Below are 72,089 nucleotides of genomic sequence, written 5' to 3'. Positions count from 1 at the left end.
CACATGATATCTATGAAAATAATGAAGCCAAGATTGTCATTTCCCTCCGTGGTAGAAGCAAGGTTGTATATCTGCTTGAGACACTGACCTAGAAGAAACACTGCCCACATGTTAAGGGAAATAGAAGCCTGGGAATAGCAGGATGTCAAAGGCCACACCTCTGTGGCCCACCGAAGAAGAGGGCAGCATTAGTGAAAAAGAGGATGAAACACTAGAATTTGGACAAAGATGAAGTGTCCAGACAGCGCAGAGAAATTACTTCAATAAGCAGAAATTACACTGAGGGGTCTTCTAGAAAAAAAAAAAATGGTGAAATAAAGGCAGCAATTTTGCAACGTACTTAGACACAAAATATAAGGGTTTCTGGCAACAGGGAAACTGTAAGGGCAGGGTGCAGCTCACGGAGGACAGCTCTTGAACTTGACTGTCCTGCCATTAGTCTTCCTCTTCACAAATACCATCCATTTCATTCGGAGCAGAACATCTTGCCAAGTATGCTCTTTAAATATTGATTTTTTTTTTTTAGAACATTTCCTTGATTTGAAAGTTCACTACCGAGCCTGGCAGCAATCCAAATTCCTTCTTTCTGTGGTCATCGTGGTGATTTATAGGGAGCTCTTCCTCCCAAAGACCAAGTAGAAGAAGACCAGATGGTAGAACAGTGCAAAGCTCACTACTGCTGACAGGAAAGTGCCTTGGGGAGAGCCATCCTGAGCATTTGGTTTGACCCAAGAGATCCTCATTGTGTACACAAAGACGTCTGGACATTTATGTTTCCTCTCCTTGTAGGGACCTTTGAAGACTGAGAAGAGAAAGCTAAGTGAACGCTGCATGAAATTAGTCTTCATGATGTGTGCACAGTTTAGAATGAACGCTTCTCACTTCTCTTGTCCCACAGATGCACTGGTGTTAGCTCGAAGAAAATAAACTGCCAATAAGGAAGACTCTAACTGCCTGCTTCCTGCTTTCTCAGGGGACCGAAAGCAATCCTGACACACACCTTGCACTAAATAAACACTGGCTGTATGAATGAATACATACAGCACTAGAGAACTCACATTAGCAAATGAATCGACTTCTTTTATCATCACCACCTGAGAGGCCCCTGGGTTGGAAGCCCTGAGAAATCTGAGGAATAAGTTGCAACTCCTGATTTCTGGCACCTCAACCTGAGTTCACAGCTCCAGCCAGAAGCAGGTGAATAAGCTGGTTTGTGATCAATCATAAAGAGAAATCAGGGTTTCTCTCTCTCTCTCTCTCTGTGTGTGTGTGTGTGTGTGTGTGTGTGTGTGTGTGTGTGTGTTGGGGTGTGTGTGTTTGCATGAGCACACACATGTGTTTGCGCAGGTGCGTGTCCTTCTGAGTCTTTCCCTTTGATGTGGCCTCAGTGACCTTCCTGGTTTACATAATTCTCTTTAAAGACTACTGATGTGACAGCTGAGGGAAATATATCTAAAGCCTGAAGCAGTCTCCTTTTATCTGTGTTTCTAAAATATCTTTTGAAATTTCATCTCATAACAGCGTGTTCCTCAGAAGTTGGTACATTTCCTATGGATTTTAAAATGACCCACAATTACATATGAAAGACTCTGGAAAACTACACCTATCATACTTCTTCCCTCGATCATCTCTTGCCTAAAAATCCTCTAGAGCTTGCTAAATTACTTGCCCGCATTGCCCACCATCTTTTCCTGCTGTGTGCCCCAGTCCCCTGGAACACAGGCCTATCCTGTGGTGCCTTTTCAGAAAAACACATTGAAGCCCCTCAATAAAACATGACAAGAAAATAAATATAACATTTAGTGGGAACCTGGGCAGGGTGGAAAGACAGGTAAATTTATGGTGACATGGAAAGGGAAGAGAGCCCCCACTCCAGAGTTGGATTAAAGCCAACTGAGAAACGAGAATTCCAGTACAATGAACATTTGCTGACATGAAGTTAATATTCCTCTGATGTTTGTGGATATTTATGTTGAAGTAATAATGAACAGGCTTAAGTACTGATTGTACATGACCTTGGGTAAGGCCTCCGTCCCTTCCCCAGACCACACCTAAGGATCCCAAATAAGATAATAACTTTGTTTAAGGTGAAGATGTCCTACCTTGTTGCATCCCTAGATTTTTACCTTATTGATTAGAATTCTATCAGATGCCTCAGAAACTACCCTGTAATCTTATTTAGATTCCCTGGTTGCCCTTTAAGATAGTAACCTTAAACTCCACCAGAATCCTCTCTATGACTGCTGTAAACGGCAATGCAGTGGTACACCTCTTCTCTGAGAACCCCGTGTCCATGGTGTGTCTTCCTTTCTTCAGAGCACCTGTGTCTCTTAGCCCTGGTACTTAAAATGACTTCAACATATCTACTAAACCTCAGCTCTACTTTTTAAACTGCCTAGTCCTGAAATTCTTTTCAGCATTGAAGCCACAAATCCCACTTCGGCTTGAGTCAAGATCCCTAAAAGTTTCAGGAAACACCTTGGGCTGCTGAAGGTGACAATTAGCTGTTTCTGCTGTGCCTGTACCCACAGATGAGGACAAAAACCACTAAAATTAGCTGAGGCCAGAAATGCAGGGAAGGTGATGCCTCTGGCATCACTCTCTAAAATGACCACCACCAAAACCAGAGACCAAGAGTGTCAGACAGTCATAGTGAACTGTCCCATGATCACAAGCTCATTCTCCTGCCAACATGAGGTAAATAAAGGGTTTTGGGAGACCTACAACAAGTCCTTCACTCACTCCTTCGAAGACCAGGGTGGGAGGAAACAGGAGCAGCAGGAATTCGGCTCTGCAGCTTGAGAAATAGACACCGCTGAGAGTTTTGGTGTCCGTAGTCCATACCTAACTCCTTGCTGCCTCCACGGGTCCCCACCATCTCTTTTCTTACCCATCTCTTGCAGCTCAGCAGAAGAAAGTCTGGCTAAGATCTCAAGAGTGTTGCCCATTATTACTGGTTTAGTTTGCAACTCTGGAATCTTCTTTCTTATCGCAACTCCAAAATTCTGATTGAAATGTTCTGATTGGTCCATTTTCATCAGTAGTCTCATTTTGAACCAATCAGTTATGACAGGAAACAGAGCCAACAAAAAGAATGACTTTCCTGGCTTCAGTTACATGGCTGTTCACTACAACAAGGAAGAGGTTAGGGATGAAGTGGGGTGGCAAGGTTCCCAGAACACTGCTTTTAGGAGACAGTACAAAGTTCAGGCTATTTTGTCTCACCTACAGTCAGAGGCAATACCTGTAACATTCACCAAGTGCTATATTTAGCCATTCACCAGAGAGTTCTAGTGTGTGTACTTTGCAGGCTATGTATCCAATATCTGGAAGGACACACGCCTTCCAAACTTTTTTTTTTTTCACTCGTGCATAGAGATGAAAATAACTGAGGTCTTCCACTCGCTTGGGTGCAGAACCTAGCCATGATGGACATGCACCATAAAAAAAATCTCCTTTGCTGTAAGTCACGGAGATTTGTGGGCATTCCACTATTGCAGCATTCCTTTGCTGTGCCTCCCAAAGATCATTTTACTAAATGCTCAGTGCCCCAGAGTAATGCTACAGGGGAGTATAGAACCTAGTGGGAGGTCCCTAGGTTACTAATGCTGTGCCCTTAAAGGGTGGGAGTTATAGGAACATTGTACTTGGACTGGAGCCTCACGACCATCAATCAAAATAATTGATTTGCTAGTTGCTCGTATATTTCACAGTTGTGCTGAAAGCTGACTGAGGCACCTGTGCAGACTGAGGCTCCACCCTTCCCCCCCGTTTGCCACAGCCACTCTTTCTGCAGAACCCACTCGGCTGCTAACAGTATCCTGGCTCAGCAGCCCCTCTCCAGTGTGAGCTGCTGGTTCTCTTCCTTATGACAAAATACGTCTGCTTCTTTGACCCTCTGTCAGAAGAGATTTTGAAATGCTTTTGAGGCCCTAAGAATGGTTTTATGTGTCAGAAAAGTTCTCAAGAAATACAGATCCTGAGTCCTGGGGTAGGAATGTGAACAGTGTTACTGGGTCTGGAGATTGGCTTTGCCATGAGCTCTTTCAGACTTATTCCTCACCTAGACTCTTTCAGAGCCTCAGATGTGTCTCTCCCCTGAATGGCAAGTGGCTACTTTCTGTGCTTGGTTTCCTCAAGCCCTGTGGTCTCCCTGGATTTTTCCTCATGTTACACAGGATGCCAATAGATTCTCGTGAGTGGAAATTCACAGAGAAATCTCTCATAAGCTAACTGTGAGAAGACCACAATTCAGGTTTATCTTTTATGAAAGACTTGGTATCTAGGCAGGAGCTCTCAGCTGGGGATGTGTGAGGGGATGGGAGAGGGGGTGTCCTGGGTGATATTTTGCTTCTCTGCTGTGGAGAGTGGAGAGCAGGGTGAAGGCTAATCTTGGTTGTTATGGAAACTGCTTGTGACAGCTAATCTTGGTTGTCAACCTGACACACTTGGGAAGAGACAATCTCAATATAATTACCCCCATCAGACTGGCTTGTGGGCATGTCTGTGGGGAGGGGGCATTTTCTTTATTGCTAACTGATAGAGGAGGACCCAGCCCAGTGGGGCAGCACTACCCCTAGGCATGTGAACCTAGGCTGTATAAAAAAGCTAGCTGAGGGCGAGGCAGGGAACAAGCATATAAGTAGCATTCCCCTTAAGTTCCTGCTTCCAGGCTCCTGCCTGAGTTCCTTCCCTGACTCCCTTCAGTGGTGGACAGCTAGCTAGAAGTGGGAGCCAAGTAAACCCTTGGCTCCCCAAGAACCTTTCGTCACAGTGCTCATTGTTGCAACAGAAACCAAACTGGAGCGCCAGCTGAATCACCTGCACTACTCACAACAACAGCTGCCGCACAGCGAGGGCCCTCGGCTTCCAAATGTCTCCAGTCCAGGAAAACCACACCACAGCTGAGCTTTAACTAGGAAGTTTTGTCTTTCATTGGAGACTTTGCTATTCTGGGTCCTGCCATGCTCCTCTTGTTAAAAGACACCACCTCCCTTCTCTCATGGGAGACAATGCTTTTGGCATGCCCATAACAAGGGAGGTGACACAAGAGAGTAAGACGGAAATGTCACAGTACTAGCAAACAATTAGTACTGTCACAATAGCTGCCAGGACATTTGGGGCTGCCTTACATTTTATCTGTCATGTTCACTGATTAAAAGAGATTAATATTGAGTCCCTCATGGAGGAAGCCATAAATTATTCCTTTCCTCTCTTTAAAACTATCTGAGGCTTACAAGCTTAATCATAACACAGTCTCACCAATTTAGAAAGAATATCTGGGTCATAGTTTGTTGTTGTTATGAAAATGCTACAAAGACTTAAAAAAATAATAATACATTGACCTCAAAGTCTAATACTCCTGAGATTAAGAACCAAGTATCTTATTTTCTTAAACAGAAGTTGAGCCAATAATATATGACAATGTATAAACCAAATGATGCCTGTTGTCTTGGATCTAAAGAAACCACTGGCAGATCTGCAAACTCACAGCTTTCAGTCTGGGTTATAAACCAGCTCCTGCCTCTGAAAGCCATCTTGCCTGCTGAACTAGAGTGGCAGCCAGCTATTCGTCTGCATGGGGTGAGAGCCACAACTAGGAGGCTGGCTTCTGTATCACAAAGCTTTAGGAAATCCTGACAAGTATTGTTAAGAAAGATAGATTACTTTTTTCAAAGACAATGTATGAGGGTTCCTTAATGCACACATAATTTACCAAAGTAAATGCATTTTAGCCGGATGACAGTAGAGGGGTACTCAACCTTCCTATAAGACAAAGAAATGTTGCATTGCTCACACACAGTGCCCCGACAGGGAAGGACCTCTGTGGTTCATTCACTCAGCATGTGCATTTTTAGACTCTGCAACAGAATGCCAGCAACTCTGAGTCAGGCCTTTCTTACAGCAGAGCCCCATCCCAGGGGACTAAAGAGCTTAAAAAGTAGGGAAGATGCCATATTCTGACATAATACAGCTGTGTGTGTAAACAGGGAAGGGGCAAAGGTGACCGGGGCAGGAAGCCCAATGGCCTCTGAAAGTCAAAGGCACAGGTCACATGGCCTTAAAGCTTCTTGCAATGTCAAAGAAATAACTTCATCAGCAAAGTTCATAAATTTGTTTAGAAAATTATTTTATTAATGTTGGAACATTACTAATGTTCAGTAAACTATTGAGTAATAATCACATAGCTTATTTTAATACCACATATTAACTTAGCTTCTCTCCTACTCCAAAACAGGCCATGTTTTTTTGTTTGTTTGTTTTTTAACAAGAGCAAATAAATCAGGTGACAGAATTTTAATAAATTAAAGGATTAAATAAATGCAAAAGACATTCTACAGTTGGTGTCAGTGGATTGGGAACTGATGGTATGGACCAAAAATATTTAATAATTACTAAAAATAAATGGTTCTTCAGTTTTCATTTGTGAATAAAACAGTTTATAAACTATTTCTTTCAAAAATCAAAGTTCCAATTTTGTATATAAGTAATTATTTTGCTCTATTAAGTGATGATCTTTCTTTTTTATGTGTAGTATAATTTCTTACCCTCCTTATTTTGCTGGAAAGCAAGTATTTTAATCATCAGAGACTGTAGACCAAGAGCTAAGTGATCCTCCCATAACTGGGTATCTATGGGTCTGAAAGCCCACTGAAATTATAAGCAGAACTATTGAACAGGCTAGTTTCAGCAGTCCCCCAAAGTGACCCAGAGCTCAAACCCTTTTAATTCTATTGTTATAAGACAGAACACAAGTGAACGAAGTCATTACTAGTCGAGGTATGCAGTATGAGTACTAATTCCTGTAACACCACACTGGAACATAGTGATAAGCACGGTACATGCTAAATTTGATCTGTCTCCCCAGATGCCAGATGGCCTGGAATAAACATTGTGAGTAGTAATAGTTAACTATGGAAAACTGAGTTAAATTCACTAAAAGAACAATACCTCTTTAAACATTTCAGGTACAAAGTTTAGTTCTAATTTTGAACAATTTTCAGTAGAACTTGTCTCTTAAACTTTATGGCTAAAGATAGAACTTGAAGCTTATCCATGGGGTCTTGATTGAGGATTTATACACTAAATGTCTGCTTATTGATTTTAGCATTTGCATTGCCTAGCACAGAGGGTAAGATGATAGATTGCCAATCAACTATGTCAAGAAATTATCAAAAGTTTCTATTAACCTCTCCTCATGAAAGTTTACAAAACTAAAGTTAGTACCACACATGATTATGACCATGTGAAACCTTCAGGATCCGTAAATTGAGATTCCTTGTATTTGTAAATAATGACATTTACTGGCATTCTCTCTTTCTATATCAGAATAGTGAGAGATCTAGTTCAACCATTTGCCTAAAATGGAGCAAATTAAGTCATTTTCTTTCATTAAATGTTTATTCCCAGGGTAAGAGTTGGGCAAATGCTAAATTCATGAAACCATTCTGTTATAAAATTTTATCAGTATGTCTTAAAAGTTGGTTAAGTGAACTTTTCAAAAAGAATTAAAATAACTTTCAAACAGATAAAAGTATACAACAGTAGTTAGAAGTTTATTAAAGCAAAATTTTCCAAAAGATAAAATTGATTCTTAGGCAGATATAAATATGTATAAAAAATTTTATTCAAATAACTACAGCATTATTACAATGATAAATTCATTTAAAAATATTTCCAAAGCTAAATATTTATACTCCATATTATAAGATAGTTGGAGTAGATATAAAACTGATTAGTGCCCAACATGGTAATAAATTTTAACTATTAAGGTTGTTTCTCCCACTAGGAAAAAAAATTGTATTTCTATGGAACAGGAATCTACATGATAACCTCTTCCCTAAAATTCTGTTCAAAAGCCATTCAGTAGAAAATTAAGCCCAACAATTATAAGAAAATGTCAAAATCACATCACGCTATTTCCAAATAAGTTTTTTGACAAGTCAAAATGTCTCTCACAAAATGAAAGTTCTTGTATTTTGATGTTCTATTTTGTTTTCCATTTGTTTTTGAGATACGGTCTGACTAGTCCAGGCTACTTCAAACTTGAAGTGACTCCAATTCAACTCTTAAATGCTGAGATTTGAAGTACAGGCCATCATTCCCTCTATAAAACATCAGTGGAGAGCAGCCAATCTGAGTAGCAGCACACAAGGTGCTCACTCTGTTTTCCAGTGGGACTCCAATGGCTTGGGCTCAAGCCATCATGGTGCGTGCCATAGGCTACTGAATACCTTGAACTCCCCTAGCCTGATTCTTAACTATGTTGCTTAATTTTTACCAAAAAAAATCATATTCATTTTCATTTGATCCATATATAATTTCAGTATATTTTTCAGACTATCACATTAAATGTGACTTACCTAAGTCTGTGTTCAAATAGACATTAGGATCTCATAAAGCAATGTGCAAATAAATTTCTATCTAGATATTTTATTCATTACATGTAATGTAATGCATATTTAAAGGTACAGTAGAATAAACACATTATTATTCAAGTCCAGAGATATAAATATTTTAAGAATAAGTCTAGGATACTTTACACTTTGATCAGTTCCCTAAGTACTTAACAAACTTATTAAATATAAATAATAGGAAGGAGACTTTAAACATACTGTAAGGCTCATGTCAACCATAGACAGTTAACCAAAAATTAAATCTCTTCCTAAGATGTATGGTATCTATTAACTAATTTTTTTTGCCAACCCTATAGTACAGTACTTATGAACACCAAGATAAAGCATAGTGATCATGAATTATGACATCAAATGCATGCATACATGATCCAGGCAGACATCTCAGTCTTAAAATTGTCTCTTTCTTCATTTGTCTCTTTTTTTTAATTTATTTGTTCTTTATGTACATTGCCATGGGTATTGGGTCCCCTGGAACTGGAGTTACAGACAGTTGTGAGCTACCATGTGGTTGGTGGGAATTGAACCCAGGGCCTCTGGAAGAGCAGTCAGTGCTCTTAACTGAACCATCTCTCCAGCCCCATTTGTCTCTTTTTTTTCACACTCCTTCCAACAAATAAACATTGTTTGTTCTGTTTTCCAGTTTAAGCAGAATATTTGCTCATCCAAACAAAGGACAATATAAAGCAGACAGAGATTGGAGTGAATTGTTCCAAAGGAGAGGAGGAAGCTGCTGTATGTAGCCTTTGAAAATTCATGTATAAAAAAAAGAAAAAATGCAACTTTAATTTGTAACATTTTATTACAGAGTCTAAGATACACGTACATTTTTGTATCTGCTAAAAGAAAACATGGCACAGGAGAACAAGCTCTTGTATGTGAGCCAAGATAAATTCTTCTATTTTAAATCTGTTATAACAGAGCAAATAAACCACATAATGGGATAATGCAAACCAAATCACAGTAGAATTTGAGCACATCTGAAATGCACAAAATATTCTCATCATTTCAACAAAGGAAGAATGTTACTTATTAGAATTCAAAAGTTGGCTTGCAACTATTATTCAAAACTAATGCAACATTAATTACTCACTGTTTACAATACAAAACACATTGTTAAAAGGTGACTAGAGGACCGGTGAGATGCTGGACTGTTGAAAGCACTCATTGCTCTTCCAAAGGACCTTAGTTCAGTTCCCAGAACCCAAGTCAGGTAGCTCACAACTGCCCCAGAGATTCCCATGCCCTCTTCTGGCTTCCATGGGTACTGCATACACATGCATGTGTATACACATGTAACACACAAATAAAAAGTAAAAATAAGCCCTTGAAAGGAAAATTATAAAAGTAATTAGTGTTCTTGAGCCTTCTGTTTAGTAGCATTAAGCATGTTGAAACAACCAGGCAAAAAATATAGTCCAACCCACCTGTGAGAGTCTAGGCTGCTCCAAAGCAATGTAGCCTTAGACACATGAAAGCAAGCTTTTAAGATGCTCACAGTGCCCGAAATTAATATCAACGTGTGGATGAAATGGTACATTTTTAAAAAATAAAAAAGTATTAAAATGAATGTAGGTCATCTTGACAAGGCATGAGACAACTTGGAAGAAATTCTTTTGATTCTAAGTCAAGTGGGGGGGGGTGCAAGTGCTTGAAAGGATAATTAAATGATGATTAACCAAATAAAACTCACAGACAGAAGACAACATGGGGACTCACCAGGGCCAGAGTCATACTCAGGTCACAGCGGGGGACTGAAGAGAATGTGACAAAAGTCAGCACTCCAAGGGAAAGGGAACACACATGATGATAAATGCAGTGCTTGGACATGAGCCTTGAAAAGCAGAAATGAGAGGGTCAGAGGAGGCCTCTCCCCTGGGTCTGTCTTTTATTATAGTTAAAATACTATTAGCATAAGTTGGTGTGTTTGTATCCATTAGAATCTACACAAATGTTTTCCATCTATGATATAGCCTAGACTACTATGTTTTTTAAAGTTCACATTGTATTAAATTATTCTTCATCAGGATATAGAAAATATGCATGTTAGGAACAACAACTGAAAAAAAAGAGAAGACAAATATGATAAAAATTTGTAACTTTTTTATTTTTAAGTTTCCAAAGAAATAAAAGGTCAGTAAACCAACTTTTATGAAGGGAAGGATACATGTCAGACAGGATATTACTATGTCAACCAGACTGGCCTCAAACTTGGAATCTTCCTTTCACAACTTCCTGGGTGCTAGGAAGTCAGGTATTCATCACCATATCTGGCTAATCAGTCAGCTTTTAAATAAGGAGTAGGAGAGCTAAAAGTGAAAGAGAAATAATTTGTTCTGGATTTGAAGCCTCCCTCCATGTAAGTAGACTACATGATGACCTTGCAGATTTCCCAAGGACAGGAAGATTCAGAGCATGAACATTGTATGCCTCAGTCCTTCCAACTCAACTAAAAGGTTGGCAGAGGAATTTGGAGAATTATTTGAGATTCAGTTTTGCCCAATATATTGTCACATGTTCTCTAGTCGTGTACTCTTCTTGAAAAGATTCAGTCACATGGGTTGGATTTCACTGAGACTTCTCATATTGAATTGATCTACATAATAAATTTAATATCCGAACTTATCATCAATACCTAGTTAACAACAGTTGAATCAGATGACACATAATTATACCAAAGATGTCTTCTATGATTAAAATAAAACTACAGAAATCATAGCATATCCTTTATAAAATGACAGTTTGCTAAACAGTCATTGAAAGTGGGCTGGGGTTATGGGCTTAGTCATGCAGTACCTTTCTAGCATGAATGAAACCCTGAGTCTGACCTCCAGCACTGCTGGGCATGGTGGCACACATCTGTAATCCCAACACTTGAGAAATGGAGCATCTGAAGATCAAGGTCATCCTCAGATGCATGAGGAGTTCAAAGCCAGCATAGACTACATGAGACCTTATAATTATTTTTTTTTAAAAAAAGCCAACCAACCAGCCAATAAGAACATTAATAGACTCCACAAAATAAATTTTCAAATAGTAACATCATGCCTTATAACTGTTTAGTTTTCAAACCACCAGACATAAATTGAATCAAAATTAAGAGAGCAAAGTAAACTAATATATCCATTACTACATATGGATATTTCTATGCTGACAGTAAATTTCTTAGAAGGAATGAATATAAGATTTTGGTAGATCAAAAATAACTGGTTGTTTATAGACGCTAGAAAATACAACCAGCAGTTTGTAAATTAATTTACTACCACGACTACTTAGAAGGCGTTTCAAGACTGTGGCTTTCACAGCCACATGCCTCAACTTCCTGGTAGAATTGCTTCTGGATAGGGTTGGGGAAACTGTTGTAATGATCAACATCAGGGGAATGTCAACAAACTCTCTGCTAGGAGCTGGTCAGATCAGTTACATGGCATGAGAATGATTTATTAGAAGAGTCAGTGCCTCTGGTTTATATTGCTCTGTCAAATATCATGGAAATGCTTTAAACATTAGTGGGAATAATAATTGGAGCCATTGTGTAATAACAATGCTGAGACAAGCCGGGCGGTGGTGGCGTATGCCTTTAATCCCAGCACTCGGGAGGCAGAGCCAGGCGGATCTCTGTGAGTTCGAGGCCAGCTTGGGCTACCAAGTGAGTTCCAGGAAAGGCGCAAAGCTACACAGAGAAACCCTGTCTCGAAAAACCAAAAAAAAAAAAAAAAAACAATGCTGAGACACACATGTCAGAATGTTAGGCAAAAAACACCATCAGACATTTTGCAAGCAATACGCCAAAACTTCTTGGAATCTGCATACCTTTAAATGATGCAAACTTTCTAAACTCTGTTTATGATATGTATCAGATCAGTTTTGTATATTCAACTATGCTGCTTCACTCCTAGAAACACTTAAGGTTGATCTACTTTATTTAAGAAAAACCAAAGGTCACACATGTACAGCCCTCAAGGCGGAAGAAAGTCCTACGTCATTCTTTCATCGGTAATACTTTGACGCCATGTGCATTGATGTAGGTGACAAGGATTCTGGCTCTCTGCTCTACCACATCAATGAGCTTCTCGATGCCTTGCCTGCCTCCTTGACTTTCCCAGTAAACCTTATCAAGGAACAGAGACTGAAGGAGCTTCTGTCGTAAGTGCTGGCTCTTCAAAACAGAAACTGCAGAGTCGGGAAACCTGAAATGATAACAAAATGTTCCACTTAGCAATTGCTCAGAACTATTATTATTCCTTCTCCCAAGTGCCCTGCCTTCATTAATCTGCCATAAATCACACTATCAAATAGGACCTTGAGAACCAAATGTTTTTGGTCACTGACAAGCAGACCCTTCTCCTAAAAATAAAATGCAAGAAAAATGTACAATTTCGTACTTAAAGGCTGCTACAGACTGGCAAAGAGAGGCACAGAACTGAGATCACATCAGGTCTGAAGAAGTATTTCCCTTCATCTTAAGCTCCATGTGCCCTACAGAAAGTCTTTTATGTGTTTCCATTGGTAACAAGGTGGTTTGGTGAAAGGAAATGTGAGAGTGGAGTATTCTCCCTGAGCAAAACTTGGAGTTTAAAGTGCAATGATCTCAGCCGGGCAGTGGTGGCGCACGCCTTTAATCCCAGCACTCGGGAGGCAGAGTCAGGCAGATCTCTGTGAGTTCGAGGCCAGCCTGGGCTACCAAGTGAGTTCCAGGAAAGGCACAAAGCTACACAGGGAAACCCTGTCTCGAAAAACCAAAAAAAAAAAAAAAAAAAAAAAAAAAAAAGTGCAATGATCTCAAACTTGTAAAAAAACAAAAGAGAAATTATTATTTTTAAAGAAAACTCTGATTCAGATTATACTTTTAGAACTTGAGTGATTGCCAATGCTCTTCTTTTCTTTTCTTTTACTGTTTTATTTTTTTATTTTAGATTATAATATAATCATTTCCCCTTCCCTTTCTTCCCTCCAAATTCCTATATATCCCTCCATGATCTCTTTCAAATTCATAGTTTCTTTTTCATTGTTATTACGTGTATATGGATCTCGCTCTGTAGACCAGGCTGGCCTTGAACTCACAGAGATCCTTAGAGTACTGTGATTGGGAGATGGTGGTCCTTCAAGGAGGTGAAGCATAGTGGAGGGTGGGGTCAATGGGGCAGGCCTTGCAAAGGATACTAGAACTCTACCCTTTCCTCTTCTCTCTTTCAGTTCCTGGCCATGTACTGAAAAGGACCTCTCTAACCTTGATTATAAAAGTCCTGTTCATAAAAATAAAATAAAAAAATTAAAAAACCCATTACTCTACTATTGTTTTTTTTTTTTTTTTACATTACACTGGTTAATGAGAAGAAAATGATTAATGGAAATGTGGTGGCATTTAGTACCACTAAAGGATCAAACAAACAGTCCAGGTGACTATGGTCTGAAATCTCTAAGGCTGTGAACCACGATATATCTCCCCATTTTGTAAGGTGATCACCTCAGATGTTGGTTACAGTCACGGGAAGCTGGCAACTGTTTTCAAATAAATTCATTGAAAGTAAACTTTTGGAGCAAGGACATTCCATGACATCTCACTGGACATCCTGAGGTCACTTAAGAAGGATCTGGCTGAATCGCCTTCAGAGAGTTCACTGAACTTGCTTCTTTCCATGTAGAAGGACTAGAGCCAAGTTCCAGCACACACGGAGTCTAGCAGTGTGGACAGAAATCTTAGGAAATGTCTGGTTGGAATCATAGGTTATATTCTGCCACGCCCCCAGCTTGGCCTCCTCTAGCTCTCATTAAAATGCTGCTAAATGCACCCTATAATCACTGGGGTTCAAGAGTAACTTTCAAATGAATTCAGTTGTACCTCAAACACTACATGGCAAGAACATACACTTATTTAAAGACAAACTTGGAGACAAGACATGGGATGCATGGACACTAGGAACCCAAAGTCAGGAATTCTGAGGGTGCTAGAAGACCAAAGGTCACAGCGCTGAACATACTTATTAAATCTCAGAAGTGTGCAGTTAAATAAGGCTTATTGTATATTCCAGGCTCCCCAAAGACATGTACCGTGCAGTCCTGTGGCCTATGAATTAACCAAGCAGCGTTTTTGAATGAAGTATTAATATCCTTAATTGTAACTTCTATAGCCCTTCAACTAATTTAGCTGAGGCAGAATGCATGAAAGGCAAGTATTAAAACCACCAGGCTCTTCAGCCCTGTTCATAAAAGAAAACAACCCATTACTCTACTATTGGTTTTTACATTGTATTGGTAATGGAAATATTCTATGTGTGACTCTGAACTTAGCAAAGACTTCACTTTTGCTTCTTAATGTGTGAAATACATATTCAAAGAAGGTTTAGCCTTAAACCCATTACTCCTCATAATGAAGTTAAGGTTTAATCTTCTTTGAAAGAATAAATAAAAGTATTCATATTTATGTGAATGTTTAAGATAGATGTATGCCCCTGGCACTCTCAATTCTGCAAAGAAATTTAAGTCCTTGTAGTATCAATTCAGCAAGTGATGTCTTGGGAATGTCAATTTTCCTATGCATAAATTCTCCTTGGCTTAGGTATTTAAAAGAGAGAACCTGCCATGTATTCTGCCTTCAATTCACAGAGACATTAAGAGCATCAACAGGGGAAGGAGGGATGTGGCAAACAACCTCTCAGGACTCTCAAAACCCACAGGAAAAGTGTGCTTTTTAGTATTGAGAGTGTATATAAAATCCACATTATCTAAGAACCAAGTCAATTAAGAGGTGCTGCAGAGGATCATCAGCAAATTCTACACTTTTTGTTGTCTTCCTCTGGGTTTGCCTTTGTTTGAGCTCTGGGTATGGAACACCCTGAGCCACACACCTGCCAGCCTAGTAAGAGTAATAGCATCGGAACACAAATACAAGTATCTGCAAGAAAAAGCAGTGGGTGCGGGCTTGGAAAAGCTGAGCTCTACCATTAACTTCAGGCTTACTGGGATGTTTCCCTGACATTGCTCAGCTCTTAGGGAGCTACCACAATCTTATGGACTCTTAAGCTTCCAATCTAACCTAATTAGGGGATCTTATTCCTGACTAAAATGGGTAGCAAACAAGGGTGGCTCCACTTACTGTGGAAATTTATTCACAGCTTACAAAACTGAGGTAGAACTGATAAATCTTTGTAGCCCAGCTCCTGCTACTCAAGAGTCTGAAACCTCCTCTATGCACAAATGCATGAGATCGGTGTGCCATGAGACCAAATGTATTTTCACTTCCACAGTACAGAACTATCTTCCTTAGCTTCATAGCAGCCTCCTCTTGACTCCGTATCCTTTGTAAGTCCTACCAAATGTCTCCTAAATGGTTTCGATCACCTCTGAGTTTTGGGTCCATGTTGAGTACAACAGTACTTCATTGACTAGCCTCCTGCAGCTCCTCCTTTGTTCAAGACCCAGCCCCACAGTCTATGTCTACTATAAAGATTTGTGAGTACTCCAAAGTCCTCCTCCCCAGCTTAAAGGGTCTGCTGTCCTCTGGTTCCCCGCTCTTCAGAGAGCTCTTCTTCCACTGTATTCATAGCAGTCATTTGGGTTTATCATGAATCTGACTTCCTGCCATGCTTATTAATTCTATTGACATGCTAAACAGTTTATTATGGATTTGGACATCTCTATTGTTCCTCCCGTGTCCAATCCTGGGCACTAATAACAGAGCCTCTGCCACCTGATTATGCCTACTCCTGGAAGCCCTGAATATGTCCAACCTTACCTACATGGGTTTTCACAATGAAGGGTGATCAAGGCAGTGAAGGCAGAAAATGGTAGGAGCTGTGTAGACATTGTAGACTGTTGATAGGTACACTGGCTGCTCTTGGAGGGTTATTTTACTTCCTTAAGTCTCTATTTCCACACCCATAATTTCTTTGGAAATCTATCTAACATAAGGTGTGAGTTTTCATGGAATGTTACTAGTTGTTTAACATATATGTGATCATTCAAAATATCACTTCATTAGAAAATTTACTCTTTATTCTGGGTGTAACAGCTCCTTCCTATAATCCTTGCCCTCTGAAAGCTGAAGAAAGAGGATGGCTGCAAGCTTGAGGTCAGTTTGGAAGACAAAAGTGTGTAGCCTGAGCTACACAGAGAATTCCAGAACAGTCCAGGCTAAAGAATGAGATGGGACTTCCACAACAAACAAAATCTTACTCTCTGATGCCTTCTAGCAATTTGAAGTTTAGGTTGTCTTCACTTCTATCGAAGAAGCCCTTGTTGTTTACGAAGACCAAATGCCTTGGGTCCTTCTTTCGCTGGACAATGTGTGCTAAAGTCACAGAATTTTGGTCATCACAGTTTGGCCTCAGTCCATTCTGTGTACAAGTATCTTCCTTTCGAGGTCTGAATCCACAGCAATTGGTATCTAAGCGATTGTAAATCTGAAAATGGAAATGAAAACAAAATCTAAAATGCTGAGTAAAACCTTGGGAAAGCCAGAACATTTCCAAAGAATGGGAGCTTTCTGAACAGCTGGGCTGCCAGAATCCCAGGAGGCCAGGCTGACTTAATTAAAAACAACTGTTAGAATAAGTCCTCAGTTCAAAGCCCTCTGACTCAGACGTAGTCCTAAGCATTTCCAGCTTCTGCTAACAGCTCCAATGTCAGACCAGCCAACTCAGGCATCTCCACCCTTGGTATCCACAGTTCCCACGGAATCACATTCAAGCATGTGGCCAGCAGGATCTCTAACTCTTCAGGAGAGGAGAGACAGCGTCATACTTCTACAGACCCAGGGGGCTAGCTCTTGTTTTCTCCCTGGAGCTGGGCTCTGCAGATTCTGATTACTTTGTTGGCTATAAAATCTATTGTACTGGACTTCAGTATTGCAGTAGCTAACTGGAAATAAGATAGAGAAATCTGTAGGAGGTATGAGATCCAATAATGAAGCATCAGCTAGATTCTGAATATGTAACAAACACTTTGGAAGCTTGTTATAATGCCAATGACTAGAATAGAAAGTGGAAAGATTGATTCAAACATTGTTCAATGTCACTTCTTTTGACCAGAACAGACAAGGTTGTTACATAAAAGAACCCTGTCTCAAACAACAACAAAATGAAATGATCAATAAATATGTCTTTAAGAGTTAAATTCCAACTGTGTAGTCTAGTACTGAAAAACATTTCATTTCCCCTACAAATGTTAACACAATTGAACATGAACACATGATGGTAATAATGAAGAATGGTCTCCAGCCAAGGTAACCCTGGCTAACAGTTTTGCAGAATGTAGTCCCTAGTCGGTTGACCTCATTGCCTTTGGACTTGTGGGAAGGCAGAGGAAGCTGAGAACCAAAGATAGGAAGAAGGGTTATGAGGGTCCAAATCCTTTCTATGGCCTAACCTGATTACTTAAGAACTCCTACTAAACAGCACCTCTTAAAGATTCCAATTCCTCCCAGCAGTGTCGCAAGCTGGGGACCAAGCCTTCAGTACATGGGAATGTGGGGGAGAATTATGATCCAAACTGTAACAAAGGCCATGAATATTCAATGTATTCGTGTTTAATCATAAGCTCTCATAAATTCAGACCCTGTCAGCATCTCTGTAAGTAATATATTTTATAGCTTTTATTTTTAAACCCTATGAAAGCATGAGCAATTAGAAGTGGGAAAAAATGACATAGGACATCTTTTTATTGCCTTCCCCAAGTTTGACTGTTTCCTACAGTGTGTTTCAAAGTGTCCTATATAATTTATTTTTGAGTCATGAGACATTCTGATGATTTCACCAATTTCCTGACAGCCTGTTGTACCAGGCAATTCTGACCAACATCACAAATGGTATGTGTGTATGTCCAGTTCATCTTCTAGGGATGTTGCCACTGATGCTATTCAGATTCATACTTGTACTTGGTGAGTACATTACCATGTGCTGAGTGTATATGTATGTATACCTAGAGGTATAAGAGTCAGACTTCGAGGCCCCAAATAATTTGCTTTTCTCTGTTTTCCTTGTTCTCTGACTAAAATATGTCTTTCTATTTTTGTACTTGTTTAGCAATGGCCTATTAAATCATGCCCTCTTACTCTTCTCAGAGTTTTGTCATATTTTCCTTCTGAGTCCCCATTCACTATACCAAGTAGCATTTGGCCACCATAACCCAACTCCTTAAAGTCAGCACCATTTGCCTGGCAGCTGGTTTAGGTATATGCTAAATATAGCTCTGCATATTTTTAAGACGGCTCACCAATTTTTAAGCCTAATAAAGCACATCTCTATGTGCTATGAACTATGAACCCCGGATGCATTTTTAATGTTCTTGTTTAGTACACACATTAAAAGAAACACTTAAGTATTGCATAGAAAACCACTCACAGTGCCCATCTGCATCTCTCTGTTCTTAAGTGGGTACCCTACAAAGAAGCCCGTTGAAGGGTAAATGTTTTCAGGTAAGCAATAATGATGTTAATCACTATTAGTGTTTAAGTTCTTATCAGTTCATTAATTTTCTTATTTTATGTGGAAGCATGTGGTGGGTGTGTGTTTGCATGACAACCTCCACACATGGAGGGCAGAGGACAGCCTTCAGATACAGTCTCTATCCTTGCACCACGCGGGCAGCAGAGAGAAAACTCAGGTCATCAAGTGTTGCAGAAGGCACCCTTACCAGGCCAGCCATGTTGCTAGCGCTGACTGAATTCATGCTTTCTTAATCTTTAAAACAAGAAAAATCATTTTTGCAAAACTAATCTCCTGCTGAAGAGGACTGCCAATCATCATTTTCCATAAAAGTATTCTTTCCTTCTTTAGAAAAATACATCTTTTCAATGTTTACCTAACTAAAATTACACTCAGAAAAATCCAGGTGTTCCAGCCAATTTTTTGAAGAGATGGGATAGATATTTTTAGATATATTTTCTTCAAAAGCTTTTCCCCCTTAATTCCATTTTCCTTTGGTAGCAATAGTTTTGTCTGTAGGAAAAAATATATCTTCTGAGTAATTTATAACTTCTGCTATAGCACTGAACCAAGGGAGCCTCTGTCTAGCTGCATGCCTCCCCAAGAGCCATTAAACATCTGTAGAACACCAGCTCCTTTCTACACAAAGGGACAACATCCATCCAGCTCTGTGTTCAAAATTAGGTCCATCAAGGACTTGAGTTAGTTTATTCCTCTCTTCATTGTCTTCAAAGTAACATGATTAAACAACTAATCGCACACAATGTCTCAGCAAAGCAATAGAAACTAAGTGAGGAGACTGAGCACTGAAGAAGAGGTAGCCAACTCCTCTGGGGTCCCTCTTCTCACAAAGGACAGAACTCAGGATTCCAACCCAGAAGTCCAAGACGTCACCATGCTCTCATCCAAACTGATTGGATCTTCCAGGTATTGGCTCCCAGAAAAGGAAGAAAAAAAAAAGCATTTGTTTACATTTGCATAAAATGTTAAATGGTTCACTATTCAATCAATAATATTGATTACTATAAGAGTTTCAGAAGAAGTACAAAGAACTTCAGCCCAGAACTGCAAGGGAAAAAATGCATGAAGGAGAGCTCATAAGACTTGAGTTTAAAGAGCCAGGCAGCATTAGCTGGAGAAGTATTTCATTTCACTCGTGGACAAACATGCTCTACGAAAGCACTATGGATATTTCTAAAAGTGCTCACTGGCACTGTCTGCATTGGTGTCACGGACTGATGAGAGGTGGCCTGGGTCCTTGCCATACACCGTACAGCGCAGTTAGAGTGCACCGCTGGAAATGATGGGAAGATGAAAGCCAGCAGAGCCAATGGAAGTTAGAGCGCTGGGCCCACACGGAAAATCTGAAAACAGGTTTATCTGAAAACTTCCCCATTTTCTCACATTGAACTGGAAGAACAGGAGAAGGGCAGTGAGCAGGGCATCGGGGGCAATCACTAAAAGAATGAGAACCGAAACAGAGCATGCTGGGAAGCTGAAGGGAGATTATAAAGAGGATGTTCTCACCAACATAGACAGTGAACTCCCACCCAAATGCTAAGGCCTAAACCAGCTAAATCAGATAGACCTATATATTGGCATCCAACTATTTTTCCTTCTTCGTTCTAAACTGATCCACATGAGCATATATGTACAGGTGTGCATGTATGTATTTTTTGTTTAATAAGTCAATATCTAAATATTCTTTGTGGAGGGGGTATACACAACTTAATTTGTGTGTGCACATATGTATGTGGTACACGTGTTCTTACGTGCAGGAGCATGTGAAAGCTGGAGTCTGGCTTCAAGTGTCTTTCCCTGTCACGCTCCCTGTTAGTGTTTGACAAAGGTCTTTTACTAAACTTGTAGGTCATTGATTGCAGTGGGGTCTAGCTGACTGGCTGATGACCCTTCTATCTCTGCCCTGTGCCTCCTTCACTGGGGTGCACACGCACCATCACGCCTGGAGTTACAGACACACACCCATTGCCACGCCTAGGGTTACAGGTGCACACCTACCACCATGCTAAGGGTAACAGGTACACACCCACCTCCGTGTCTGGCTTTTATATGGTGCTAGGGATCCAAATCCAGGCCTCATGATGGATTGTACAGCAAACACTGGACCAACTAAGCTATCTCCCCATCTCCCCTCTTAAAATCCTTACCGTCTTTATTTGAACTATTTGGTTTAGGTTTTGGCTTTCTGAGGCAGAGTCTCTACGTAACCCTGGATGTTCTGTAACTTGCTAAGTAGATAAGATCCACCCATCTCTGTCTTCCAAATGCTAGGATTAAAGGTGTTCGCCACCACACCTGGCTCAACCTTTTTGTTTTTGACATTTAGAAACTGCCATCTTTTGAAAGAAAACACCAAATTTAAGAGGGAAAAAAAGGCATAAATATTGAAGAAAATATATATGTAGATAAACAGCAGTTCGGCACAATAATTTACCCAAAGGCTAGCATGTGGTGGGCATTCAGTGAATGGTTTGTAATGACTGAACTCCGCTCGGTGTTGTAACTCACTTTGGATGTGACTGTGTGCAGACCCCCACCAAAGCCCTGCCTTGTACAGCAGCAGTGGCATGTCGAGACAGGAGTTTACAAAAGTGCCACCGGGAGCAAGCCGCCACGCTGCCTCCGTACCTGCTGCCTGCTCGTGGTTAGTGTCTTTCGGTGGGTTTAACTGCACTGGCCATGGATCATGAATTCTATATCTGGTAGAAAATCTGCCATAATGCCTGGCATGTCACAAGCATAAAACAGGTAAAATGGAAGCAGCAAAAGAAAATTCTTTCTTTTCTCTGACTGGCAGTTTTCTGGCAGATTTCCTCCTACTTTCAATGATTTGGTTGAGTATCTCATTTGCTTGTCAAAGATACAGGCAGGAAACGGGTCTTCCTTTCAACAATTATCGTGAAGTAATTTCAAAAGGCAAAGAGACATAGAATCAAATCGGCTAGTACCACTCCAGGCATGGGAAGACACAAAACACTGGAGCTTAAATAGTTGTCAGAGCAACTCACAAGGGGAAATGCACTCCGGAGTTTTGTCCCGTACAAACCTGGGTGCATTGGCAATGCTGAGAATGGAATCTGAGTGGGGTCCCTGCAGTCTAATGAGTGTGTGCGGAAACACTGCACCATGGGAAGAGCGATTGTAGACAAGCACCACAGTATCCATGGTGCTTGTTAATAACACAAAGAAAGAAAGAAAGAAAGAAAGAAAGAAAGAAAGAAAGAAAGAAAGAAAGAAAGAAAGAAAGAAAGAAAGAAAGAAAAGGAGGAGGAGGAGGAGGAGAGGAGGAGGAGGAGGAAGAGGAAGAAGAAGAAGAAGAAGAAGAAGAAGAAGAAGAAGAAGAAGAAGAAGAAGAAGAAGAAGAAGAAGAAGAAGAAGAAGAAAGAGAGGCGGGAGGAGAGGGAGGAAGGGAGGGAAAGAGAGAATGTGTTCTCCCTCACCTGCACCTATACCACTTGGGAACTGTGTCTCTCACAAAGCAATAGCTTTCACTTGTGCTCCATGCCGACTTGACAGCAAGTATCTGTTAGATTACTAAGCACGTACATATGACTAGCAGGGCAGTTGAGGAATGATGAGGAATGTAAAAAGGGTCTTCCGTGTCTCACAGTGCCTCCACCTCTGTAAGAAACAGCTCCTCTAACCCACCTTCACCCCAGAATTCCACATTTAAATTGTTATTGGTGTGCACCAATTCACGGATGGATCTCTAGTGTCTTCCATGTTACAGATCACAAAGAAAGGCGTAGTAGTATTTCTCTGTTCAATGTTCAATGCTGTGATGTATTTAGACCATTAGATGCAATGTTTTAAGTTTCACTGCACCACAGAAAGGCTCTGGATAGAGGCACCAGGCAACCAACAGACTATTTTAGGGAAAGAAATTCACTTTCTATAATTTGAGTAGGCAGAGCTGAGTAAAAATAACCTCTGCTAGAGACACACCCACCTTCCTGCAATGACTTTTAAAAGGCACGCAAACTAACAAACAGAAAAAGACAAGTATTTTTGTATCTTGTAAAGTTTTGGTTTGCAGACTGAATTTATATTAAGCAGAGAAATCTAACACAGAAAGGAGGGGGCTGAAGAAATGGCTCAGCAATTAAGAGTGTTGCTGTTCACCCAGAGGACTCAGGTTCAATTCCCAGAGCCCACACAGGGGCTCACAACCATATGTAACTCCAGTCTCAGGAGATCCAATACCTTCCTTTTTTCTTTGTTTGGTTTTTTGTTTTTTGATTTGGGGTTTTTGGTTTTTTGAGACAGGGTTTCTCTGTGTAGTTTTTGTGCCTGTCCTGGATCTCACTCTGTAGACCAGGCTGGCCTCGAACTCACAGAGATCTGCCTGGCTCTGCCTCCCAAGTGCTGGGATTAAAGGCATGCACCACCACCACCTGGCCCAATACCCTCTTCTATCTTCCCTGGGTACCAAGCACGTAGGTGGTACACATACATGTAATTGAAATACTCATATGCTTAAAATAAATAACATTTTTAAATTAAAAAATAAACAAACAAAATGAGAATGAACAACCTAAAATTTTTTCTTAGGAATTTATAATAAGCAAAGAAATTTAAACTAGAAATGAAATATTCCTAATTTAAGAAAAATCTTCTTAAAATACATTCCTCTAATGAAATGAGATGGCACATTAGCCTACATAAACTCGGATAATCAAGAAGCTAAAACTTCTGCTGGTTTACATCTGAAGGAGTAATGCCCCTGAAAACTGGTCTCTTGTACAGTGACATTTGTTTATATTTAGTATTTATTAGAATTCCTCTCAAGTTTATTTTTCTCAATAATAGGAATTTGTCAAAAGAAAATTGACAAGAATAAAGACCAACCCTGTGACAATGCTCAGATGCCATTCTGATCATGGCTAGAATTGATGTGACAAATCCAACAGCTGGCTAAACTCATATTCTTAATGGAACTCAATTAAAACACTAACTAATGCTGACAAATTGGTTGTTTGCTAGTCTTTCAAAAATATTTTGGTTTTGCTTTCTGAGTTGACCTTGCTTTCAAAATTATTTTTACATCCACTATATATAGATTCCCCTATTCTAAGATGGATTCATTTCTGTGCTTCTTATAAATTAAAGCCTTATATATAACCAGCTAAAATTTTCCAAAACATTGTAAGGCTTATTACATTATAAATATTTTAATCATTAAGACAATCCAAACTAGCATGTGGGGTTTGAGGTCCAGTTGTTACATAGAAATGAAGAGAACTGTTCCAAGAGGGTAACTCAGCTACCCAGGAAGAGAAACAGGAGCTGATTTTCACAGCAGCCTGCCATGGCCTCTCATGCTAGGAAGGCCAATGCACTTACTGCCGTGGATGTTATGGCCTCTTGTGCTAAGTAAGCATGGCTCATTCTGCACATCTTACCAATGCACTTCCTATTTTATAAAGATTGTGTACTTAATGATTATTTATTAATGGAAAAAATGAAGACTGACTCTGCATGAGTCCATTCACCTAATATGAACAATAAATACTAAACACACTGACCTGGTGATGAAGCCAGAATTCCACGTTTCCCCCTCTGTTGTCTTACCCATGTCTCAACACAACAGTTGAGCTTTGAAACAGAATACATGAGATTCCTTCTTGTCTTATCGCTCAGAGTATTTAAAAAGTATGTACGTACAGGCAGACATTTAATAAAGTATCACTTCACCAAGGCCATTCTTGAGAAAATCTGGCATTTACTCTGTATTTTCCCGAGATGTGCAGAGGGGCACAGACTAGGGTTATTACTGGTGGATTGCTGCCTACCTTGACTCATGCTAAGACATCAAATCCATGTGGGGGTCCTTTTTCCCTCTCGGCCTGTCAGCCATCAGACTGAGAGGGGAAAGAGGCAGAAGGGACAACAGAAAGCTTTATATGTGGCCCATGAGCACAGAGACAACTCAACTTTCTTCCAGAGTATAAGGAACACATAGATTTGGGGAGCCTGGGGACAAACCCTAATTTGCATTAAGTGGCATGCTCCTCTCACAAGGCTTAGTATGTGGCAGTAGGATACTATAGCAGAACTCCTAACACAAATCTTCCAGCAGGAATCTGTACCAAAGTTCAAGCTAAAGATGAATCAAGCATCTGGTTTAGAGACAGGCATCTGGTTTAGAGACAGCTTTCAGATAAGGTCAGTCCTCCAGGCCCAGGAACATTCTCCAGATAAGGGCAGGTAGAGGCAGGAAGTTCTGCTGGAGGGAGGGAGGGAGTCCCATGTTGTCTAGCTATTGAGATAAGCTGTCAGACCATGGGGAGGCTGCAACCTCTGACCAGACAGCAATGTCTTCCAACAAATTCACTTACTAGTGTGAATACTAACACAGTGAAAAGTGGCAAAGGAAGAAAAAACAAGTCTCGGTATTATGAATATATTTTTGACCTCATGGTTCCTTGAAAAGCCTATAAAACCCATTGCCCCAGACCAAATCCGATTTTATTTGATCCCATCACAGTCATGGTTTTTGAAGCTCCATCTATCTTTTAGTGAATGATGTCTGTACACGACATTAACATGGTTGGGGAGTGCATGCGACCAACAGAATCTTTACCCTCACTTTCATAATGGATCAATCACCTCCTGGTTAACCCTTAACCCTGTCTCTGAGTCTACATCCTCAGTAGCCAATAATGAACCCTGAAAGTTTTTAAATAATTATACAGTAGTATATATGTAAATATATGCATAACACTATATGGTTCTATAGGAATATCTGGGAGAATGGGCAGGGTATACAGATAACCATCAGTCTCAATAAGAGTTCAGAGTTTTTAATTTGCTTCACAACAGATTCACCCAGAAATCCAACTCACAAAACTCCAGTTTCCCTGAAACATGTTAGTTAAGTAAGTGGGTTTCAGAAAAGTGCAATGGCATTAGGAAGAAAGCAAAAACTAGCTCACAGAATGTGTCAAAAAGCCTTTGAATCTCAAATGTCATGTATTGAATAACAGGCTTTCTCAAACTCATCATCTTTCCATCATCCCTGTGTATAGCTAGACACATGATTGAAACATTCTAATTATGCATTATTAATGTCAGCACTATCTGGAAAGTTCATAGCAACTGTGAAAATAAATTTTAAAGAAATGGCACATAACTAATCAATATGTTCTTCACTCCTCACTAACAATAAAACTAGAATTGACCAAGAACTATTTAGTTGGTTATCATAGTTTTGACCAGAAATGTCTCTCTTGTACTCAAATACAAAAGCAAACACTTGGGTCAACCAACCTCCTACTTTAGAGAAATCAAAGACATGAGTTTCTGGGGATGAATACTAGATGTGTGCAAAAACATGTACCAAGTTCTGCTACCATATGACCCAGTAACCCTAGTCCTGAGTACATAGCCAAAAAAGATGAAATCAGTGTCCACTGGGCATCTACATCCCAGACTCACTGCCATACTCTGCATGACAGCCAACAGGAAATTAGAGAAATTTCTCAATAGAAATGCATTGACTTTCATCAAAACCTGCTGTGGACATCACTCTGTATAAATAAAATGCTGATTGGCCAGTAGCCAGGCAGGAAGTATAGGTTGGACAAGCAGAGAAGAGAATTCTGGGAACAGGAAGGATGAGTCAGGAGACGCTGCCAGCCGCCGCCATGAGTACCAACATGTAAGATACTGGTAAGCCACGAGCCATGTGGCAAGGTATAGATTTATAGAAATGGGTTAATTCAAGATAGAAGAACTAGATAGCAAGAAGCCTGCCACGGCCATACAGTTTGTAAGCAATATAAGTCTCTGTGTGTTTACTCAGTTGGGTCTGAGCAGCTGCGGGACTGGTGGGTGAGAGAGATTTGTCCTGACTGTGGGCCAGGCAGGACTGAAGAAAACTTTAGCTACAAAAACCTTTCAATGGTTCTCTAAATATCTGTAATTTTCCAATTTGGTTTATAAAGTAAATTAAGACGTGCTGAAATGCACTAACAGAAATAGAAGAGCTGATTTTAAAAAAAAAGTATTCAAATCAAACACCTAAAATGCAAAATAAAGCTTTCATATATTGTTAAAACGGTCATACACAGTGAATGCATCAAGATATGATTTCAGGGCTGGAGAGATGGCTCAGTGGTTAAGAGCACTCACTGGCTGTTGCTGTAGAGAATCCATATCGTAGGATTCTATTCTCCACACCCACATGATAGCTCACCACCATTTGTAACTCCAGTTCCAGGGAGACATTGGTGCCCTTTTCTGACCTCCATGGGCTCTATGTGGTGCACAGACATACATGCAAGCAAACACCCGTACACATAAAATATAAAATTAGAAGAAAAAAGAATCTGGTTTCAATCTAGAGAATATTTCCTGACCCATGCCTTGTTCTTTTTTGGCTAGTTGGTTGGTTGGTTTGGGGGTTTTGGTTTGTTTGTTTGCTTGCTTGCTTGCTTGCTTGCTTGTTTGTTTTTCAAGACAGTGTTTCTCTGTGTAGTCCTGGCTGTCCTGAAACTTGCTCTATAGACCAGGCTAGCCTTGAACTCAGAGATCTGCCTGCCTCTGCTTCCTGAGTGCTGGCTTGATCTGTTCTCAGGAATACATCTTCCCTATCTTCCACCACACCCTCTGTCACTCCTTAATTGTTAAAGGTACAGAAGCAGGACAGTACAGAAACCTGAATTTGCAGTAGGCCAACTTTTTGAAGATGCACAAATATCCACTTACTACATATGAATGCAGGGATACACACATGTAGAGGGGTTTCCAGTTAGAAAGACACATGTTGGTTTCATGAGGGGGATCACATCTGGGAAAAGTTGCAAGAGTGGGGGATGAGGAAAGGGCAAGAGTCAAGTCTTCAGAGGAAAGACTGAAAAGAAATCAGCAAAGAATTGACAAGGTCATTCCAAGAGAGGGAATGCTGTGTCCTGTTTTTGGTAGGCCCTGTGCTTCTGGATTTATAACAAACAGAGACCCCCAGCGAAGAGAATCCAAGAGGGAAAGATTGACTTGTTTTAGATTCTACAGATTGAGGGCCCAGCAATTACCAAACACATCCAGAGATGCTCTCTGTAATCCTCCTGTCTGTTTAAAAATGATAGCCCATCCCCTGGGACCTACGTAGCAGGCCCAAGGAAACTGGCTTTAAATGATCATGTAAATGGAAAGGAAAAATAAAATAAATGAACAAAAAAATAAGAAGATGTAGGCTTGGAGTATTGGAGTTTACATATTTAAAGACCCCAACTGACCACATGGCCAAGCTTTATTGAAATCCAGTTTTCAAACAAACTGAAATATATATATATATATATATATATATATATATATATATATATATATATATATATATATATGCCATTTACAAAACAAATAAAAACCTTTGGTATATGATAGAAATTATTAATAATTTGAGGTATGCTAATATGCTCATGTTTTATCTTCTAGTTATACATGCTAAAATACTTACAAATGAAATAATACAATGCCCATGACTTCCTTCAAATTAATGTAGGAACAGGAAATGAGTAGAGTTAAAGAGGGAACAAGATTGTTATGAACTGGGAATTATGGACAGATACACGGAGATTCATTTTAATGCCTTACCTACCTTTGCATACTTTTGGTGTGTTTTAACTTAATCACTTTGCTTATGTGTTTATTTACTTTGGTCCTGAGGATAGGTGCTAGGTCCTCACACATGCTAAGCATGTCTTCCATCACTCAGCTATAAGCCTGGCTTCCATAATAATTTTGAAAGCACTAAGGCCTTTAAACTTAATTATCAAACCAAATGGAAGTCCTTACAGATATATTAGTTTTCTGAGAGATAGATTCAGTGATGATTTGCACAGTAAATGGTAACTAAAGAGGACTATCAAGGTGATCAGTGGGAGCCCTGGAGGGCATCTGACTCATTAAGGAATGAGTCTGTTTAAGGCAGCATTGACAGGAAGGAGAGACGGTTTGGGGAGTCATTTTGAGAAAGTGTCAAAATTTGCTGTTGCTTGACTGTAAGACACTGAGCAGAGGAAGGCTAAAAGATGACTCAGAATGCACAAACCTGGCAGATTTAACTCAGCTGTGTAATGAGGAAAAACAGGTAGGTCAAGAGAAGTCATTAGGGAGGAGTTGATAAAAATACCCTCAGGCAGTCTGAGAACCTAAGGGACCAACTGCTAAGAAACACAAATTCCTTAGCTAGGGAGGCATAAAAATAATAACTAGTCAAATGTGTGACTTACTTATAAATACACTGTCATGAGTTAAACTTACTGTAGTGAGATAACTGAGTAAAGTGAATCAGCTGAGTGTAAATGAGGCCGACCTGTAGCCCCACACTCAGGAGGCTGAGGTAGGAAAACTGAAGGTTTAAGGCCAGTGTGGGTACATAGCAAGACCCTGTCTCCAACAAGAAAAGAATAAAATCAATTCTTCGAACTAATGTAAAATAGCCCCAAACCTTCCTTAATAGCAGTAATTTTTACATGGTTTATCCATTTCATCTAATGCCAAAAACCTCTGTTTCTTGTTCTTTTAAGTAATCTAAGTAATCCTTCTTCTATATCACTCCCAATGTCTCTATTCCACTAAATAGTAAAAAGGAAGAAACATCACAGATGCCCAATAAACACCAAGGCTTCTGGGCAGTCTACCCAGTTACCATCAACAATACTGGATATTACAAAGAAATTGCAGTGTCCCAAGATTATATGAAAAGGAAGGGAGAGCTTCTTGGGAAGGCTTGTCAAATAAGATAACATCATTATCGTCCTAAACCCAGCCATGAAGTGTATTAAGAGACATCGACAATGCTGAAATAATGTCTCTTGAATTTCACTGATGAAATGAGACAGTTTTATAAAACTAAAATTCTATAATAACCATAATACACACCAGTGGTTAGCATGTCTATCCTTGTGAAGTTTGACCTTGATCAGTTTTTTTAAATAATGTTTCTTTTTTTCTAAAGAATTTCATACATATGTCTAATGAAACAAGATCATTACCTACCCCCATTCTCCCTCTCTAATCCCCCCCATGTGCCCTCCAACATGTCCCCACTACAACTTCCCATCTTCTCATGTGTTTGCTTGTCAATCAACCATTAGGTCCAATGAGTGGTGCTAATGTGACTGTGGGGGTTTGCTCATCCACTGGAGTATAGGAAACCTGCCAGTTGCCACACTCTCAAAACCCGATGATTCTTCTTTACCAAAAACCTAGTGCTTGCTCATAGCTCCTCAATAAGGCATGGGGCCTGGAGAACACATCACACATCTATAAACCTTGGACATTTTTAATGTTTAGAAAAGCTTAGTCCCTACATCCTGCAGGCCAAGGAAGTCACTCAGATCACCTCAGATTTCCCATAAGAATTGGAATGCTGTCTCAACAAACAATAAGAAGGAGAAAGATGCACTTCTGCTGCCCCTTTGTTCTTCTCCCTCTTCCCTTACTAAGTCCAAGCCAATTCATCGTGTTAATTAACTACTATCACTAAATCCCAGACTTTCTCTGCTGCTTGGTCCCAAGACATTATCTGAGGCCATCGTCCCTCACTATTTGCTATCAAATAAACGAGGAACTGCACCATTTGTTTGAACTTCAAATAAATACACAGCCAGGGGTCATTTAAATTGATAATGCTCCAATTCTGAAAAACAATAAGGACGAGCCCAATTGTGTGAAATCACCGTGTTTGGAACACTGGACTACCCTATCTCCTGCCACTGGAATGCTCAGCTGTGACAAGTCTTCCTCACTGGCTCCAGAGAGCTGCCAGAGCGAGCCTTGGCCTCTGAGAAAGAGGGAGAGGAAAGGATGCTGGGGAATCCTTTATCATCTATCAAAGGGCCATAAGCAGAATCTTTCTTTGTCTAGCAGAGAATGTGACAGATAGTAAGTTCTTCTTTACATAGAAGGTCGTTGGGGGTGGGGGACTGGAAAGAAGGCTCACTGGGTAAAGTGCTTGTGCATCCATGAGTACCTGAGTTCAGGTCCCAGCGCCCACGTTAAAAGCCAGGCAGCACACACTTGTAATCCCAGTGCTGGCAGGCAAAGACAGGAAAATCCCAGTGGCTCACTAGCCAGCCAGTGAACATCCGATCTCCACATACAAGGGCATGCACACCCACATACAGATGTGCGTGCACACACACACACACACACACACACACACACACACACACACACACAAGATGGTTGACATTTTTGCTTTTATCACACAACTAAGTGGGAAAATAAACAAGCCATAAAGATGAAAGCACAGGGAATGAGATGGAATTCATCCCAGAGCAAATTCCTTAGGCACCAGATGAGAAGGAGAGAAAAAGTAACTGGAGCAGACAGCTGTCAGGAGAAGGAGCACTGTGGCTCACTGTTGACTTTGTGACCATAGGTTCATTACTCACAGTCATCTAAGAGAAAACTTCCTTTGGAAAACAGGAACTGCTTCACAGGAAATGCTTCAGGCATCATTTTCCCATTCAAGGAACCTTTTCACACTTTGAGCTCATTGCTAAGATTCTCCTCCATTAAAATGTCTTCCTACGGAGTCTTACCTTTCTGGAATTAATGTCAAACTCCCTAACTCCATTCTCGATCCAACCATTTGAGAATAATCCATAGCTTCCAGTTTCTTTCCATAAGACTTATTACGGTGCCTGAAACATTCCACCACAGTTATCTTTCTCTCATATTAAACTGTGCAACCCTTGAGGCAGAAGATGGTTTCCTTCACCTTTTTCATGCACCGCACTAAACCTTCTCTGTGTTGAGGACAAACAAGAGCTTGAGAAAGTCTATTTCAGTGCAAAGAAATATGTTATACTTTTTGGTGAGGGTGAAAGCAAATATCTCTGAGCATACAACTGTTGTCCCCTTAAGGCAAGTATCCATTCATCACTCATGCAACAAATAGTCTCAGAAAATGTCAGCCCATCAAACAATTAAAAATGCTAAACATTTTCTATTCATTCAATTCTTCCATTTAAATGTTTTCCCTAATGTAGCACAAATCTCTGAAGGTCTTATTAACAAATATCAAACCTGGAGCCAGTTATTGGGGTGAATGCTGGAAGATCAGAGCAGCAGAACAAGCCACAGTCACCTCACCTTGCCAATTCCTCAGCTGATCCTGTTTGCTCAGACTGGAAGCCTCTGAGTCCTCACCCAAATGGATCTCAGCTGAACTGTGCTGCTCAAAAGCCTAAAAGCTTAACCAGGTTCTAGTTCCTCATCCTCATGTCTTAAATACCTTTCTACTTTCTGCCATCACTTCCTGGGATTAAAGGCATGAGTCACCATGCCTGGCTGTTTCCAGTGTGGCCTTGAACTCACAGAGATCCAGGCGGATCTCTGCCTCTGGAATGCTAGGATTAAAGGCGTGTGTGCCACCATTTTCTGGCCTCTGTATCTAGTGGCTGTTCTCTTCTCTGACCCCAGATAAGTTTATTAGGGTACACAATATTTGGGGGAACACAATACCACCACACCCTAACCCCCTTCCTTTGACAACATTACTCATTTTCTGTGCTACAAGTAGTTTTTCTTCCCCTTGTAACAATCCTAATTTGACGCTTCGGATTTAATGTTTTAATATAACTGGACAGTATTCCTTGACCAAAAACAGGGCCCCAGGTACTGTGGCATTTCTAAACATTTGGCTGCTAACAGAACGGTTACAAGTCCAGTAAGACAGGAACTTGCCCTTGAAAAAAATCAGAGTTTATAAGAAAAGACAGAGTAGTCAAAAAAATTAAACTCTAATAAGAAACGACCTCGAAGAGAAGTATAGCAGTCCATAAGCATTCAAAGAAATTAAGTTATTTGGTAAATGACTTGCATTTTAATGATGGATAGATTGGTTTACTTAACTCTTATTTACATCTATGAATTTCTAGGTGTTCAATTTGCATAATTAATGAATAATACTTACTATGTATCAGATATCACTCTAAATACACAAAGATATATATAAAATTAATTTCTTCTTTCATTAGTCCTCTAAACAGTGTCCTATTTTACAGATGGAGAAACCAAAGAGAAGGAAACTTAAGTGATTTCTCAAGGCTAAGAAACGACTAGTGGCATGGTTGATGTTTATCTTCTGCAAACTAATCCATTCTCAGTTTCTAACCATTAGAGTCTCCTAAGTCAGGAAACAGGGTTCCCACATGCTGAAATTGTTCCTGTTATTTTATCTAATCTTTTGAGAGAAATTGGGCCAAACCGTAGAAACACAAAATGTGTTTGTTATCCCCATGGTGATGAATTTTGGTCTGTGCAGTTCATACCCCCACACTTCAAGAAGAAAAGATTGCTTGTGGCTCTTTTGTACTTTACAGAGTCAGGAATATGGTCCAGCCTCTCTGAATGTAGATTTGCTAATTGGGTGAAACAAATGAACACTGTTATGCAGAGAATAACAACTGTTCTGTGTTCCCTGGCCCTTGCTCTGGCTTCACAGAACAAGTGATTGTCATTTGCTCCAGGCATAATGTATCTAAAATCGTTCACAAAAATCCACTCACTATATTCCCAAGCACCACTTTGATAGAGCATATTTCTGATTAAAAAACAACCTCCATGTTACTGAATAGAAAAATTTTATTCAAAAATATCAAATGACTGAAACTGGCCAGTTTATACAGACTTTGTTGCATAAACTCCTTCAATTTCTATGAATGATTTATGATGGTAAATACAAGAAGTAAAAGAATCAATTATATATGATCTTACATAAAATGGTATTAGAAGAATCAAAAGGAAAATGTTACAGTAGTTTGCATCTGGAATGACTCATAAGGGCCCATTTGTTGAAGGATTGGTCCCAGGACTGTGCTATTGGGAGGTGAAACTTTAAATACATCAAGTTGGAGGACTAGTCTTCAGTGCACTGGAGATGGTATAGCATATAGCTTTTCTCTCCAGGCAAAACATGAACATCTGGTAGCCATTGTGGAGCTGAGATAACCTTGGCCCCTTAGTCATGATAAAGTAATAAGCAAAACAGCATAACGATAGCTCAATCTCTAGTGATAGCAATGGCTCTATTTATACTGCTTAGTAAAGAAAGAGAGAGAGAACTTTGACTTGGGATTCCAGGCTTTGTGAAACCATTTCCTTCTAATTGAAATATTCCCTCCTGGAGGGGAGATAATGGCTTCTAAGAATCAGGAAGCTAATGAGACCTACTAGACAGAGGAAACTCATGAAACTTACAGTACCCAAAGGTACCCTCCCAAGGCTGTAACAATGGTTGGAGAATGAGAATACTCTTTGGTGGAACTGCCTGAGAGTTGACATCGAGTTCCAATGATGCTGCTTTCGTGAGCTCATCACCCATCTGAGTGTGGGCTTTTTAGTGATGCAGCTGCCTTTGGATTAGCATGGTCCTGTAAGCAATTCCAATAAATTAATTGGCTTGGCAAGCTAGACTTGAATGAAATCATCAGTCTGTCACTGATGCCCTACCTGAGATAAATAGACATTTGTTTGCATCTATCCAGGAAAAGTCACGCAACACAACTGGTGCCCACATAACCAAAGAAAAGTTGGAATGAACATTTGTACATCAATTGCAATGGATGATAAGACATGCAGTTGAGGCTCATCCATCTGTAGGGGAAGCATTCACCAGAGTAAAGCAAGCTATATTTTTCCTGTGGGGGTGGTATACCTCTTCTACAGTGGCAAATGCATTAACCCTGCTGCGGGATAAGACATGTTTGCAACTGATACAGGAGGGTTAATAAATTGGAACCTTTCATATCCCAGTTATTAATAATCCAAGGACCTAAGGTGTTAGACAATATGGAACAGTGCTCCAAGTTTGTTTTCTCACATTACTGAAGCTTAAAAATATGAACTCTCATGGGAACGTGCAAAGCAGAATCAAGCTTTACTCGGAAGAATTACAGAAAAGGAGAATTTGAGAAAAATTCAGAGAAATTCTCAAGAGTGGGAGAGATTTCTATGAGAGGAAAAAGATGTCAAACTTCCTTGTCTAGGGTTTTTATAGGATGAAAACTGAACAAATGGTGAGGTAAATGCTGTGAGACTGATTTGCTCTCTGGGCTATATTGGGCCAACTCAGTAGAATGCCCGCACACTCTACAAGTTTTCCTGCCAACCAGGGAGGTGATCATGAGCCTAAACACGATCTCAACATGCACCAAACACCCAGCTAGGTGTGGTTAAAGTCCTTCTCTGCCATCTCTGACTTGTGCCGGCAGATACTAATTTTGACTGTCTGCTAACTAGTAACTGGCTGCTGTTGCTACCTCCGACATTGCAATGACTCAAATGTCGTAAACTTATTAAGCTCTCCTTGTTCTCACATTTACATGATCTACTTATGGCTCTATCATGGCAGAGTTAACTCTATCACAGCTTTGTATTTAACTCCTTACCTATGGGGTCAGCTGGGGTGGTCACTTAGGTGGAAGGTTCTTAACAGAAGCCATACTCACTTCCAGTTTAGACTTAGTAGAATTAGCTGCATTTCAGAGCAAGACAAGCTGGAAGGGCAATAGTGTTTTCCATCTGTTCCTCAAAAACTTCCGGCAGGGGACACCAGCCTGCTGTCACTGGTCCAAAACCCCATTCTTCCTCTTACAAGGTCCACTTGGTATCTCATACCCTGCTGCAAGTTCTTCCGTGTCTTATCCCTAGTGTTCCTGGCTCCTAGCCTTAACTCTACAGTCTGTTCTCACTGTTCAATACGTTATTCCCTTGCAACTCTCACCATGGACCCTTTTCTCTTATCAGATATTGGAAGCTAGTCCCTGAATCCCAACCCAGGTTGAGCAATACAAGCCATCCTTGGGGAAACTCAATGTGACCCTCTCTCTCTATGTGGTACAGAGCGGTGTGCCTCCATGAGTGAGATGTACATACTACATGAGTGCAAGCAGGAACCCAAATTGACTGATGCACCAGAGAATATATCACAGTCTCTGAAAGTAACACATACGGTTTAGGATCCTAAGTGGCTGTGGTGTCAGATGCATGGAGGAGACAATAAAACATGTAACTGAGGCTTCACAATCTACCCTGACAAAGAAAGACTTACAAGGAAGGAATTGTTTATGTTATCCTTCATATTAGCCTCCAGTTTAGAAGACAAGTGAAAAAGGAGGATGAGAAAGAAGTGTCGGCTTGCCATTCCTGAGATCAAAAACATGGAACTCATGAGTAGAATCAATCAGTGTGGAGGGAGAAAGTGAGAAAGAAATGATGTATGATGTGGAGGGGGGCGTGCAGATCCAGGAAAAACCATAAGCTGACTCCATCTAGAGATGGGCCAGCATCTAAGGGGAAGTAGCTGACATCCCAAACATTTCAACCCTTAGATAAGGTTAGATAAGATGGCCAGATGTCCCTGAGCCTAGTACACAACTATTTCCCTTTTATAGACACTCCTAGACAAATGTCAGCCAATCGGGATCCTGAACCCTGGAAATTCTCTCACCCCAACCTCTGCTATGATAAAAACCCTACCCTGCCCAAGCTCAGGGCTCTCTAGTCTTACCACTGTGTTGGAAAAACAGAGACCAAGCTCCAAGCTTGAAATAAAGGCTCTTTGCTTTTACATGTGGAATTCAGTCTCCATGGTGGTCTTTTGGGGGTCCCTATGATCTGGGCATAACATATGATAACCCTCAGTATCAGTGAGACTCTTAATACAGAGGAAGAGAAAATCCATGACTCAGCATGGACACAGGAACATTAATGAAGGATTATACAAGAAACCTTGATGATGAGGAAATTCTGTGTCTGAACTGCTTGAACTGTGAAAAAGCATCATTTAAACTAGAAATAAAAGAAGTCCTCATAACCTGGCTTATGAGGCAGTGGGACATGGGATATAAGAGTGAATGGGATAAGTCTGAGTCCCAAAGATGTGGAGATACTGGGTTACCGCTCACACATCCTTGAGACAATACAATGAAAATTTGTCCCCAGTGAACTGGCTTAAATAGTCCGTTAGGGACATGTGGTTATGGCTAGCTGGGGTCCCCATGAGTATCAGGAACTAGGAGACAAGAGGAATATCATTACTGAGGAGACTGGGAGTGAGGGAGAGGACATTCTGTGCCTGCTCACCAAGTCTAATGAGATGGATTTGCTGCATAACTAAGAAAGAAATTAATTCCCAAAGGGCTTTTGTTACTTTACTGAGCCACAGGTGGGACCTGATCTTCATGACGTAGAAGAGGTTATGGTAAGTCTGAATGACTTAAACATTTAAACTGGAAATTACACAAAGGGATATGTCCAGGACACCCACTATCCAATATGATGAAATTTGTGTAAAGACAGAGTTCCTAGGATAGATTTAAACACCAAATGCTGTGTAGTGAGCCTCAGGAAAGCTTTAATGACTAACCATCAGTTCACCAAAGACATAAAAGAAAGAATGGAAGACAAAGTGGTACAGTTAAAATGGATTGTTCGTCCTAGAAGTGGGCAATTATTCCCCCAGAATATTCTGTGTGTATTTCTCCCTTACAAGAAAGTATACTGGGGGTAGAGATTGTGTTCCCAGCCCAGGATTCCTTCAGCATCCAAATATGGCTAAAAGAGTGATAACAGCCATGGCATTGGACCAGAGTCTGTGCTTGAACAGCTGGTGAGAGCACAGCCATGACCCAGCCTTAGCCAAGCAGTGCAAGGCAGCCCAGTGGAAACCATCTAGGGTGGAGAGATGCGTAGTGGTCTCACAGTAGTGCCCCAGGATGAGGAAGCAAGACAGGTTGTGGAGAACAAGTGGATGGAAGAAGGCTAAATATGGCCCTGCCTCCCATTCACTCTACTCTATTCCACATTGACCTTTTTATAAAATGATTGATACAAACAATTAGATCCTTTAATGCTTTTTAAAAGGACCTCCCTACATTTTGAAAAGTATAACTCTAGCTGCTAAATCCAAAGACCAATTGGGACTTGCTTAAAGTGGACAAGCCTTAAGACACCCTGCCCTTTCTAAAAAGGTTTCATTACATAATGCCCTTGAGTGTCTTGGGTATGCTACAAATTTGGAAACACATCTAAAGGAAAAGTGAAAACAGATGTTAAAGATGCTGAGTTAAGGCACTCATCTGAGTGGGAAAAGGCACTCGCAGAATCCATAAGTTATTAAATAAAAATCTTGGTGCCAGGAATAGGTTACCCCTATTCTAACTATCTCTCTGTTGCTATGATAAAAACACTCTGATCAAATGCAACTTAGTAGAGGAAAGGGTATGTCTCATCTTACCTTTCCAGGTCACAATCCATTATTGGGAGAAGTCAAGGAAAGAACTCAATGCAGAACTATGGAGGATTCTGCTTGCCAGCTCACGCTATGGCTCAGTCTCAGGCTCCTACTTAGCTAGCTTTCTTGACTCAGGACCACCTTATATCCATTAACAATCAAGACAATCCCTCATAGACAAGCCCACAGACCACCTGATAAAGAAAATTACTCAACTGGGACTCTTTGCAGGTGAACCTAAGCTGTGTGAAGTTGACAGTTACATCCAAGTACTGGCCCCTGACTTCTCACAAATCACAGAGTCTTTGTTCCTGCTGTTGGTTAATGCTGAGCTGGAGAGTAAGTCCCTATTGCACATTTTGGTCTTAGGATATTGAAAATTCAAGCTGGAACTAAGATGAAAACTCCCTTCATAATGCCTGGCTTTTATTATTTTATTATTTGGGGGGGGGGGGGGGAATTGTCACCAAACGCCCTGCTCGGTTATGGACTCTACATACTGCACTACCAACATCCCAAGCAAAATGTGTCAAATTGCCTTCTAAACATTTGTGTTTACACCACAGATTGCTGCTGTTGTCAGGTGTGACCTAGGGGGAAATTTCTTTTTGTTGTCATGAGTGGTTGATATATGACTCATTCCTGGTCAAACTGCTGAGAATATATGACTGTTTCTATGTGCACTGACTCAATGTTTAGCCATAAATGGAAGAACATTCCAAGACATCTATATTGCCCCCACCAAAACTCAGGGAATATCACGAAAAGGTGGCATAAAGGGTGGCAGAGCTGAAGGAAGGGCACATTATTAGGCAAATATCTCCCTAAATTGTAATATCCACTCCTGCGGGGAGTGAGACAGGATTGGGAAGCTAATGAGACCCAAGAGACTCAAGGCACTCAGAAAGGTAGGAGTCACAAGGCCTCTCCCTGAGTTCATGTAAATAGTAAACAATCTCTAAAGAAAGGAGAGACTCTTCTGTGGATGGAACTGTCTACAAGTCACAAAGGGAGCTGGGATGCAGCTTTCATGAGTCCTGATGCATCCTGAGCTGGGCTTTTTAGTGATACAGCTGCTTTTGCATCATACATGTTCCATTAAGGCTTCATCCATGCGTCTGTAAGTGTGTAAAGTGTGTAAAGTTAGACTCAGGTAGACTGATTCTTCAATCTGTCATTGATGCCTTAGATGGAGTGAACAGAATTTGTTCATGTCTCCCCAGGAAAAGTCAAACGATACTATTATTACCCACTTGTGTGCCCGAGCCTCATATGATCTTGAGAGGTAGTAGAATACACAAGAAGCAGACACTTCACTGAAGGCTGAACTTCATAATTCAGCTTCCATGAGGCTTCACCCATGATGGGATGGCACTTTTTGGTGATGTTGCAGTGTTTGCCACCATTGTAAGTGACCACACCCCATTTGCCTATGAGCTCACTGAACACATTGGCTCACCAAGTTGGCTTTGGATGGATCATTTCTCTGATATATCAAGGTGACAAATGTTCATTCATCTCTCCTGAGGAAACATCAACAGGAAGTTGTGGGAGACTGGCCCCTCTGTTCTCTCTCATTTATTTACTGTTCATGACACAAACATGTTTTCTCCACTGCAATCTATCACCTCTTCACAGGCCCAAAGTAGTGGGCCAACCAATCACAGCAGGACACATTGAAAACTGTGAACCATGATGTCTTTTCCTTTTATAAGTTGATTGTCTCAGCTCTTTGTTCATGTCACAGAGAGTCAACAGGTGCAGACATTTAATAAGGTCTCCTTTTCAAAATATGCAAAGTTTCGGTCAATAAGGAAAGTTTTAAAATGGCAATAATTTGAGCAAGAGATTTACTGAAACCAAATTAAATACCTGGATATATAATATCCTCAATCTTACACACAATGTAAAATGAAAAAAATACAAGTAAGAATTTATCATCCTCCATCTGATTGGCAGAAACGTCATGGTGCCTTCTACTGCCCACAGTGGGGAAGAAGATGGAAGCTGGTACTATCAGACTTAACACATAAAATGGAAAAATGATGCACTATCTTAAGGAAATCAGTTGCTTGCCTCTTCACTGTTAGAAATAAATAATGAAAAATAAAGAAAATACGTAAGCCCTCCCAACTGGTGCCATTTATAGATGTATGCATACGTGTGTGTATGTATGTAAATTCTAGTTAAACTGACCATTGATAAATGGAATTTTTGAGTTTTAAACTTAAAACTAGTTTTAGACTTGCGAACCAGAGTAAGGAGCTCCCACTTGATATATCAGTCTGAGAGACTTCTGGAAAAGCCTTGCCCAAAGTGCTTCCTCGGGAATTATCAAGGAGGAAAACCTTCCTACCACAGGCAGAGGGAGCAACAGCATTGACTACAGAAGCAGGTAGAGCCATGTCCTGAGAACCCGCAACCCCCACCATAAGTGATCTTGGCTTGTACAGTTTGAAGGGTTTAGAGGGAGTCATCTAAGTAAGAAAGGACAAAGAATTGATCTAAGGCAGGGGCCAATGACTGATTTCTTCAATAAAGCAAATCAAGAGACATCAAGATGTTTGTCACTATGAATGTGGCCCTCACAGAACCACACAGCTGGCTCCTAGACTTCTCAGTTGGAATAGTGGCTGAAGACGGTACTATTTCCTGTACAAGGGATGAAGGTAGCCATTGCTGCAGGCTTGATTCTTAAGACACAACTCCTGGTCTGACTCCAGGGACTAGTGAATATTGCCCATGTGACCCTGGCAAGAATACCGAAGTTATGCTTGCCTCAGCTTGTCGTCTCTACACTAGGAACGACAGTCATTCATTCTTATGAATGACTCCTAACTTGCTATCTTAGAGCCTAGAACCAGAGTGCCTAGAACCAGGCTGGCACAAAGCAAGTAGTAGGTTAATTATTATTTCAAGGTATATGGAATATGTATGCATGTTTAAAATTCACAGCGGTGATTTCCTAGGCTCACATTCATCCTCATGACAGCCAACAATGTCCCTATGGGGATAAAAGTCAACAAATACTTGTGAAAAGGAGTCCTTCCCTTTTCTGACTTCCTATGTCCACAGGCAGGAAGCCCCAATACTCGCTTGAACAAAGGTTCTGATTGGAATGGCATATTTAAGCTGATTAAATACCTTGGAACACTGTCATATCCATGCTCCTCTCATGCCTTTCTACTGCCTCCTATTTTCACTTCCCCTCAAACGCTTTCTCTTCACTGTTTTGGGGCACATGTCCTCCCTGTTTTGACCTCAGAACAATCAGAACTAATATTCAGCCAGCCACTCTGATATGGATCTGGCTTCCACTTCATATACTACATTTTCCTAACTATTCCACTTCCAGAGAAAACAAAAAAAAAAAAATTTAGAGTGTGGTATTATTGACAATTACCTCTTACATCTTTTATAATATAATGAGCATGGTGTGTGTGTGTGTGTGTGTGTGTGTGTGTGTGTGTGTGTGTGTGTGTGTTCTTCTTGGATGAATAATAAAATGGAGCTTAGGACAGAATGAGATTTACTTGAGGGTTTCAGAGTTAAAATACATAACACTAGATAATCCTGACAGAGATTTGCCCTTTATTTTCTATAGGTAAGTTCTATGTTTATCAGCTACAAGCTTCAAGATCATTTCTTGTTGAAAGACAATTCTCCATGGCATTTCTGTACATCACACCAATCTAGATCTGCAATTTCGTGTTCTGTCTTGTTTGTTTTTGCCTTTGTGGTGGTGAGGGTCAGCTCAGGTTTTCACGCATGCTACAGAAGTGCTCTATCATGGAGCTGTCTTTCTAGCCCTCATGGTGCACTAATTGTTATGCTTGTTAGTGTAGTAAACTGTTCTGGAAGATAAAAATGTGCATTACTCTGGGATGGATGGAATATTTGTTTGCTTGCCAAAATACTAAAACCACATATCCTTCGAAGACAAATATTAGTCAGGTTTGCTAGCAGCCAATAGTAAGACTGGAGATTCCAAGGTTAGGGTTCCTCATCAGAGACGTAAACACATTATCAGAAGCATTCACTAGAACACTGCCATATCACCCCAATATAAGCTCTCAGACTACATATAGTTTCCATGCCTCAATTCTCCTACATGCAGAACGGAGAAAGGATGTCTACTTCATAGCCATCATATGTTAATTAAATTTACAAATGAGATAATACATACATAATACACAATCCGTCTATACCTCATAGGTAGACTCAAATATTGTTCAAGATAGCAGTACCAGGTGACGTTTGGCTGCCTCTCCTCTCCATTAAATGGCCTGCACACTGGCTTAGTCTTCACTAGATACTCCGCATCACAGACACCAAGGGCCATTCTCTACATCAACAGTGTTCATCCTCCAGACAATGGCTTAGCTAGCTTTCTCTCTACTTTTTTGTTTTTGTAACAGAGTGTCACGTACACCTCATTGGACTTGAAATCTCTATGTAGCCTAGGAAGACTCTGTCTACATTTCTGCTCCTTTCTATTTCCTTCATTCTAGTCATACACACATACATAAAAGGAATGAACTAAAAGGAGGATGCTCTTACAAGTGTTCTAAAACTGTTCTAAATTCTTCCCCAACTACCATTTAACAGATGCTAACAGAAAACCAGTTTGTATAACATGGGATAAGGGAGAAGGCAGTAGCCAGAATGAGGTGAAGGTAAGTCATGGGATCTTTACTGGAAGAAGAATTATAGTAGCCATAAAAAGCAATCCAAGAATTACTCAGTTATATAAAGGTATTATTCTTAAATGTTGAATCTTTATGGAAGTATTGTTGAAAAAACAAACAAACAAACAAACACTGGAGCCAGACATGGTATTGTGTACCATTAATACCAGCACTTACGAGGCAGAGGCAAGCAGATTTCTCCAAGTTCAAAGCCATGCTGGTCTACATAGTGAGTTCCAGGCCAGTCAGGGCTACACAGTGAGATCCCACTGAGAGAGGGGAAGTGGGTATTGGAAAGAAAATAAGGAGAATGGTGGTTGTGGCAGTACAGCCACATGAGTGTTGGAACACAGCTAGGGAATGTGCATCACCCAGCCCCAGTGAGTCTGAGCGCTTGTTCTCAGTAATTGTCAGAACTTGAATGAGATGCCCATTCTCACCAAGCTTTAGTTGGCCTCCAGAATATGTTAAGACACAACCCCACAACTCTATACATTGTAGCCATGATGAGAGGGAGTATTGCAGACTGGCCAGTAGATTACTTCTTCAGAAAGTAATTTTAAAAATAATATTCATAATCATTTCCCAGAAGAATATGAAATTCCATAATATGTGTGCTGCACTTGGCCAGATACAGCCCTTCTAGAATGTAAACTACAAGTCATAGAAACTCCTGTTGCTGAAGATTCTATTGAGACCTTACAATGCTATCAGTCCTGGATAACCACTTAGGGGACTGGATAAACTTACCTGTAACAAAAAATCGAAGAGAGCCATCTTGGACCATTCATGGTGATGGATTTCAGTGCAGCCCCACTCAGGTCTAGGAACACGGCCATTCAGCCAGCACTTCTGTTTTAGCAACTGCTGATAATTTCCCCAGGTGATCTTAACAGAAGAATGGCTGTCATTGCTTGTAGATGCCAGAGATGAGTCCCAGAGAACGATAGGACGAGGGCGGCCATCTACAGAATCAGAAAAACGAACAGATCTCTTAGCATGCTGCCCTACTGAGTGGGCAAGTGTCCTTGCGTTCCCCAGGTGATCTTAACAGAAGAACGGCTGTCATTGCTTGCAGATGCTAGAGATGAGTCCCAAAGAATGATAGGACGAGGGCAGCCATCTACAGAATCAGAAAAGCAGCAAATAGTTCACTTAGCATGCTGCCCTGTTGAGTGGGCAAGTGTCCTTGGGAAGGCCACTTACTCTTTCTTACCTTACCTTCACCTGTCCAGTGGGCCCTGTGTCTTCACAAGTTTTGATATTTTTGTATCAATGATACTCCTGGTCAGTTGTAAGTCTTATAAAGTGGAAAGTTATTATAGACAATGAAAAGAAAATTTAACAAGATTTATGGATGTGGCAGGAACAGGCTACTAACCACTCACTCAGGCTTCCTTTGGTTAGCTTGGTTTTATTCCACATCTAAAAGCAGCCACCACAAGAAAGGAAGGAATCCAGACATTTATAATTGTCTATTCAGGGTCTGAGCAAGAGCGGTCTCTGTTTGTAATAACAGCTGTCTGATTTTTGGAGGCTACACCACGATGCTGGGGGTGGGGAGAATTTTTAGAAGTCACAAATTTCAAAGAGAAATTGGATGCTTCACATCAGTGGCTGGAGTCTCCAAAGAAGGACAGCAAGAAAAAGAAGTGTTTTTGTTTCTGTTTTTCTTTTCTGATAGGAAACGTGCAAGCACAACCGTGCTCTTGGAAAGGGATCATACAGTCGTCACACATAACCTCATAAGGCAACTTTAAGCAAATGTCACTTTTTCAACTGTATGTGCATAGATGATATTTTTTTAAATGTCACTCGAGTTGTTTGGATCTCAGTCACTGGAGAGAAATGCAATTTCTATCATTGCTAAACTAAATAAAGTATGGTAAGGCCCAGTGGAGTCATCAACAGAAAAGATCATGATGGAGTCCACTGAACAACGTTTCAGGCTTAAAACGGAACTGTCACCAGCAAGTCCCCATTTCAGCCAAATAAAGTCACAGAGATGGCGGTGGGCAGATTTGCTTACAACTCAAAAGTCTGTGCGGTGCTCTTGAAGAAAACAGCTCAACTGCAAACCTCTAAAAAGCCCCTTTAACTCATTCTGAACAAGCCTGAACAATAGAGCCCTAAGGAATTCGGACCGGAATGTCCAGACATGCCCCGGGAATTTCTGAAAGCCCTTTGAACCGGGCTCGGATGTTCGGAATCTGTGACTTGCGTCGCCCAGATAGCAACTCAACCTTTCCTGCTTGTGTCTCACAGCATTCTTATCTGCAGGAAACAGGCAGCTGCCTGACCCGTTCTGAAGCTGGTGTCACACCAGCAAGTAAATGAACTTACTTAATCTTTCTAATTGCCCCCATCCCAGCCTGTTCCAAAGAAAACTTGTTCTCCATTTCGCCAACAGTGTAGGGCAGAGCAAGAGGAAGGTCTTCAGCTTATACAGAATATGGCACAGTCACCGACACTCAGTGAAGAGAAGAAAGGAACCTCAAGCTAACCCAAAGGATCATCATTTTTACCATTACATTCCTCCTTTCTATTTCTTTTTACTAAGCAACTGGGCTCCTGAGACCTAATCACATTCTAAGACAGAAGAAGATCAAGACAACTGTGACTACCCCAAATACTGCGCTGATTTTTTTTTTTAAGAGAACTAAATCCATGCAAGATCTGTCTATCATGTGAAGAAGACAAATCAGGCCTGTGTCACCAAATATGAACAGAAAATGTCACACGGATTTCAGAGACAAACACACAGGACACCTGAACGGCGAGAGTCTGTAAGTCAGTGTCCTTGGCACTGTGATTCACAAACAGCACGTTTCGTCTCAGAGCAAGGACATGTTCAAAGGGAACTGAAGTCTAACACTGCATGTCACAGCACAGTCACCACAAAGGACAGGCAAGCAGCAGCTTCCTGTACAACCCCAGTCCTGGGAGGAGCAAGAAGCGGTCTACAGAAGTCAGAGGAACCTTCTAGGCTATCTCCTCATCCCTAGGAGTACCCATGCCTTACTATAAAACTAACTAAATAAAACAAGTCTCCTCATTTCTGGCAACGAAGGAAATTCTACACGAGAATGTATAGCTAAGAAAAACACACTCACCTGCAGCCCACAAACCACCGTGTTTTGTTTTCTAAACTTTCCTGCCCATCTCCCTCTTACCTGAATAAATAAAAAGCTCTAGACATTCAGGAAGAGAACATGGTTAACTCGTGGCTGAAGCTTAGACTACAGAACTCAACAGACCTTTTGCTCTCTGGTCTTTGACTTCGTGGCTTTGTAACGTTGGACAGGGAACAAAGCCTCTCCAAGCCCGCCTCCTCCTGTAACACGGGAGCGACTGTGTACCTTTGTAAACTGACTTCACTATCATTAAATAAGACTGTGCATTAAAAAGAAAAATCTTTCCGCAAACTTTTATCACTTCTACCTGGTGCAAACATTGAAATCTCTTCCTAGAAATTTGTGGACATATTAAATATATAATTGCTGTCTGCAGCCACCCACTGTGTAAGATCAGCCTGATAGATAGGTCTACCCTGATTTGAACATGATACCTCACTAACAGGTATACTTTTTAGGTTGACAAATATAAATTAAATGAAAGAAAAAAAATAAAGCAAATAAATAAAATCATCACCCTAGTGTTTAGCATAAATACATAACCAAGAAATGGTTTATAGCAGCTTTTCTACATATGAGCCTTCTACAGCCTCATAGTACACCAGCCTTCAGCCAACCTTTGGTGCTTACTGAGCAACTACTATATGTCATGCAGGGCTTTAGAGACTAGAGCTAAATTACAAACAAATAGGTGTCAACTTTTATTTTTGCTCTCATGAAACTTAAATTTTCCCAGGATAAAGAAGCAGAAATTACACAAAGGAAAAAAAAATGGACCATTTCATATATACAGACCCTAATAATTGTTTCACTAAATACTGTAGCACAACTGCCTATCTTACAATTAAATATTTAAGTAGCACAGCTGCAATTGTATTACAGTAATAAAGCCCAGTGGCTGCACACTGCGCAAACAGCAGTGAATAAACACTTGGCGTTTGGTTAGCCTCATGGTCTCCACCACAGCCATTCAGTTATATGTTGGCTCAGTGTCACCGTGACACAAAAGAGCGGCAGGTAGTAAAAGGACAATTGGTTGTGACTAAGCCAATACCGTTTTATTGTAAACACTAAAGTGTGAATTCCATATGATTTTCAAGTGTTGTAGTAATATTATCAATGTTTTTATTATTTTTTCAGGCATATAAAATGTAGGCAACACTGTGTAGAATTGCAGAAATCAGTTCATGAAATCAAAATAGGTAGAGGGTCATGTTGGCCACAAGCTGTAACTCTTACTTGCCCATGGGTTTACCATTTCTCTTCTGTAGATCACCAAATTCTTTGATGGTTTTTGTTGTTGTTGTTTTTTGGGGGGGGTTGTTTGTTTGTTTGTTTGTTTGTTTGAAACATGGCCACACTATGTAGCCCTGACTGGCCTAGAGCCTGTTATGCAGATCAGACTGGCCTCAAACCTACGCAGATTGCCTGCCTCTGTTTCCCAAGTGCTGGGATTAAGTGCACATCAGCACGGCTTTTTCCCATCCCCCAGCTGCAGGTTTCCAGCTGTAGCCACAGCTGGACTTGAACCTTCATTCTTCTCATTTCAGCTCCCTGAGTGCTGAGGTTACAGGCGCACACCATGCTTGGTCACTTAACACACATTCTACTGTGATCATTAAGAAGTCATCCTCTAACTGCCAAAGGTGGCTTTTCTCCACAGCTGTGCATGTTTCCTCAGCAAAACATAAAGACCTTCTTTCCTTTCCTGTCAGGGAAAGGGATTCCCAGAGAAAAGAGAAAGCTGGTGATCTGTGGCTCCCTAGTTGGTGAGTGGAGCACAGGGCCTTTCCCATCTTTGAAGTTTAGTCTTCCCACTGTACCTGAGTGTGTGACCCTCACAGGTAAGAATATCTGTCAATGGAGCGGCAGATCCCAAAGCAGGGAGTGCCATTGAGGGAAGATTTCCACTTTATATAAAATATAGCTTTGAAGGAGAGTAAAGGAACATTGATAGATCTGAGTGATGACGGGGAAATGGTCTCTGAAAACAGGAGCCCGGTTAAAGGCAATCGCCCTGAAGTGTTTTCGAGATGAGCAGTGTTCATCTCCTCCCATTCAGATTTGTCAAAATGATGCAGGGCTGTGCTCTCCGGAGAAATCTTAATGGTGAAGAGATAAAATTCCAACTGTCAGAGCGGTGGGAAAGCAGCCTTTGATGGATGTGAGGATGTCCGTGTGAATTAAAGGTTACACAGCTGTCTTAAAAATGAGGTTGCCAGTAAAACTCCTTTCTTCCAATATCTGAATCTCTCCTCAGAATTTTGATGTTCTCTTAAGTCATTTTTTTTTTTATTTTTTTACCCAACAGCACAAAGAAGATATTCTTTGGGGAAGATGGACATGAAAATTAACCAAGAATGTATGCTCTGAACAATCTCCTTTGTCTACATGTATTAAATTCCCTTCACTTTAAACACTGTCTGACTGGTTTTGCTACACTATAGGGGCAGGCCAAGCATGCTGGTGGAGTGTGAATGTCTGCCTGTATTTATCACCAGGTAAAAATAAGCAAAAGTGTTCTGAGCTGTGAATCAAAAGCCCTTTCTATCTCATGGGCCAAGTTCCAGGACTCCTTGTGAATGAGACTAAAAGGAAGTAACAGTCCAGCTCAGAGCCTTTCACTAAGCATAACTCTACAGATCCAGGAAAGAAAACATGGGCTAGTCCAAGCCAGTGGAGCATCTTCATTGGAGGAAACAAATTCCATGGGCTCCATCACAAGTACCAGCAAGTCACCAACAGAAAGCTTTATACTACGGGTTGCCCAGTGCAGAAAAGCAGTAAGGTGTTTGTGCCTGCTGCTCCAATGGTCATGTCAAAAGTGTCTAGGTATGAAGATTCATTAAGTCCTATCAACTCCATTATCCTTCAAGTGTCTGGCACAGCAGGATTCGGACAATTAAAATACATATATTATTAAGAGCTGGAAAGATGGCTCAGTCATTTAGCTCTTTTTTTTCTTTTTTTTTAATGATTTATTTATTTTTATTTTATGTACATTGGTGTTCTAAACCTGCATGTATGTCTGTGTAAGGGTGTCAAATCCCCTGAAACTGGAATTAAAAACAGTTGTGAGCTTCATGAGGGTGCTGGGAATTGAACCCAGGTCCTTTGGAAAATCAGCCAGTGCTCTTAACCACTGAGCCATCTCTCCAGCCCCGTCATTTAGCTCTTGCTGCTTCTTTGGAGGACTGGAACCCAGTTCTTATCACCTACATCTGGCAGCTCATAAACATTTATAACTCTAGCTCCCAGGAATCCTTCCTTCTTCTGGTCTCCAAGGGTACCAGCACATATGTGTCATACATACATAGGAACACAAGATTACACATAAATAAAAATTAAAAATTTGTCTTTTCAAAAATAATAGATGGGTGCTGGGTGTGGTGGTGCCCACCTCATTCCAACATACAGAAACTGAGGCTAGGGCATTTTGAGGTCATGACAGTCTGGTTTGTATTACTGTTTTGAAGACAGACTGAGCTGCATGAAAGAGACATTATCTCAAAAACTAAAGAATGGGGTTTGAGCTCACTAATAGATCTCTTGCCTAGCATGCCAAGAGTACTGCAATCTCTGTCTGTCTGTCTATCTGTCTGTCTGTCTCTGTCTCTCTCTCTCTCCTACTCTCAGGTTATATACATACATGTACACACACACATACACAATTTTTCCCACCTATCTCTCTTTTTTATTTTTGAGATTATAAAGTATAATTACATTTCTCCCTTCCCTTTCCTTCCTCCAAACCCTCCCACACGTCCCTCCACACTCTCTTTCAAATTTATAAACTCTTTTTTCATTAATTGTTATTTCACAAACTTGTGTATACATATATACATATATATTCCTAAACAATACAACCTCCTCGATCTCAATAATGTTACTTGCGTGTACACAATTTGACTGAAGTGGACAGGCAGGTGAAATCTCTCAGCTTAAAGCTGGTGAGGGTCACAAGCTAACTCATATGAGAGAGACCCAAATAGGAATGTAGATTTGTGATAGCCTTGAGAGAAGAATGAGTTGGAAGAGTTAGAGGAAATTTTACATGTATTCAGGATTTTAGGTATTGTTAATTTATTTGTCCACTGAACAAGTATTTAAAAGTGTCATTTACTCTCTGGACTTACTTGGTCCTATGTTTGGGGTAGAAGAAATATGAATATGAATGGAGTATATTAAGAGAGGAGACCTTATTAGGAAGCTCCCTGAGGTTCCAGGCAGGAGCTGAGCCTTATAGATCTGAGAACTTAATAGAATCAAACAAGTATACACATAGAGCATGTTCAACAGCCATTGAAGAAGCGAGTGGACCAGAACGGTGAAGAACTGAAGACAGAGCTGAGACGTGTGGCTGGAAGTCACAGGTCACTAGGAGAGGAAAGTTTGCTAAGATGTGACTTGGGCTTGCTACGGTAGGAGCTCGCAAACAAAAAAGCCACACATTGTTGATTTTCTCCTGAAGCCACCACGTGCTCTTCAGGACCAGAGGCAAGACCTAGCACTCTGGGGAAGATACTAACCTACCCAAGATGCATAGAGAACTTTCTCAACCCATCTTGTAAGACTGTGTAAATCCAACGAAACAATGCCGCATTACTGAGTCTTAAAAGGAAACAAATCTTCATCCAGTTTTATAAGGTTTCTTCATTTGAAAGGAGAAAGAGTAGAGACATAAGATTACATAGCTTCCGAATGTATAGATGCTACAAAACCAACCAAGTGGTGGGTTTGAGGACAAGTCTTGGAAATAGATTTTTGTGTCAATTAAAACATACGAAGACATCGTCATACATCTATTAGAATGTCTGTTTCTACTATGAAAACCAAGTGCTGGCAAAGGCCTGGAGAAAAGAGAAACTTCAGACGCTGTTGGTGAAAACGCAAATGAATACGGCCACTCTGGAAAACTGTATGCAGAGTCCTCAGAGGACTGAGAGGAGAATGTGACCCAACAACCCTACTTGCAGATACTGTCCAGGGAATGAATCAGAATCTCCCATGTTCACTGAAGCGTCATCCACTACAGCCAAGGAGTGGAGGCAGCCTGCAAGACTGCCATCATGTGCTACCACACACCAAGACAGAATACTATTCCGTCTATACGAAAAGAAATGCTGTCACACAGGACAACATGAATGAAACAGGGGACCTTGTGCTAAGCCAGATAAACAGGAAGACAAAGACAGATACCGTGCGATCCCATATGTAGACTCTAAATTATTTGGACTCTTTGAAAAGGATAAACTGTTTGCTGCTAGAGTCTAGGGAGAAGAGAAGGACTATTTGAGGGCCATGTTGACAAAAAAAAAAAAGAATTTGAAGTTTCAGTTAGATGGGACAAAGAAGATTCAATAATCTCATGGTGGTGGTGGGGAACGGCTCAATGGATAAGGTGCTTGCTGTACAAGTTCTGGGTGTGGGGGCACGAGCTTGCAGCCTCGGTGCTGTGGGTGGGGGTAGGGGTGGGGACAGAGATAGGGAGATCCAGCTAATCTAGCTTAAACGATGAGCGTCAGACTCGGTGAGAAACACTGTCTCAGAAGAGCACAGTGGAAAGTAAGAGAGGAAGACACAAAGTATGTGAGCACCTGGATGAGAACACGCCCATGTGCATACACATGAGAGAGAGAAAGAGAACATTTTTAAAAATGAATGATCTGTTGCACCGAATGGTGACTAAAATAAGAATGCATTGTGTATTGCAAAACTGCTTTTAAAATGCGGGGGGGGGGGGGGAGCGCAAAGCTAAAATGATTTTATTATGAAGAAATACCAAGTATCTGAAGTGATTGATTTAATTAGCCTGATTGAACCAGGCCCCTTCAAAGCAGCAAATTATAACCTGTAAGTATACACAGTTATCACCTAAAACTAAAATTAAAGAGGCATTAGATTTCTAGGTAATTTAGACCTCTTCTGCAAGCAAAAATTTAAAAAAAAAAAAAAAAAGTGTCTGTGGATTCAAGTAACTATCACTCACTTCACAGTTCGTTTTCTCTGGGTTGAACAGAGCTCGGTTCATCCCAGTGCTTATCAAGCATTAACTGCTCAGGTAAGTGTGCAGCCTGGGAACAGAGAAGAACGCCTGTGACTTGTCCATCGTGACCTGCCTAAGCGATCTGAACCATCAACTTTTAAAATTACCCATAGTTCTGAAGCTTGCCTATGGAGCTACCCTGAATATCCACTCCCTGAGAGTCTCTACACAAAGGGAAGGCTCTAGATTCTTCCTGCCACGATGTTTATTTTAAAATGCAGAAATCAGGCTGGGTGCGGTGGCACACACCTTTATCCCCAGCACTTGGGAGGCAGAGGCAGATGGATCTCTGTTGAGTTTGAGGCTAGACTGGTCTACATAGTGAGTTTCAGGACAACCAGGGCTATGTAGAGAGACCTTGTCTCAAAAAAAGAAAAGAAAAGAAAAAAAAGGGGGGATCAACCTAGGCACTCTGCATGTGTGTGACAGTTGTGTAGCTTGGTCTGTTTGTAAGGCTCCTAGCAGTGAGATCAGGACCTGTCCCTGACACTTAGCTAGCTTTTGGGAACCTGTTCCTCCATGCTGGATTACCTTGCCCAGGCCTTATGCAGGGGGAGGAGCTCAGTCCTGCCTCAACTTGATGTGCCATGCTGTTCAAGCCCATGGGAGGCCTTCCCCTTTCTGAATGGAGACAGAGGAGGCGTGGATGGGTAGGGGGAGAGATGGGAGTAGGGTCGGGAGGGGAAAAGAGGAGAGGAGGGAGGGGAAACTGTGGTAGGTATGTAAAATAAATGAAAAAAAAGAGTTTAACAAAATGCAGGATCAAACTGGCTTCTGAGGGCAGTGATGATGTGGTAAGGGGGTCAGGCTCTATAAACAATCACGTTTAGAGGTGATGCCCTCCTTGGGTAACCTAGTCTGGGGAGTCTTAGGTTCAAGCTGTCAAAGGAGACATGAGTTCCTGACAAGAGTAACCTTGGAAGATAAGTCCAACCATATCACTCCCTTCTCTAAACCTGTGCTGAAGACGAAGCTCAGGATCCTGACAGGATAAAGAACAAACTGACCCTCTAAGAAGACATGTCTTGCTTCATCCCCCAATCCGCAATCTCCAGTTCAAAACGATTTGCATTTTCCTGAGTACACACTGCCTTCACGAGCCTTTCAGGCTGTCTGCCTTCCTACACCTATCCGAGCTCCTACTCTATCACAATGGCATGTAAGAGAGTTTCAGGCCAGTAAGATAGGTCAGTGGGTTAAAGCACCCCTAGTGCATGCCAGATGACCTAAGCCTGAGCCTTGGATCACACTGTGAAAGAAGAGAAACAACTCCTGAAAGTCGTCCTCTGACACACACACACACACACACACACACACACACACACACACACACACACAAACTGGATCAATGCAAAAAACAATTGTGATATACTAATGATTTGTTTCATAATCTCCCAAAGTTCTTGAATAACTCTTATGTTCTAAGACATAGCTAACAGACTCGGAATAAAAACGTAGTTGCCATGAGACCCTGGGAAACTTCCATTTTTAATGGCTCCCTGAAAATGAATGAGGTTTAGAGAGAAACTTGAGAAACAGTTCTAGGGATGTACAAAGATTTCCACGTCCTCATTCTGTCCACCTGGTACTTGACTCACACATCCATGATACTAGAGAACTCAGGAACAAGGAAGGTGGAGTGGAAACCACACACACACACACACACACACACACACACACACACACACGCATACACACACACACATATACATGCATACACTCACACATACATGCACACACACACATACATGCACACATATACATACACACACACACACACACACACACCCCTACTGACCTCAGTCCACTGATATGAGATGAACTGTGAAGGCATCAGGGCTACACTCAGGACAGACAAGAAAATAAGGCTATTGAAAGGAGGTTGCCATCTGGATGGCTGAGGAATGTGGGTACCATCACTGGAGGTCCTCCTGTGACATAACTGATCACAGAGGTCACAAGGCAGGATGATGAAGGATGAGGCTACTGAATCCTCCCCACTCACATCTGTAGTTCAACTTCACTAGGCATCATCTGGGACCTATGTTATCTTTTAAGCTTCAGTTTCCCCACAGGAAATCTGTACCATGAGAATAGCATGTGCATGAGACTCTTTTAGGACTTAATGAGCTAGTGAATGGAAAGTGTTCTCATTCCAAAAATTAGAGACATCCTCTGCCAGTTACAGGACTTGCTCTGAATTAATTGTAGGTGCCCATTTACTGATCTCAAGTAAAAAATCTAGAGATCTAGAAAGCATACCACAAGATGCTAAATCAGGTTAGAAACTAAATGAAAACAAAAGATCACATTTATAAGTATGCAGTAGGCACTATAATATATATTTAGTATATAGATATTGAATTATTATATTTATAGATATCAATTATATGTATTATATATGTTGATCAATTATGTATCAGCTATTTCTATCAATTTGATATATATGTTGAATCAATTGTAATATGAAGGCCAAGTTAAATGTTATTATAAGTATCATTATTCTAATCTTCATCATCATTATTATGGTAATAAAAAAAGGTTCAGTAAGTGATTGAATCAAGAATCAAACTCAGGCAGTATATACTGCCAGAATATACACTCAGCTACATAACTATTTGATTTAGAAATCCTACTCCCTTCCCCTGTTCTGGGACAGTGCTTCACAGACAAAATCAAATGCCAATAGATTGAGCTGATTACAGCCCAATTGTGCTGATGTCCCAAGCATTGCCCTTTAACTAAGGTAAGGAAGGCTATCTGGTCCTACTGAACCTGTGCAGTCCCTCCACCAACCCAGAGCTGTAACACATTCAGGTCATATATAGAGAGATCATAACCTTGAGCTCAGGGGGATGCCTCATGAAGCCTGCAATCAGTGGCAGTAAGAGTTACTCTCACAAGATTCCATGATATCAGGTCCACAAGGACAATCACCCTAAACTATGTTGTATAGGGATGCAGCCCCAAGGACTGGAAGAGGGACTGGTATAAAGCGGGTGCTCAACAAACATTTGTTAAAGCAGTAGAGATAAATATGATCCTAGAGAAGGAGTAGAATTGGATGGAGATGAAGCACATGTTTACAGTGTGAAAACCATGACAACTGTTCACTATCACTTCTGTCCTAGTCCAGTATGAGATAAAGGAAGAAATTCTGGATGCATAGGAGAAGGTTGCCAGGTCTCCAGTGTGTCTGGGAAGGTATGTAGTAGGCAAACACTGCAGCCAGCCAGTGATGCTTGGGAAGGATGCTCAGTAAACTTTTGTTCCCAAATGAATGCAAGTATTAAGCTGGCCAGCTCAATTTGATGGCTAAAGAAATAGCCTTGGGGCTTTTCTGATAAAGAACACAATGTGCTTTTGAGCAAAAAATTTAAGAATAAAACATGATTATACACTCCCTAAATGAATATTTTAAGAAAGTTTGCAGACATGCTGGAAGTCTGCAGAATTCAGAACCACTGTGTTTTCAAGTTGTGGAGGAGTTCCCAAAACTCCAGGGAATGGATTCCATCTCTACCTGACCCCCGCAACAACAGAAAAAAGTAAAGCTGCCATCCCTCCACCCTGGCAGATAGATACACCATCAGCTAGGACTCCCCAGGCTGATCCAGGAAACTTGAGAAGACAGGAAAATAAAATCACACTATGTATTTCTCCTGCTCCGTAATGAGAAGGGGCAATGCAAGTTGGGAAAGAGTGAGTACCTGGGGATACACGATGAATTTAGATGGAAGTGTGTGGGGTGCCTGCAGTTTGTCATCTAAGCAGCTTACTGCACAGAATTTTTGGAACTAGCCTACCTTAATTCAGTATGACAGCCCCGTGGCAGTAAAACAGCATCCTAAAAATAAAGCATACATAATGCATCTTCCATGCTGGGTATGAAAAATAGCTAGATGCTTAAATGATACCCAAATGGTGTTCCTGAGACCCATTCCCAGTAATATGTAGACTCCTGGGAAGCTTTGGCAAAGCTACTAATTCAGAGGTCGCAGAGGGCACTGGGTTTCCATTCATTCATTCATTCATTCATTCATCCATTCATTCATCTGAGGGGAGAACACACACATACCAGGGCTCTTGCTGAAGTTAAAAGACAAGTTTCAGAGGTTGTTTCTCTCCTTCCACTGTGTGAGTTCCAGAGATCAAATTCAGGTCGTCAGGCCTGACAGCAAATGCCTTTACCTACCTACTAAGCCACTTTGCCCAGCCCTGGGTTTCCTTTTTAAATGTATTGACTTTCACATGGTCACTGTCTGCTTTGTCATAGCCTGCATGAATATTTTTAAATATTTTTTCAAAAACTCATCTGAATATATCACCACAACACCACAAAGTATCCAGTGACCTTTGTAATAATTTGAGAGTCTTATGTGTAAGAAAAGAGAGGCAGAAAGCAAATTAAGATGTTCAAGCATATTTTCATATGCATATGTTCACACTAAACAAGCAAATCTGTTAAATATTAGAATTTTAGCTTGCATTTAAAAGTAAGTGTAGCAGTGCTCAGAGCGAACATCAATATTTCTTCCCTTGAGCAAAGACATTGTCAGAGTTGTATTGTTGAACTGAAAAAGAAAATAAATGTGTTGACATAATAGCACAATCAGAAACTATCATGCTAAAATGTTTGGTCATTATCCTATAACTGTCCCAGATAGAATTTAAAACACAGTGTTGACTTACAGAAGAAACCTGGGGAAGAATTAGCCTGTGAAGAATCAGGAACAAGTTCCATCTCCACGAGTCATTAGCCATGTGGCTTGGAGAAAAATTCATAACCTTATATAGATTCAGAATTTCCCTGCTTAAAATCAAAGTAATAGGGGCTGGGAGTGTGGCTTTTCTGTCCTTATACAGGGTTTCCCACATGCATCATGACGCCAGGTGCATGGTCATAAGTTGTCTTATGTACATGGCTAACAACTCCATTATATACTGCATCCTGTCTGACACTAGGTCTTTATAGATGACCAGTTGAATATTACTGAAAAAAATATCATTTTATATTTCATTAATTTTTTTTATAAAACCAAGTTGGGGTTTATTAAGGAAATGACAGAAGGACATACCCAAGGGTGGGTGTCAGTTTCTCAAGATGTAAGAAGACCCTCATGATTTTAGATAACTGATTTCATAGACAAACTTTAACAAAGGAACGGATTATTCATGAATTAAGGTAGAGAAAAACAAGGAATTTCAGGAATAGGAGGGGATTTTCCCCAACAGGGGTTTCTACCCATTTCTGTCCTTATATGTGATTTCCCCACATCTGTCAAGGTGTCAGATGCAGTAAGATGCATTCACAAAGATGTTACTGTTAGGCATCACACAGTGCCTGTAGCACATGTGATATCTCGTCTATTGTATTTATTTCCAATTCTACATAACAGATGTTACTGATATTTTATTTGATTCATTTGTTTGCAGTACTTAGGACTGAATCAAGGGCCTTGTGCACGTTAGGCAAGTACACAGCTGCCGATATCTTAATAATGAAGTAAAGGACACTTACGGGTCATCCCAGTTGGCCATGTTGGTCCTAACAAGTGTTGCATGGTCTACCAGCCTTCAGCCACTGCACAGTTTTCTCTTTTTCCCTAGGCATGTCTAGCCAAACTCTCTCTTCCCTCAGAGGTTTATACCTTCTTAATCTTACAGGGTTAAAGGGGATCCAAAAACTGGATCTTTTTTAAAGGTCCCTGGATGCTTTATCTTTGGACTTCCCTCAAAGAGAACCATAGAACAGGAGTCTGTACCCACGATAATGACTTGTATGGTGGCACGTTGCTGTCATTCCCTACCTAATTACAAACATGCCCATACATACTCCTTTCTTTTTCTATAATAGCTTTGCAGCATTTCAGAACATGGTTGGTTGTAAATGCTGGCAAGTCCACTGATTTCAAATGTGTATTTTTATGTCCAAAGAGATTCATTTAAAATGTATCATTCTACATCCAAGAGCTGGTCCAAAGAGCAAGCTGAGCTAATAACTCTGTGATGATTGAATCGCTATTACTTTTATCAATTTTTAAAATTGTGAAGACAGGGCTGGAGAGATGGTTATATTACCCTTGTGAAAGACCAGTTCCATTTCCAGCACCCATGCCAGGCAGTTCAAAATCATGGGTAACTCCATCTCCAGGGGATCCAATGCCCTGCTCTGGATGCTTGAGGGCACTACACCTACATCCATAAGCCAATACTCAGATATACCTATGCATATAATTTAATTTTTTTAATCTTGAAAAAAATATACTGAAGATAGTCAGTGTGTTGACAGTCCCTGTACCATGGCTCAAGTTAGCTTACAACTTTTTAACTTTAGGATGATGACATAAGAGTCTTGGATAGAAAGCATATTTTGAATTCTGAGTTTTGATCTCTCCTTGGACTAGTGATATCTGATGATGTTTTCTAGAAATGGAAGGTGGTAACATTGAGCCCATGTTAGCCACCTGACTGTGAAGGTAAATGAAGGTAGACAATCAACACTTGCTAGCATGCTATATTACAGGCATTATTTGGATATTGTGTTTTACATCCCATCATGTGTATGAAACACACATCTCTCTGTGTGTATGAGCTTTCATTACAAAACAGACTTTGCGGTAGATGATTTTGCCCAGCTATTGGCTAATGCAAATGTTCCTGGGAGCTACCTAATGATGCTTAAGATGGGACAGGCTGAGCTGTGATTCTGTATGTTAACCATATTAAGTGTGTCTTCTAATTCCAGTACATAAAATTATTGTAAGGTGAGATGTATCTGTAATTTGGACCCTCTTATCATTGGACTGAATCAATAAAGAGCTTCAGCTGAGAGACAAAGAGTGGACAAATCATTCAGGTTTCTCCTTTGCATCTCCCTAGGAATGTCACACATCCCTTTTATATTCTCTTATACTCATGTGCTTTTAATCAAAGTACTATTTACTCCAGGCTTCAATCTCCATATCCTTCAATTTCATATCATGGAGTTCCAAAGTCCTGTGACTTGAGTGCACCTCTGAAAATTTTTATGTGGACTTAATGTGATAATGGAGACTCAGTTCTTGAAACAAACAAAATGATGCTTGGTAAGAAGCGACATTCAATGAGTCTCAGTTATGGTGGTGGTAGCTGTTTTCTTGGAAAAGAGGGCTCCACAGTCTGTATGTGTGTGTGAGTGTTGGTCACCTGTGATAACTGTATTAAATAACAAGTTTATAATTGCTAAGAATGTGGATAGAAAAAAGACAGACCACATGACTCCTTAAAGGATTTGTTTAAAGAAGCTGGTTGGTGGAAATGGGAAAGACTTGGAAATTCAGGATAAAAATATGGAGAAAAAGGAGCTTGAATTCTTTATGCTCTCAATAGTTCATTCTCCTTTTTAACCCTAAAAGCCTTACTTTTCTTTCATCTCAAATTAAGGTTTTAAAAAATGCCAACTGCATAAGTTTCTTGGAAAGAGTTCATGAGATAACCCAAACAGCTACACTTAACTACACTACAGACAAGTTGCCTTTATTGTACTAGATATAAATGTAATTTTCATAACCACAATTAAAAGTTAAAGAATAGAAGCCGGGCGGTGGTAGCGCACGCCTTTAATCCCAGCACTCGGGAGGCAGAGCCAGGTGGATCTCTGTGAGTTCGAAGCCAGCCTGGTCTCCAAAGCGAGTTCCAGGAAAGGCGCAAAGCTACACAGAGAAACCCTGTCTCGAAAAACCAAAAAAAAAAAAAAAAAAGTTAAAGAATAGAAACAACATTTAGGACAGATTATGTATGAGATGGGCTAACTACCTACTCTCTCCTCCATATAAAAAGATGTATTTCTAGACCAAATCATATTGCCTAAACAAACACTATTGCTCCTCCTACAGAAAACCCATCATCAAATCATGCTAGCATGATGCCAACACATCATGCTGATAGTACTCAGCACAGTACATCTATAAACCTTATTATTTGTACTGTGAGGATATTACCATGAACATTTGTTATTAGCCTCCATAAAGAACTTTTCAAGAGGCCTCTAGATGAACCCCAGCCCAGATCTAGTATAAAAATACTAATACTTGTCCTTACATTAAAAGCTGGAGGCAGATACAGATTTACTGCTTAGCATCAAAGGAACAAGGCAAGAAGGAATTCCCGCATTCATCTGACATGTTCATTGAGTATCTGCAGTGTATTATACACTCCAATAAGATCCAGGAACACAATAAAGAATACAGGAAATATTACTGCCTCCCAGACATAGAGACTAGTGGGAAGGGAATGATGGCACAAAATGAATGAGCCAGATCTCCTTCAGAGCTCAGACCTGTGCATGTAAAACTAAGTTTGAGCTAAGAGAAGAATGGGAGGTCCTGACAGGGGAAATTCACACTCAATGGAAATCCGGAGAACAAAGTAACATAGAAAGCGGAATCCTGAGAGTGTCCATTGCATGTCAGAACGGGTCTCTTCAATGCTGCCTGCCTCACTGCAACAACCCACATGTATGAGGTGATGTGCAGCTCCATGTGAGTCATTTCAGAGGCTCCTGAGGAAGCTGGCCTGGCTTCATGACTCTAAAAACCCACAGGGAGAAGAGACTGAAGAGAGAACAGAGCAAGCACCAGAGCCATTTGATATGAAATCCTAGGAATTTAACTCATCACACTGAGCTGCGACTGTGACCCTACTGATTTATTTCAACTGCCACTTAGGTATGAATGGAGAAAGGACCATGCCAGGGACGACTTCAAACTGAATCTTAGTTTGGAGATATGCTAGGAACCCAAGGCACAGAACCAAATATCCAAGAGGAATCCTGGCACAAATTAGGCAGATTCAAGAGAGCAAGAGTTTTATTGCTAGTTTTTTTCATAATAGAAAATGACCTTTGAGGGTTGAAGGCTCAGAGCAACTCAATGGACTTGGTACTTCATGTCCTTAGTGTAATAACAGCAGTAGCCAACACTTATTGAAGGTTTAGTTTGTGCCAAGAACTGTTTTCCATGTGTGAGCTACCAGCAACTGCATGAAGTGGACAATATTGCCATTTCATAGCTAAAGTAAGTAAGAGAGAGAGAGAGAGAGAGAGAGAGAGAGAGAGAGAGAGAGAGAGAGAGAGAGAGAGAGACTATAACATTTCAGCCTGGATTTATTTTGTAACATATGGATTATTCTACGTTCCAATACAAGTCACTGACTGAGTATACTTCAGATTCCAACCCTGACATGGCATCCTTATTCAGAGAGTATCCTCTATGTGGCGTGATCATTCCCAGAGACCAGCACGGTGACCTTGTACTTCAGCTAGTGGCCACATGCCCCAGACACTACCTTTGTGCTCCAGGAAGACACAATTTTGAAAATTATGCCGTAAACAATGAAGTTTGAAGACGTCACATGGCTAGCTAGTATACATTCTAAGTACATCAATGATTTCACCTTATTTTCTTTATTTATTAAATATAGAGGCTGAGTCCATCAGTGACAGAGAAAGTAAAAGACTTGGCTCTTATGTGTTCTTCAGTTCTGTCTGAACCTCTGGCAAAGATTCTATTTATTGTGGAAAGATAACTCAGTTTCCTCTTATTCTTTTTTTAAAATTGAATCTTTATTTTATGTGAAGTGTTTGTCTTCATGTATGCAAATGTACCCCATGCATGCCTGGTGCCTGCAGAGGTCAGAAGGCACTGTTGGATCCCCTTGAACTGGAGTTACCGGTGGTTGAGAGCCGCCATGTGTGTGTTGAGAACAAAACTCCACCTCGTTCCTTTGCAAGAGCATTGAGTGCTCTTAACCACTGAGCCATCTCTCTAGCCCCCTCTTACTCTTTAAATCGTCCTTGGAAGGAAGTTTCCATAGAAACCTAATGATATGCAGAACTGTGAGCAAATTCTGTACCTCCACCCTGGCTTCTTATCATCAGGCAAATTGTCATTGGCTTTAATTAGATTTAATATTTAATATGCCACAGAAAAGTTCAGCAAGGGAAATGGACAGCGGAGACTGCACAGTGTGGGCTTACCCTCACATGCCCAGCCCAGCCATGCGCTGGAACTCTAACATCACCAGACTGGGAGAAAGAATGCCACGCATATGGAAAGACGACGCTACTGCTGCTGCTGCTGTCCAAAAGGGAAACGTGGGTGGGGAAAAAATCATTTAGAGAGAGTGAGGGAAAAGAGAAAATGATCCCAAATCTCCAACAGCTGCAAATAAGAAGCAAATGAATCCGTTACCTTGGATGAACTCTGATTTCCTGCTCACAGATGGCAGGGTCCTATTGAGACCCAGAATCCTGTCCAGGTGGAAGGCAAACACTTCACTCATGTCCAGGGGCTGCTTGAGTAGCCCACAGGGGCTAGGCCCGCAGCCAGGCACAGAGCCTGAGGTGCTCCCTTCCAACACCAGCAAGCGGGCACCACTCTTAGAGAAGGATGGCAGGATGCTAGCCACCTCACCATCAGCCAGCAGGCGCATTGTGCGGATGTCTTCTTTGCTCAGCCATGAGGGGGCGCTCTCACTGTAAATCCTGATGTTGCTCTCCCGTGTCCCAGGCTGCCGCAAATTTGAACCCCCCGTTCTGATTCCAGGACCACGCAGCACCCTCCAGGGTCGTTCCCCAACCTTTGTCAGGTAACCCTGAGCATAGGCAGGTACTTCAGCATCTGCTGCCGGTACAACGTCCTGCAGTATAAAGGATGGTTTAACCAGCACCTCCTGACCAGGGACTACAGATGCCACTGCATACTTCTTCCTGCGCTTGGGTTTCACCGTGCCACGGATATTGGCAGGCTTGCTGCGCTTGGAGCGTAGGGTAATGTACACCACGTTGGGTTGCAGGGTGCTCCCATTGCCCTGCGACTCTGGAGGGGCCAGGGTACCATCCAAGGGGATCTCCGGGAAGGGTACCTTGAAGTTGTCGCGGCTGTGGGGTGGCCCCCTGTCCGTGGCCTGCCCATGCTGGAAGGAGGCCCTGCCAACCTGGCTCACCAGGAAGCCCAGGTAGATGGCACAGGCAGTGCCCAGCAAAAGGTTCCGTCTGGTCCTGGGACGCCGGCTGCTCCAGAGTTTACACAGTCGAGGGACGCACAGGGAGCAGACAAACCAGTTTATGAGCTGCCCCGGCTTGTCTGGACAGGTCATTTCTCTGCCGCTTCCACATGCTGAACGGAGTTTAAAGTCTGCAGCTCGTTTCTGGTGACATGATTCATGGCTTCCTGAATCCAGCCGTCCAGTCTGCTTCGATATCTAAGTCGTCTCCAATGGGCAGAGGCGAAAGAGAAGGGTCGCTGCTGGCGCTGGGAACACTTGGGACACAGGCCACCACGAGCCTTTTAAACGCCTATCAGCCTTCCTCGGGAGAAAGAAAGGCTGACTCTGGGGATGAATGGAAACAAAGTTGACTGAGTCACCATCTCAACCCATTTCAGTTCCTCTGCAGGGGGAAAGAGGAGAGTAACCCTTTCCTTCCATAAATACTACCAAGTTTGGTGTAAAAGTTTAAAACATGGGAACAAGCTAGGTGTGTGGGTCCGATTTCACTTTAAAGTATTGAAAACAAGCTGCAAAGAGCAATTGATGGTTTATGGTTAAAGCCACTACACCTGACTGTGAAGCATTAAAACGTCATCAACGCGGGCTCCCCTGCACAGACCCCATTGTGTGATAACTCAAAGAAATAACTCAAGACAAGTAATAAACACATTTAAAATTCTTACAAGCACCCTAATCTTTATAAGATATGGATTAACTACTTAGGCAAAAACACCAAGTAGTGAGTTCACATTTAAACATATTCTCTTTAAATGAAATGTCCCAGATTGTCTCCACAATGTATTTTATTATCTTACATTGGTATTTAACTGCCTTTAACGTCTGTATAGCTTGGAAAGAGAGACAGTCTCTCTCTCTCTCTCTCTCTCTCTCTCTCTCTCTCTCTCTCTCTCTCTCTCTTTCTGTTACACACACACACACACACACACACACACACACATACACACACACCACAAATCCAATTAATTTTTATTTCTTTTCTTTCCACTAAAGAGAGCAGAAAGTAAGAAAAGAATCTCCACATTTTTTTCCCCTACATTTTTCCATAGAGGAAGAAACTGGTCTACAAAGAAAAACAACACTTTACTTACAGCGCTGGCCCCACGCTCAGCTCCAGGAAGAATGGAATCCCTGATTCTAATGCACAGAACTTTGAAAGGCTGCGGCATGTAAGGAGAGCATATTTCATGGTCAAGAGTGCTCCACCTTTCAAACATCTCAGCTCAGCCATAAAAGCTGCCGCCTTCTGACAGCGAAGCCCAGGGATTTGTAAACTGGCTGCTGCACAGCTTTCAGACACGTGAGGGTCTTTTTTAAAAAATGACTACAAAAAATAAAAAGTAAAATTTAATTTTGAGTTCTCAAAACACAGTTCGGAGTCAGTTTTCATTCAAACAACTTTCTGCCTCTTTCGACCCCTGGGAGCCCTCTAGTGTCTCACTTGCTAACCAACACAGAAGTATCAGCCCTGGGAAGTGAAGTGATCTCAAGTGTTTGCTGAGGTTGGTGGAGACCCCACTGCCAAATAAATGCCCTGTAAAATGAGGAGTGCCGCTGACCCCTGCCTGACCCTATGGAGGTGGGGACCAGACACCAGAGAACCAGGCCCTGCAACTTACCTCACATCTGGGCTGTTTGCGGACTAACAGTTGTCTCCCACCAATTCTGGGAAGACACGGCCAGGAAGTGAAGACAAAGAGAAGATGGGGTAACTGGAAATGGGGAGGAAAATGGAAGCGTGAGATAAGAGTCGGGGAGATGGGAAGGCACTTGTGGTGTGCAACTGCCCCCAGCAACCGTACTCAGAAAGCAGCCTGGACGCCTTCTGATTGGAGGCCTTTTAAAAACAGGTTAGTGATTGGCCTGGGTCATTTGCATGTCCTGCCACAACGGCAAGAGCAGACGACCTTGGGGTCTCACTGGGCTTTTTTTCTTTGCTTCTGCAGCATATAGAGTCAAACAAGAAGCCACCAACAGGACAGGGGTGGTTTTCCCTGTTAGGAAAAAGGTTGTGAAGCCAGGGAGTGAGTAGATTAGAATATGATGCTTTTTAATCCTAAAAATACTGTGTTACAATGCCAAAAATATAAAAAAATAAAATAAAATAAAATAAAAAAGCCAAGAATTTCTCAAGCTCAAACTTTTCTTCCTCTTTAGAAGTTCTGGTACATGTTTAAAAGAGATAAAACATTTCAAGACTGAACGTACCCTTGAAGTTTTGACAGGCTTCTGCTAAACTTCATGAGAATTCAGGCGCTGAAGTCATTTTCTTTATGCTCCCAAATTCTTAAAACACATACTCCATGAACATGGATTTACTTGCTAGAGACTACCTCAGAGCTTTCTGACAAGGGGCCTATGGCTGAGCTGCTTTTTATAACTATCTTGTGCTTTTCACATATTCAAAAGAGTAATTGTCTTAGGTCTCGACAAATGAAAGCCATGGGCTGAGATGTAGCTTACTGAAAGAAGACTTGCCTGACATGTGGGCGACCTTTAGTCCTGTCTTCAACAACGTAAGATATTAAATTAAAAAGTTAAAAATAAACACTTGGCAGCAGCCTCTTCCAGACATCTTAAAGGCAACTTTACGGGTGCCTGGGAAGCAGATAAAGGTTGTGTTCGCTGATAAGTTTGGCTGACTCCTCTCTTCCCTCAAAAGAGTGGTCATTACTGGGAAAGAACAATTCGTCCTCCTCCTTCAGTCACAATGGGGTTAGCAGGTGCTAAAGCACGTGGTCAGCATAGGACAGGCTAGAAAGGAAGCCGGCACGGCTCTCCCCTGCACTGGCTGGATTGTGTACTGGTACTTGTCTAATCCTCTGTATCTCTTTCCACAGACAACAGCATTCATCCCGCGAGCTTCCCGCTGTGGTTAAAGGAGACAGCATTGTTGGAAGGACCACCTGGAATAGTTGGTGATACATTTGTCTTTATCTCCCCCTGTCCACACCTCACCGAATTTCTCAAAGAATCTTCTACTGAGGCTTGCTGTGCCAAGGCAATGCTATTATTATAGAATTTGGAACAAGCACACGAAGTTATTTATGTTGTAAAAATAAAACCAATACAGTAGATGAGGCTCATTAGATGTAATCAGGAATCAGTCAGTGTATCGTTCCTTCCACTGCCCATGAGACCTGACCTGGGCCTTATCACTTCCTTCAAACCCCCTGCGTGAGACTGCAGGTGGGCTCTAGGACTCCTCTAGCTACACTGGGGGTGGAAGGGGAGGGGTTTAAAGCTTGTCAGTCATTGTCAGTCCTAGATGTATCTAACATAACTTCTTAAACTGTTTGATTCTACAACATAGTCAAAACCTCTTGATTTCATTTCCGACTTGAATCATGTTCCCTCTGCCGAAGCTATCTTGGCCTCTCAAAAAGTCTGACGAGGAGATGGACACAGCAGCACATGCCTACAATCTCAGCACTCCGGAGGCTGAGGAGAATAAATTAGAGGCCAGCTTAGGCTACCTAGCAAGAACTTATCTCAAATTAAAGACACACACACACACACACACACACACACACACACACACACACACAAGCAAGCAAAACAAAACCTATAGCCAGGAACTGGGACTACAGCTCATTGACAGAGAGCACTTGCCAAGCATTCATGAGGCAACTTTCACACACAGACACACAAAAGAAAAAAAAATCTACAAAAACAAAACAAAAAGCAAGGAGACCCATCTGGGGTTTTGTTTTGTTTTGTATTTTGTTTGTTTTTTTGTTTTTCCTGTCTGTATAATGAGTTCATTCTGGATCCATCTACCTCCTCACTGCATGCTGAGCCTGGGTCTAGCAATCCCAGTGTTCCAGGGAAGCTAAAACTGATTAAGAGCAAACGGAGGCTCCTGGCCTTTCCACAGGAAAGAAATGTCTTGCTATCACCCATGTAGCCTTGTCTCCCCAGGAATGTGGCACCACCTCTTTAAGCTGTGTGTTAGAATGGCCCTGCTGTATTAACAGAAATGTCTGCGTGAACAAGTCCTACCATAACAGACAAAATATACAGCAGCAGCCAAGTGCCATAACACATTCCTTTAATCCCAGAAATCAGGAGGTAGAGGCAGTGGGATCTCTATGAGTTCAAAACCAGCCTTGTCTCCATGGCAAGTTCCAGGACAACCAGAGCTACACAACTTTCCCCAAATGTATAGTAGCCAACTTAACAGATTTGAAATAAGAATGACTTATAAGATTGTTATTTTACCTCTTAATATTTAGATGACTTAAGAATATTAGAATAATTAGCATTTGCTTCAATTCAGAGTTATCATAGAGTTTTTATTTATTTTTAGATCTATTTACTTATTTATTATGTATGAGTGTTTTGCCTGCGTGTATATATGTGCACCATGTGTGTGTATGCTGTCCATGGAGGTCAGGAAAGAGTTCAGATCCTCTGGAACTGAAGTTACAGATGGATATGAGTGACCATGTAGGTACTGGAAACTGAACCTGGGTCCCATACAAGAGCAGCTAGTACTCTTATCCACTGAGCCAACCCCCCAGCCCCATCAGGAAAAAAAGGAAGAATCTGGTAAATTAACTGAAGGCTATCTAAACTATTACCAAAATACTCAAGGAATCTAAATAACTAAATATTTCTATTTCAGAGGTGGCACTGAGTCCTCAATGTGCTGCCCCCACCCCTCCAGGCAGACCACATGTGGGGAAGAACCAGTCCCTGCATACTGGCCCCAGGACATCCTCAGTTTGGACAGAAGCACACTGCAGTAGATCTGCATCTTCAAAAGTAGATAAAGACTGGTCAAAGCTGGCTCAACACTTGAGCCCCTAGCAAGAAATTAGACCAGAATTGAGAATCATCTCCCCTTAACTCAGGCACAGTTTATATAATGGAAAATACACTGTGGGATTGTATTTGAAGGAAGGAAGGCCCCCTAGCTATGCTGGACTACATTTGGCACACTGGAAATGCTTCAGAATTATAAATAAATACCATACAAGTGCAGGAAACAAAACGGCGGAATTCTAGTATTTTTGAGAGCTTCCATGCCACCTTCTGTGATTCAAATATGTGCAGCGAATCTGATATGTGGACGTGTAACTGCACCTACATGTGTTATGAACCCGTGAGAACACTAGATTTGGAAAGACAGTATGGGGTATCACAAGTCTTGCTCACCCACCCAGTCTCACTTTGCAGCCCTAATAGAGTCATGGGAGATATAACTGTAGGGAGACACTGACGGAGGTACTGCTGTGTATTCTGAGATGTAATGAGATACAAGCAACATGTTTCGGGTTTTAGCTGAGAAGATACGATGCAGGATCTGAGGGCTCTCTCCAGTGCTGTTCGGGCACTTCTAGATGCTGTCTACTTTGGGAGATATCAGGGCAGCATCCATGCGGTGGACCACGTGACACTGTAGGAGACAGCAGCAGCTGCAGGGGCAGTGGTGATTTGCCCTTAAGCAGCGGCACAGCCAGGAAACATGAAGGAGCTAAGCTTATGTGTAGTAACCAGAACTGACAGGGTTATAAGCGTATGAGTGACAAGACTTGACACCCCCAAGACGCAATTAAGAGCTTTATTGAGGGGTGCCCCTGGACTTATCTCATGCAGGAGAGTGACAGTCTGCAGTTCAAGTCATTCCTGCTGAAGAGTGCTTGGTGAGATTTGGGAAACCAGACTGAAAGGGAGGTCGGCCCCTTGGAATCAGTACCCGACACACCCAGACACCAAATTCTCAGCACAAAGGAAACTTATTACCCCAGAGGGGCAGGGGGTCCCGGGGAGACTGCAAAGGCAGCAGCAGCCAGGGCAAGCAAGACCAGCAAGAGAGCAAGAGAGCAAGAGAGGGTGTTTCTGCAGTGGGTTTTTAAGGGGGAAGGCAGGGGAGAGTCTGTGCTAGGGTGAGTTGGTAAATCCTGATTGGGCATATTGACCAAATAATGAATTTTGATTGGTGGACCTTGGTGTTTTGTCTCTGGAATAAGTCGGTGGCCAAATAAGGGAATAGACCTTGGAGGCTAGCTTTAGGAATGTAAGGTTTTTAGCAAGAGAGAGAGAAGGACTTAAAAAGGGCAAAACCTGTCTGCAGTGTTTGCCATGCTCAGGCTTGTGTTTGCCATGCTCGGACCTGCTAGAGCCCCTTCATAAATTACTAAACCATTTAGCATTTATAAAACTGCTGAATGGTGGTCAAAACCCAGGGGTTCTGTGGAATGCTTGAATTTCTAAGGCATTTGAGCTGATTAGCTTCATTGTTGCTAACTAGATACAAACTAGAGTAAATTGGGAAGAGAGAACTTCACTGGAGAGACTGCCTCCATCAGATTGGCCTGTGGGGCATTTTTTTTTTTATTTATTTATCTTAGGTTATTGATCGCTGTGGGAGGACCCAGTCTACTATAGGCAGTGCCACCCTTGGGCAACCTGGGTTGTCTACGTAAGCAGGCTGAGCAAGCCAAGGGGAACACAGTAAGCAATGTTCCTCCAAGGTCTCTGCTCCAATTCCTGCTTCCAGGTTCTTGCTTGAGCTCCCGCCCCAAGTCCCTCACGGACGGACTGTAATCCTTTCTTCCCCGAGTTGGTTTTGGTACTTTTCACAGAGCGATAGAGAGCAAACTGAGACCACATTGCTCGGCTCAATAACATCTCAGGCAATGTTGGGTAAATGAATTAATGACTGAAAATATTAAGATGACCAAGTAAAGCCCCTTGCCTAATGCTTCTGAAATTGTGGCCATGCCCCCACAGCGTCAGCGACAACCACAAGTTTCCTAGAAGTGCAGCTCCTTGGCTGTAACACCAGAACTACTGAATTGGAAGCTTTGGACGCAAGTGCCGGTATCTGCACTGACATAAGCCATCCAGGAATCCAAAAGGTGAGGACCACCGTGTTGGATGAGAATCCACAAGCAATGGAGCAGGACTTGAGGGAGAGAAGAAGAGGCTAGAGAAGGAAGGACCAATAAAACCAAAAGCTGCGAGAAGATCCAAAGTGTCTTCAGAAGACTGAGCGGGTTTTCCTAACTACCGCACACCCTCATTGTCCTTCCGCAGGAGAGAATGCATATGGGATTCCAGTTCTTTGAAGAAGGGAGCCATCCCTGACCGCAGTAATCACCAGCTCAGAGACAATTCCCCCGTTTCACTTTCGCACTAATTGCTCACAACAGAGAGGTAGGCAATATAGTTTATGACTGCCAATTTGCATTTCATTAGGTTAGGTTGAAGAATCTGTAAACAAAAACTCTAACTTCAGCTGGGTGCTTTGGGCAAATTCTACTCACTTTTTTTAGCTGAAGCACTAGGCTGCCTTTGTCTAGTTCACTGGGTGGTTCTAAAACTAGATTATACCTTACAGGTAAAGCACTTACCACAGTGATTACTAGGCTGTCTGAGCCTGGTCATTCAGTCCACTTTTCTTGTCATGACTAAACTCTAGATTGACTCTAAGAAGCCAGCCGTAGCTGAGGCCCACGGTCGGCGCATGATTTCAGGTTCACGACACCGTTGTCAGAGTTGCTAATGTGACTCATTATCTAGAATTTGCTTCACGACCATATCTTATAATCAGGAGTGTATTCTCCATGCTGCTTTGGATTCAAACCATGGGTAATTTTTGCCTTTTAAAATTATAAGTAGTCAGTGGTAATCTGCATGAAGTGATAGTCAGAACCTTGGAGATGTAATTGAAATCAGGAACCTTTGTCACAAAAACATTAAGTGTGAAATCAGAAATTGAAACATTTTCTTCCAGATAATTTGGTGCTTTTAAGTTAAAAATGGGACACACTTTTCCTAAGCCAGAACAGGGGCTGAGAAGACAGCTTGGTCAGTAAAGTGCCTGCTGGGTCTGGGTGAGCATGAAGACCCGAGTTCTGATCCCCAGCACCCCCCTAAAAAGCCAGGTGCCGCAGTCCATGCCTGTAATCCCAGTACTGTAGGGGGAGAGACAGGAGGACCCCTGAAACTCTCTGCCGGGTCCTTTTAGCTGATCGGTGTAATCTAGCTCAGTGAGAGGCCACCTCTTAAAAAATAGAAGTGTAGAAAAGTGACTTTGGAAGGAACTGATGTCAATCTCTGGCCTCCACGTGTATGAACACTCATAAAAATGAACCCTCCCCCCCCACACACACATATGTACCTGCACACAATCACACACACTCAGTTACCAGTACAATGATGATTGATGACAATGATAGTAAAAATATATTAATATTAATTTTACTATTATTAATAATAATAATTAGTGAGTAATTATTATTCATTTACTCATAGGGCTGGTATGAGGAGTAAATGAATCAATGCATGAAACACCTTACCGTAACAACAAACAAATAAATAACGTTAGCTTTATCATTACCAGGAAGGAAATAAACACAACTCTGGAGCACTCATTTACTGTGACCAAAATCCGAGACTCACAGTTGTTCATTCCCATTTACACAACGGTCAGGGTGAGCTAGCTAGATCTGGTCAGCTGCTCAGTTCCCAGCCGACACCTCTCTTCTTTGGAAAAGCTTGATGGCTGATCAGAGAGTGAGCTGCTTGCTGCCCTATTGCTAGACTGCTATATTATTCTTTTCTTTCTCATTTAAAATAGTTTGTGAACATGGGGTATGGTGGTATCTGTCTTTAATCTCAGCACTCAGAAGGCAGAGGTTAGCAGATCTCTATGAGTTTAAGATCAGCCTCATCTACACAGCAGGTTCCAGGCCACCCAAGGCTACATAGTAAGACATACCCTGTCTTGAAAAAAAATAATTAGTTAATTAATTAATTATATGAAGCAACTGTTTGCTATCCCTATTGAGCTACTTTAGATTTAGTAGTAAAACAAACAAACTGTGGTCAGTCATCAGAGTCTAAAGCAATGACTCTCAACCTGTGGGTTGTGACCCCCACAAAATTATATTTAGGAAACAGAAATAAAATACTTTATGGATGGGGTCACCACAACATAGGGAACTGTGTTAAAGGGCCACAGCCTTAGGAAGGTTGAGAAGCGCTGATAAAGAACTGTCTTGTAGACTCCACTCTAACATCCTCAAGCACTTTATACATCTTCCACTTCATTGAC

General features: G+C 41.3%; 1 protein-coding gene across 1 annotated transcript; it reads right to left on the bottom strand.

Annotated features, from left to right (window-relative positions):
- Window positions 1-12,221: 12,221 nt before the first annotated feature.
- Window positions 12,222-64,339, bottom strand: Gask1b (golgi associated kinase 1B). Its single transcript, XM_059264745.1, has 5 exons — window positions 64,114-64,339; window positions 62,206-63,346; window positions 43,544-43,758; window positions 16,590-16,816; window positions 12,222-12,604 (listed from the first exon to the last, which is right to left on the bottom strand). The coding sequence occupies exons 2-5, from the start codon at window positions 63,110-63,112 to the stop codon at window positions 12,397-12,399; spliced, it is 1,557 nt and encodes a 518-aa protein (XP_059120728.1). The 5' UTR covers window positions 63,113-63,346; window positions 64,114-64,339; the 3' UTR covers window positions 12,222-12,396.
- Window positions 64,340-72,089: the final 7,750 nt, after the last annotated feature.

Source organism: Peromyscus eremicus, chromosome 6, assembly GCF_949786415.1.
Source record: "Peromyscus eremicus chromosome 6, PerEre_H2_v1, whole genome shotgun sequence".
NCBI classification, from domain to species: Eukaryota; Metazoa; Chordata; class Mammalia; order Rodentia; family Cricetidae; genus Peromyscus; species Peromyscus eremicus.
Note: the sequence above shows the minus strand (reverse complement) of the source record. Positions and strands in the feature narration are given on the sequence as shown.

Coding starts and splice junctions, on each gene's coding strand:
- Gask1b (XM_059264745.1), bottom strand. CDS start 63,112: ATGACCTGTCCAGACAAGCCGGGGCAGCTCATAAACTGGTTTGTCTGC. Junction 43,759..62,205: donor GAAATCAGAGTTCATCCAAG/GTAACGGATTCA, acceptor CTGATTCTGTAG/ATGGCCGCCCTCGTCCTATC. Junction 16,817..43,543: donor TCTTCGATTTTTTGTTACAG/GTAAGTTTATCC, acceptor TTCCATTTTCAG/ATTTACAATCGCTTAGATAC.